The sequence below is a fragment of the Chenopodium quinoa genome, unplaced genomic scaffold, assembly GCF_001683475.1.
Source record: "Chenopodium quinoa cultivar QQ74 unplaced genomic scaffold, ASM168347v1, whole genome shotgun sequence".
NCBI lineage: Eukaryota > Viridiplantae > Streptophyta > Magnoliopsida > Caryophyllales > Amaranthaceae > Chenopodium > Chenopodium quinoa.
Window position 1 is genome coordinate 1395121 of NW_018745395.1, and position 72089 is coordinate 1467209.

The 72089-nt window shown below is 37.3% G+C and overlaps 4 protein-coding genes and 1 pseudogene across 4 annotated transcripts in view; 4 read left to right on the forward strand and 1 right to left on the reverse strand.

Annotated features, from left to right (window-relative positions):
- Positions 1-4783: 4783 nt before the first annotated feature.
- On the forward strand, positions 4784-12370 carry LOC110712933 (sm-like protein LSM5). Its single transcript, XM_021891399.1, has 4 exons — positions 4784-4943; positions 5040-5163; positions 11786-11858; positions 11949-12370. The coding sequence occupies exons 1-4, from the start codon at positions 4907-4909 to the stop codon at positions 11979-11981; spliced, it is 267 nt and encodes an 88-aa protein (XP_021747091.1). The 5' UTR covers positions 4784-4906; the 3' UTR covers positions 11982-12370.
- A 2168-nt stretch (positions 12371-14538) lies between these two features.
- On the forward strand, positions 14539-20464 carry LOC110712889 (glutamate-rich WD repeat-containing protein 1-like). The gene is made up of 12 exons (XM_021891350.1): positions 14539-14697; positions 14804-14958; positions 15322-15400; positions 15605-15778; positions 15932-16030; positions 16217-16379; positions 16471-16577; positions 16735-16874; positions 16968-17040; positions 19535-19650; positions 19730-19847; positions 19927-20464. Exons 1-12 carry the CDS (start codon positions 14650-14652, stop codon positions 20056-20058), a joined length of 1404 nt encoding a protein of 467 aa, XP_021747042.1. The 5' UTR covers positions 14539-14649; the 3' UTR covers positions 20059-20464.
- Positions 20465-21785: 1321 nt separating this feature from the next.
- LOC110712931 (enhanced ethylene response protein 5-like) lies at positions 21786-29715 on the reverse strand. The gene is made up of 13 exons (XM_021891397.1): positions 29033-29715; positions 28775-28893; positions 28588-28681; positions 28408-28497; positions 26377-26442; positions 25380-25469; positions 25217-25273; positions 23878-23939; positions 23165-23252; positions 22867-22943; positions 22702-22776; positions 22522-22627; positions 21786-22440 (listed from the first exon to the last, which is right to left on the reverse strand). Exons 1-13 carry the CDS (start codon positions 29198-29200, stop codon positions 22309-22311), a joined length of 1224 nt encoding a protein of 407 aa, XP_021747089.1. The 5' UTR covers positions 29201-29715; the 3' UTR covers positions 21786-22308.
- Positions 29716-47031: 17316 nt separating this feature from the next.
- Positions 47032-49306, forward strand: LOC110712893 (annotated as a pseudogene).
- A 19934-nt stretch (positions 49307-69240) lies between these two features.
- The window catches only part of LOC110712892 (cytochrome P450 CYP72A219-like), an 8927-nt gene continuing 6078 nt past the window's right edge, over positions 69241-72089 (forward strand). Inside the window, exon 1 of the mRNA XM_021891356.1 lies at positions 69241-69622. Within this exon, the coding sequence (XP_021747048.1) occupies positions 69346-69622 (277 nt within the window). The 5' untranslated portion in view covers positions 69241-69345. The remainder of the gene's footprint in view (positions 69623-72089) is intronic.

The following is a 72089-nucleotide window of genomic DNA, read 5'->3' on the forward strand; positions in this document are numbered from 1 at the left end:
ACCCGAAGAGCTTGACATTGATCCACCAAGATAGGAGGTTGTACGTCAAGAAGTCAAACCATTGGTGATGCTGGTATCAAGAACTTCGACTATGTTTACGCATATCCAGACAATTAAATCATTTTAGGGGTGGGTTGGGACTCTTGGCCGGAAGATTTCAATGTTGAGCTGGAGTTATAGTTGGCTCTTTTAAGGCCTTTTGTGTGGACTTTGTGTTTGCTCTTATGAGGCCCTTTTGTGTAGGCCCTTTTGTGTATGGACTTTGTGGTGGCCAGTATGTGGGCCTTTTTTAAGTATGTGTCAGACCAGTATGTGTAAGCCCAGTATAGTAGTATGGAATCAGGCTCAGTAGTATGGATATGCCACTTTTGTATGGATCAGGCCGAGTAGTATTATTTATGAAGCCTAGTAGTAGTATGGATCAGATCCAATATTAGTAGTTGGTCTAGTAGTGAACTTAGCTATAGGTATTATGATATGTATTCCAGCTCTTTTAAATGACAAGTACCTTGTTACTTTAAGATGCATGTTCTTTAAGTGATTTTCATATTTAACACACTGTTACTGTTTTCATATAAATATAGATGTTACACTAAAACACTGTCAAAATAAGTTCAAGTCCTAAATAAGTCCACGATGAACAATGAATAAGCAAATCAATAAAACACTGACAAACAAAGTCCATACTGAACATAGGCCTACTAAATAAGTCCAAGTCCAAGTACAAATAAGTCCATTGAAAACATGGAATAAAGGCAAACTTGGTTTATATGGAATTGCTAAATAATATGGTTAGATAGATCATGCCTACAGTAATTCAGGTAACAAATTCAAACTGAGTAGATAGATCAAAACACAATCCATAATTTTAGACATAGAATAATTTTCGCAATTTATAATTTTCACAATCCATAATTTTCACATAAAAAATTACACAACGCATATTATGACATAGAATAATTTTCACATTCAAACAAATACAGGCTTGTATATATTATTCAAATGGAACTATGAAATTATCGCCTAAATCATACACTTGATGTTTCAACTGACTAAGGAAAATTTATATAACTACTTAGAAATTGCCACAACGTTGCGGGTTACACAGTTGTAAGGTAGGTGTTTGAACCAGTCCTCATGTAATGCGGCATACAACTGCTTCGAATAACCACCGCCCTGAAAAGACAACCCAAAAAAAACAAAAAAAAATAGAAATATTAAATACATGCCTTCCTTTCTTTCTTTTTGGCAGCACACATTGTAGGTTGTAGATTGATCTAACTCACAGCTCTTTTTATTAGTCGAATGGAGGGTGAGTGATAGCTGACACGCAACAAACACAACTGTGTTGGCTCTCCACATTTTGCTACAAGCCAAGTACAATTTCTATGAGGCATATCAACGACATCTTGGACATGCATCTTATGAATTGTTCTTTGCATTCAATGATTGATTAAAAAAGAAGCAATAAGGACTGGAAAAAAATAAAAAAATTAAAACTAATCTGTGACACTATTCCCATGAACTGACTATGTGGGGAATCCAGAAAAGTATTTAGGGCACGCAAAAGCAAACTAAAACCCTTCACACCACCAGCAAAGAATATCACCTCCGTCTGCATAACCATACCAAATTTCATTACTTTAGGCACATATGACTTGCATTCAATTCCACAAAAAGAATACAAAATGCCATGTAAAACACTAACCTACGCAATTGCATCCATTTCATCGCGATTCTGCCGCGATTCATGTAATTCCATGCCAAATGCACTGTGAAACTGCTTGTTTGTTGTCAGTCGAGTAAAAATGAAAATAACAATTTCATAAGTACACATGTATTTAAAACTTACCCAAGCAACAACCCGTCTTAACAAAGACACCAACTCCGAAGTTAAATTCCTTAAAGTGACATCACAAACAAGGATATTAGATAACAAATAACAACGCCTCAAATAACATTCCATATACTAATAACCTTACCACGTCGTTGTGCCCCCGGAGAAATAACTGGACAGACCACTCAGTAATTGACAGAACTGAGGAAATTCTGTGTGTGGAACGTAAGTAGGGTTGGTTGAATTAAATGGAACAACATCTGAACCTGCCTTAAAGCTCCTCATACCAGTCCGCTTAGGCCTTTTTACTTGATTTGGAAAAGAGCACTTTGGTGCACCACGACACTTATTAGGATTATGCCCATTCTCGAGAGGTTGACCAACAAACTGATGGGCCACACCCTGTGTACTCACAACACATGTTTACAACAGTTAGAAGCCACAATAACACAGGTTATCAAACAATAAAATTTATTACCTTTGTCATGGAGGAAGGTCCATCACTATCCCGAGCTTCCTTTGGATGAATCTCACCATATGCTACATCTAAACTCTACATAAAAATATCACAAATTCAAAACCCCATTGTATTAAGAAAATATAGTAAATTAAATCATTACACTAGAGTAAACTAACACCCAACTTTCCATAATCACCTCCGCTCGCAATTCGATCTTGTTTAAGGGCAATACTAAGCTTATTCATGTCCCAAACCTTTATTCGGGGAAATTCACCCCATTGCACAAGAAACCAATTTAACCTATCAAGATAAAAAAAACCTACATTGAACAGCCATCATATTTAAAGTTAGAATACACCCATTACCAGAACAAGAAATATAATGACTAGATTTGAATATTAAAATACATACCACTGCGAATATGGTACACCCACCACATGCACCTGCAACCCCAGTAGAAGAAAATCGTCGAGCAAAACTCCCAACACTCTCCATCAACTTTTTTAATACTAATTCACACTAGTTGTACGAGCCAGCATTCATGGCACAAGTCAGGGCAGGTAATAAATCACAAGCCAACCTAGGAGACTGTGTAGGACATAAAACCATTTCTAGTGACAACAACAAGAAAAGTGTCTTAAATTCCTCCTCCTTGTGTGCCTCCCATTTCCCCTCCACCCTTTCCATCATTTTAGCATTCACAGGTATGCCTATAGAGGTATACACTACACCTGAATCCTTCTTTGACCTTGTCCTAGTTGGTACACCATACTTTTCTTGGATTCTAATGACCTTTTCATGCATCAATGAGGACATTGATTTACCGGTGGGAACAGTTAAGCCCCCGTTGGGAATGCCTAATACCCAATGCACTTGATTAGCGGATAACCTGAATTGTTTACCATCCGGAGCAATAAAAACTTTATTCAGAGGATCAATACGAGTCATCAACCAATACCCCAACTGACGAGGTAGGTGTATGTCAGTTGGAACAGTCAATAATCCACCTAACCCCATTTCATTAACCCAACGAGTTCTTCTATCATCAAAGGTGAGGCAATTCTGTAGAAAGTCTCAATACGGCAATTCATATTAGGTGGCTGCACAAATTGGGATACAAAGCAAGATCAAAAAAGACAATTCATTCTTCAAATTTTTTTAACCAACAGAACACTACAAAGACACATACCCTGCCAAACACTTTACCTTGTTTCTGGATAACCTCCCCCATTCCCTTCACTTGACCACCAACGCTACTAGAGTCATCCTTGAGTCAAATTTCAATTCAATAATTCAGCAAATTATCAAACCTTTTAATAATACACACAGTAACAACTTAACCAAACCATACCAAAAAGTGTTCACTTCGAATAGCTTTCCCCAAAGGATTTTCTCGATTTTTAGCATGTTAAACAGTATCACAATTGAATTACATCCTACAATATCATTACCAATCCAAACCAAAAATTAATTCTGATTTACCATTGGTGGGAACACATGGATTATCAACTGACCACAGTTTGTACAACAGACTGCAGTTCAACTTATCAATCCATGTATAGACAGTTAGTCAAACTGATTGCCTCCATTTGGTCGTATATTATTAAACAGAGTTGTATTCCCTTACACCAATGGGAGAGACCTCTTCCCCAATTGGGCCAATATTCAGATCCCTGAAACATATAAGGTGTGTAATGCATTCAATAGAACATTTCAGAAATTCAGCTATAGACCATTTCAGAAAATCAGCAAAATCAGCAATAGAGCATTTCAGAAATTCATCAATAGATCATTTCAGAAATTCAGCAATAGAGCATTTTAGAAATTCATCAATAGATCATTTCAGAAATTCAGCAATACAGCATTTCAGAAATTCATCAATAGAGCATTTCAGAAATTCAGCAATACAACATTTCATAAATAGAACAATTCAACAATAGAGCATTTCAGAAATTGAGCTATTGAGCGTTTCAACAATTGAGCATTTCCTCAATTGAGGCGTAGATAAATTGAGCAAACCAACGAAGATATTCAACAATTGAATAGAATTAAAACAACAGATCGACATAAAAGTTCATCCCACACTACATCCCTTAATAGTCATAAGTACATACCTCAAAAGCGACGAACTACTAGCTCAGCTGAAGCACAACGAACGCCTTTAGCACAAATCAAGCACGGGTTTCGATATAGTCACCTAACAACAAAATGTTCACAACATTGCGAGCTCAGAATCAGTGGAAGGAAGCAGAAATCATCCACCACGAAGAAGATTCTAGTATCGCCCTCGCCTTCTCGCTCCTATGGTCTTGATTTCTCAACTAACTGTCTTCGTGAAATTCCATGTTACAGTTGCTCCGTTAGTGTTAGTGTAAGTTAATGATGTAATGACTATTTCACCCCTCAATTTTATACTATCTTGACGATTTTAGCCCTGAAATTAACATTTTATGAAAATCTCGGAGAGCAACTTGTATTTACCGGTATTTAAGTGCATCACTTCTCGGTGGTTTAAGTTTAACAGTTGAAGCTAGTCGAGTGACAGTATTCCTCCCATTTCCCCCAGTTTTCTCTTTCTCTCTCCTCTGTAAGCTACGATATTAACTCCAATGTCGTCAAACAATCCTTCCCAACTCCTTCCTTCAGGTTCTTCTGTTCTTCTTTCAATAATCTCTAATTTCTTCGATTCGAATTCAATTGAATTTATTATTAATTTTTGGTGTTGAAATTGAATATTGGCAGAGCTGATTGACAGATGCATAGGTTCCAAGATTTGGGTGATTATGAAGGGGGATAAGGAGCTTGTTGGTACTCTTCGAGGTTTTGATGTTTACGTCAACATGGTCCTTGAAGATGTTACTGAATAGTATGCTTTCTCTCTCCTCTTTTTCTTGTTTTCTTTCAATTTTGGGTTTAGGGTTTTAGCATTTATCCTTTGTGTATTGAATTACTGTTTATATGTTGCAATTTACTCATAATATGCTGCAATTTAAGGTTTAGGGTTTTAGCGTTTAAGTATTGTACTACTCGTAATATGTAGCAATTGAGCTAATGCTTGGGTTTAGGGTTTTAGTATTTATCCTTTGTGTATTGAATTACTGTTTAATGTTGCAACTTACTCATAATATGCTGCAATTTAAGGTTTAGGGTTTTAAGTATTGTATTACTCATAATATGTAGCAATTGAGCTAATGCTTGGGTTTAGGTTTTTTGCTGTGACCCTTATTGTAGCTGTGTCTTTTGTCTATTGGGTTTGTACAGAAATATATGAAATCGGACATTTTTGGGTATTGAGATGATTTTACGTTGGGGTTTCTCGAAATTTTGGAAATTTGGCTTGGGTTAGAGATTGAGATTTACACGGCAAGGGAAAAGATCCAGGAAAGTCTTCAAATGTTGGGTGATTTAGTCTGGTTGTGGCTTATGCGTGATGCCTAATATTCGGGATGAGATTATGTTAACATTGTTGATTTTTGCATTTTTTGATAACCATGATTTCTAGAGTTAAGGGATTTATAGGAGTGATTTTGGCTTTAGGGAACAGTAAATCAAAGTTTGTTTAGTTGTTTACCAGCTCCTGTAATTTAAGAGTTTTTTTTTCCTGTATTGAGCTATTCCGTCCGCCAGTTTACCCCATTAAAAGTTTCATGTCCCAACAACATGTTTGTCTCCAGTTAAACTTTCCGTTTCTTATTCTGGGCGTGTCTGTTAAATAAAATATTGTTTTTTATCTTCTTATCTTTCCCTTTCTTTCACCTTCCCGAAGACATCAAATTATTCTTATAATCAACTGCATGCCACTATGATTTCTCCTTCCAAACTTGTACTCTTTAATGAGGAGTTTCCCACAAAAATATACTGAGTCACGGAGTTAATCTAATTTTTTGGCGCTATAGCAGTGTATCAGCCGTATGACCGTATCGGCCAAAAAAAAAAAGGGAAATCTTGTAACGGTGGCCTTCAAATCTATTATGTCTCGGCTGTATTGCGACGTAACAGGGGAGTTTTTATTCTATGGTTGTTAGTGGGGTAGATTTTTCGAATCTTCCTTCTCTCAAACTTTCCCCTTTTTCTTTTAGATGCAGGGCCTTGTTCTGAGAGACTCATCTGCTATTTAAAATATTTGCTTCCCAAGTATTGTTGTCTACAAGGAGGCTTAAAAAAGTCTGGTTTCATTGTGCCATGAATTTTTAAGTCATGGAGATCTTGATGTCTGGCTTTCAGGGGTTTTTACCTCCTACTCTTTGTTTCGAGATCCATTTATTTTACCTTCTGAACATTTTCTAAAGAGGATCAATATGGCTAATTTTAAAGCCTTGTTAAACTTCTTTAAGGAACTGTATTGTGGGTGTCATTGTAGTTAAGACACCCTTTATGAAAGGTACTAAGATTTCATTCTTGACGGTTCCTGTCACATTGACAGTAGGGGATGCAGGAAATTTGAACCTGCTTGGAGTTTAGTGCAAGACACGGTGAATTAGTGGTTTAGTGTGGACTGTTCTACAAATGGCAACTTGATGTGAGACGCAAGTCAAGAAGCATCATGTTGGTGATTGAGATTTATTGTAATAGTGTCAGTGGGTTGGCCAATAACTTTGGAATCAAATCCTTTATAGGCCAATACTATAGTGGGTTTAATTTAATTCATTATTGAAATTTCAATGGGAAAAAAAAGCCTGCCATGGAAGGATTATACATAGATACTACCTCCGTTAACAGTTATTTGCAACAAAGGGGGTATGCGCGGATTCCTAGGCAAAACTTCTTAAACATGATTATTGAAAGTTATGCACATGTAAGTAATTATTAATCAATTTTTTTTTTTAAAAAAGCAATTGCAATCAAACCAGAACACCACATGCCGCCCAGAACCACCACCCATGCCACCGTAGACCCATGAACGACCACCGACGCCACCCACAACTCACCGAAACTGCCCACAAACCACTGAAATCCACCCGAGAACCACAAAAACCACCCTAAAGGCCAAAACCCACCAGATTCGAAACCCAAACCCACCCACGAAACAGCCACCTAAACCACCAAAACCCACAAAATAGCTAGTCAGGAACCACCCACGAAAGCCACCAGCACCCACGAACCACCAACACCCACCCACAACCCACTTACACCCACACACGAACCACCAATACCCACAACCACCAGCACCCACGAAATACCCACGAACCACCAGCACCCACGAACCACTAACACCCACACAAACTAGATCTAAATTAACCCACTCAAAAACCAGATCTTCTAATCTCACCCACGAAATAAGTAGAAATGAAGGTGAGAAATGAAGATAATAATAAGAGATGAAGAAGGAAGAAGATGAAGATGAAGATGGAGGAGAGAGATGGTGGGGAAATGAAATTAGGGGTGATTCAGATTTTTTTGGGATAAAAGTTTAGATAATTGAGTTAGATTGGAGTTATAATAATTTGTAATTATGTGTAGTATTATGTGTTAATAATTTTTAGATGAGGATATTTTGGTCATTTTCCCAAAAAAAAAGTTACTATATTAGGAAAAAAATGGTTTTGTTGCAAATAATAGTTAGCTGGTAAATGTTGCAAATAACTGTTAACGGAGGTAGTATTTATTACTGTGGGCGATAGAATGTATTGTTTTAGGTAATTTCCCGGAGAATTTTGTTGGTTTTAATGATACCTTAAGGTATAAAATTGTTTTTTGCTGTAGTTCTTTTGGTAAAAGCTATTGCAGCCGTATCAAGCTGCATTAAGTACAAGTTAACTATCTGAATCTAGTGGACTCTTTTAAGTGAAGTTTGGTAGAAACTGGTATTTCAACTCTATGAACCCAACACTTCTTATATCTATACCATGATTTCCATTACAAGACTACTTATAGCATTTAATTGTGTTCACCTATCATCTACTTTGTGTGGTTTCGTAGTTAGGTATGGAGGATACGTACTGGAAAATGGATTAGAGTGTGCTTAAATTAAGTATTTCAAGGTTTTAGACAATCTACCCGTCTAGATTTAAGAATATGTGGTTTCCACGGGTTCTTGCTGTGCATCTACATTCCACTTTATAATTTCTTTTTTATGTTATCTGATCACTTGATCATTTAAGCATGATTAATATAATTTCCTCTTTCCATGCTATGGACTAGCTGTCTAAGGCCTGTTTAGTTTGCCTTATATTTGCTTATTTGAACTTATCTGATATGAATGTCAAATTTGACCAAACTTTGTCCTTAAACATACGATAATCTATACAGAAAAAAATAAAAAAATCAAGTGGGATCTTGTTAGATTCGTAATAATGTGTACTTTATTAATATGTGATTTTCAGAATTTTTTTCATCACGAAATTAAAGATATTTAGCAATAAAAAACTGCACATAAAACGATGATCTAATCTGAAATTATTTTTTCTGACCGATATGAACTTATTTTTTCTGACTGATCTGAACTTTTTTTTTTTTTGTTTTTTTGAAATAAGTAAAAATAAGGTGAACTACACAAGGCCTTACTCTTTCATATTTCTATGTCACTTGAAGTATCATGGTGCTATTGCGGAGTCAATTTAATTTCCAATGCAATACTTGACTCTATGTACCAATACAATAACAATTCCTTACTTTGTGCCTAGTCTTTAAGACAACTTATATTGATATGTAGGGAGGACCCCCTACTTCTTGCGCTCTGGTTGAATGGCATACCATGTAATATGAATATGTCTTGTTTTGTGATAGTTTTGATTATTAAGTAATTATGGTCATGTTATTAAATAGTTTGTTTCAAGGATGCTAGCAGACTTGCACATTATTGTTTCGGAAAATTTGTTCAAAAGGATCACTGAAGTAGCCTCTTTTGTTCAAAAGGACCTATTAAGGAAAAAGTCCTTTAAAAGGACCACAAAAGATGGTTTGAGTTGTTGAGAAGGACCAAAGCCGATTTTCAGGCAAGCCAACGCCGGAATCCGGCGTAGACTATCACGTGCCAAGCACATGCTTCATTATTTTGTGGCCAAATTTTTATTTTCCCTTTTTTTTTCCCCTCTTTCCTCCAATTCCCCCCAAATTTCCCCTTTACCCCCAATTTTTCCCTTTCTTCTTCTTTCTCACTCCTCATAGCATAAACCATGAATCTGAACCATAAACCAAAATTGTTTTTTCCTTTTTCCACAATTTCCCCCCATTTTTCCCTTTTTCCCTTCATTCTCTCTCCTCATTTCTATAACCTTTGATTATATTCTACCCGTAATTCGCATTTATTTCCAAACGAATTCATCCACACTACAATTGAGGATAATTCGCACAAGGTAAGCATTGTGGGTTTAGGTGGTTGTGGGTTCGTTAGGTATTTGTTTGGGCTGTTTGGTGGAGGTGCGGAGGTGTGTTGGAGCTGTGGCCTGGTTGTTGCCGGTGGTGAAGTAGGAGGAGGGTTAGCATGTTGTGGGTTAATGTTGTGCTTATTTGCTACTTGTGGTGAAGTTAATTTCATTAACCATTTAACTTGATGCTTTGACCTCACTAACAATGGCAAACAAGATGAGTATAGAGAAAGAAAGGAGGAGAGAGAATGAAATTGAAAAGGGTTAAATTGGGGTTAATTGGAAAATTAGAGAAAATATGGAAAAAGGAAAAAAAATTAAATTTTGGTGAAATTAATGAGTCACGTGCTTGGCACGTGATGGTCAACGCCGGAGTCCGGCGTTGACTTGCCTGAAAATCGGCTTTGGTCCTCCTTAACAACCCAAATTGACTTTTGTGGTCCTTTTAAATAACTTTTTCCTTAATAGGTCCTTTTGAACAAAAGAGGCCACTTCAGTGGTCCTTTTGAACAAATTTTCCTATTGCTTCACTTTACCTGTTTGAAGGACTGGATTCAAAAGTTAACACTGTATCTGCAGAGTTTGTGGGTTGGATGAATATACTTATCGCTAATTCATTTAAAATGCTTTGGTTAGCTGAGTTAGCTGATCCTCTATAGGTAGTCTCAAGTTAATCAACTTGTAAAATGTTTTTAAATGAATCTTATGATTGGGACACCACTTATAATGCTTCATTTATGTACAAAATGAATTCCTTGTACGCCACTTTGATTCTTCACAGTTAATATATGGTAATGTATGCTGAAAAGAAATCGTGGAAAGGACAAAAGGATAAAAGTTGTGTCCTTTAATGTCAATTTTTGGATACTAAGACCAACTAGAAATCAAGAATGTGTTTTGGGATTATTAAAGCTGGATGTTAAGCAACTATTTAATTTTTTTTTTCCTTTTATTTTTTTTAAATGTTTTAAGTCCCCCATCTGAAATTTCAAGTTTTCTATGCAAGTGTGTAGACAGCTAAAGGAGTTAATAGAATTGCTGTCTAACCCTATGACTTAGCATGAACCTCACATTACAGTATGACATGTCATGATTAAGAGAATTTTGGTCTGTCATAATCCTTAAAACCCTAAGTAAACCATTTATATTTTGTTTGTACCTTTGTGCGAATAGAGCAATGATTCTTTGATTTAAAGTACTACCTCCGTTACAGGTTATGTGCAACGATTAGACATTTTCTCTCTGTGCTTTATGTCAAATCGTTGCACATAACCTGTAACGGAGGTAGTATGAACATAGTAATCGAAGAGACATTGATGAGCGATAGAGGTGTAGGTCTAGTCTTATTTTCAATTATTTGATAAGGTTGGATAAGGGTTAATTAATTCATATAAGATGACTTCTAGAAAATTATGTTCAAAGGTTAATAAGGTAATGTTTGCTCACATAATGTGTTTTTGCTTGGAAGGGTCTTTGGTGAAAAAGGTGGTTCACACAGTCACAGCTGATTTGGTGAGAAAATATTAGTTTAAGGTTTAACACTTGTTGTATTTTAACAATGGTACTCCCTCTTTTCTGCTTACTATTTTGACGTTGGTTCTAGGGTGAGTATTAAATGTAATTCCTTTGTGAAAGGTTGAGGAATCAATTATACAATTTGTTTTGGTTAGTTCTGATTGCAAGTTAGGCGGTTGATACCTTTGCCTGGCTGGAGCCTGGACAATGTTGTGATTCTTTAGGTAGGAGGTGAGTGAACCTGTCCGCTTAAATTGCTTTAGTGCGTAAAAGTGACTGGAAAGTGATTTGTGCTGGTTATTAGCTGATTATTGAGGGAAGGTTATGCCAGTAATTCTTAGAGTTCAATATATATGGTTAATTACATGTAACATCTTAGATTCTCTGAAATATGGTATAAAGATCACTAATGTGGTTCTAGAGAAACAAATTAATTTTAGATATTTTGCTCAATTAATCTAACTGAACCTTTTTGGTTCTATATCAGATCATTTGCTTTGGGTTTCTCTTGAATTCTGAATTTTCTCCTATCATCATTTGAGCTGTATGGTTGTGGTTCTTTTTTAGTGCATGGTAGAGCCAAGTATCTGATTTCAAAATCTATATATAACTTGGTATCATTGCTGATTTATACCTTCATTATCTGATCTTGCAACTATATGACAGTGAAATTACTGCTGAAGGGCGAAGAATCACAAAACTTGATCAGATTCTGCTTAATGGAAACAATATTGCAATTGTAAGTAAGCTGATTGATTGGTCTCTATTATGAAAAATTATTTAACAAGGACTAGAAATATTTCTTAACTGATGTTGTTGGGTGATGCAGTTGGTTCCTGGGGGTTCACCTGATTCAGAATGACAGCTTACTGCCTCTTATATGTAGTGTGATTCTTTGGTGTTTATGACCTTGACGAATTATTAGTTTGCTGAATAGTTTGGCCTGGTGGAGAATCTCTGATGCCTGGGAGATGGTTTTAAAGTGTCACTGGAAAAACAAGGTGGCAGCAATTTAATTGCACAGTGATGTATTATTAATTATGTTTTGATTATGGCAGTGAGGTTCAATTATTTGGAAAACCTCTGCCAATGCCTGGACATCAATGCTGCTGGAAATGTTATTTGCTGAGCGATATATTAATGCTAAACCAATTTATAATCAGAAACGCTCTCATCCTTGTGTTCTGAATTCTGACATCGTTTTTTAAAATGCTAGTTAGATCATATTGGCACTTTGCCCGTGAACGTAAATTCTATGGTTTAACATAAGTTGATGCTATATTGTGCATGGAGTATTTGGCAGCAACATACGATGATACAAAGCTTATGCTTTTGTCTGGTTTGGTGTAGTCTGCAAATGATTTGTGTTTTTTCAATGCCCAAATTTTAGTGCAGACACATTACTCTTCATGAAGTCCGTATCTTTGGCATGATGTTAGCCAATGGTCACTCATTTTATATTTGATAGGACCGATACCATTTGATGATACAGATTACAAGAGTGAATTTATACTTTTTAAGTAAAATTTACAGTAGATTACAAGGGTGAATTTATAGATTAAGTAAAATTTTAGTTGTTCTAAACTTCTAGGGGTAACGTTCAAAGCCTCACGATAAATTAGTGCATAACTTATCTTACTCGAACCTGCTTTTTCCCCAATGTGTTCAATGGATTGTTAGAAGGCCTCCCTTGATTGTTCTTCATTGTTTCAGTTATCTCCTTGATGGTCTCTTGGAGGGTGTGTTGAAATTGTTCGGTCAACTTTTCTAGATCTTTCCTGGTGATAGGTTTCAATTCTCTTCATTGACGAGTTGTTCTACCTCCATGTTATCTCCTTGTATCCTCCCGATTGGATTGCTAATTGTTTTGTGGTTACAGGTGGGTGTGACTGACGATGAGTGTTACTAGTTCGATGAGTGGTTACCGTGACTTTTGTGGACAATATTCCCCATAGACGATACCAATTGTTTCTGCAAAAGAATATCGAGATTTGAGTTTGGGGGAGCTTACTTGGTCAAATTGAATCCTGCAAAACAAAGAAGGGAAACTTCCTCGAGGTGTTCTCGAGAAAGCCCCTCCAAATCTCAAGTCAGTTAATCGTTTGGAGAGAGAGTGTGGAGAAAATTAATAACCCAACTAATCTGTGTTGACCAGTATTTGCAGAAGAGAACTAACCGAGTGATTAGAGTTCGGATTAAGGTTCTAGGCCGTGTTAGACACTATTGGGCCATATTAGGGTTTCTTGGGATATGTATTGAGCATGATTCTGGAATATTCTTGGTCTAGGATTTATTATGGGGGCATTATGGTCATTTTAGTATTTTATTGAGTTGAGTCTATAGAGGGACTTGAACAAAATGTTACGATCAAAACAAACTTCATTTGGACCTTCTAAAGTATCATGAACTTAAGACTGTGGCAAAGAATTAAAGTAAAAAATTATAATTTTTTTTTTAAGTAAAAAATTAGAAGTGATGAAAAAATTGGGTTAGATCGGGCTCATGCATAAAATCTTGTGCTCGAACCCATAAATTAGTGTCTGGTTATTGGGTCAAAATGAACTTTTTCAGGAAGGGTTTGGATTTTGAAATAAAATTGCATTTAGGCTTGCCCCAAACTCGAATTTTTTTAGAACCGGACTAGCGAGCCTTTGATGATTACTTTAAGAAAAAAAAATCTTATTATGTGACAATTTTTTTTTCGGTAATGATATATGTAGCCATAAGAGCTATAAGCATCAAATACACTTTTGGAAATTGTATAAAATTAAGAATTTATGACAAAACCACGCATAAATCAGTGTAATTAGTATTTATATTTTCATGATTTCTAACTTTATACGATTTTCAAGTGCAAATTTAATGTTTTTATGTAGGTAGGGATGTCAATGGAGGCGGGATGGGGCAGATGTAGGTATTCTCATCCCCATCCCTGCGCGCGGGTCCAAAAATCATCCCCATCCCCGCCCCACCCCCACTTGGATATTCATCCCCACCAAAGACCCACCTAATCTCCGCCTCTTAAATATACAATCCAACATAATTAATACGGATTACAATAATAAAAACATATTACACACGTTTTTGTTTATAATATAAGTGTAGTACGAAGTATAATTTTGTTTTTTAAAAAATATAGATGTGGGTATGAGGTGGGGATAGAGCTAGTACGAAGTGGGGCGGGTGGGGCGAGGCCGGATGGGGATGGTACAATTTAAAATCCACCGCTGCCCCATCACCCATGGCGGGTATGGTTTTTATCCCTATCCCCGTCTCACCACCCGTCAAACCAAGACCCATCCCGCTTCATTGGGGCGAGTCTCCTACTTGACCCTCCCCAGTGACATCCCTAAATGTAGTTTTTTTTTTTTTTTTTAAACCTTACTTAAAAAAAAAGGTTAAATTAAGCTTATTACCTTTTCACAGAAACCCTAAACCCCAAGAATATCACCAATTCAATTTGCAGACATTCCTTTCCTCTCTCTTCAATAGCAGCGGCAGCCATTGTTGAAGCTTGAACATCTAAATCAATGGCTCGAAGCATTAAAAAACCCAAGAAAGCTAAAAAGAAGACCAAGGTTATTCAATCTTCCCCTGTTCTTCTCTTTCCTAAAACGATTACCTTTTTTTTTTTTTTTTTTTTTTTTTTGTCATTAATTAATTATGTTTCTGTATTGTTTTTAGGGTTCAAATAATTCAGAGGCATCATCATCTTCGATGCCGCCGGCACGAGTATGGCAACCAGGTGTCGATACTGTCGGAGAAGATGAAGAGCTTCAGTGGGACCCTTCTGCTTACAATTCTTATCATGCCTTCCATATGGGGTGGCCTTGTTTAAGGTTTTCTCTTTTTCCCTCAATTTTTTCATGGTTTATTGCACAAATTTATTTGGGAAATGAAAAAGGTTGTATATTTATTTGGCAATGTTGTAATATGTATTGGTTTTTGGGTTGTTGAAGATTTATGTTAATTCATTTCACTGATTTGGTTGCTGTAAATCCTTAGCCTGCTAGTTAATATTGCTTATAGTCTTCAATTCACTGATTTGGGCGCTGTAAATCCTTAGCATGTTAGTTAATATTGCATTTAATCTTCGTTTAGTTTTGGGTGTTTTTCGTGTTTTTGAGGTCTTTATACTTGTATTTAAATGTTTATCAAGGCCTTCATTGGTTTTTTGTTTTTTTGTGTGATTAATTTTGCAGTTTTGATATTATTCAAGATACTCTAGGATTGGTTCGAACGGAATTTCCTCATACCATCTATGTTGTTGCCGGAACTCAGGTGAGTTTTATCAAATGTTTATAACTGTTATCAGTTACTTAACGTAAAATCTGTGTTGGTTTACATGGTAAAGGCATCATCTTGTATTGGTTACTGTGAATGTTCTGTTCCTTTCATAAAGTTGTGACCTTTCAATTATCTTTTTCACATTCAGGTTTAAGGTCCCATACTTTTTTAACTAAATTGAAAATTTTTCTTTTGCAGGCAGACAAACCATCATTGAATTCTATTGAAATATTCAAGCTATCAAACATTTCGGGAAAAAAGCGCGAGTTAGTACCTAAAAAAGCTGCGGATGGCTCAGACATGGAAAGTGATAGTGACAGTGATGAAGATGATGACGAGGATGAAAATGGATCAAAACAACCTATACTGCAGGCAAGAACTCATTTGCGTTTGATTTCAGCTTCATGGGCTTGGTCTACTCTTTTTGCGATGTTTATGCAGCGGAGATAGAGATTAAATATAATCAAAGAGCCATTTCATTTATATATTCATGAGATTTTACCGAGTGTTTTGAAAATTTTGCAGTTGCGCAGGGTGGCTCATCAAGGATGCATTAATCGAATTCGATCCATGCCACAAAGTCCCCACATTTGTGCAACTTGGGGGGATACAGGTTTTGTGCAGGTCAGTATTAAGGGTATTTGACTAGGATTTGATCTTACTTGCATATATTGGCATTAAGCCACCTTTTCCTAGGGTTCCTATGCACTATAATCATGTAGATTTTTTACGTTGGTATACTGAGGTGTACACCCATGGCCACCCTGCTTATCTTGTGTCTTGCTCACCAGTTGGGAATCTTGTCTACAGGTTTGGGACTTTAGTACTCATCTCAATTTCTTAGCTGAATCAACAAACACCAGTCGCGGTGGAACTTCTGTGGCTAATCAGGCCCCGTTGAGTATGTTCAGACATAAAGATGAAGGATATGCCATGGATTGGAGCCCCCTTGAACCTGGGAAACTTGTAACTGGTGAGTTGACATTCATTCTTTCGTTGACGATTCTTTAATGATTTATTGCTGATACGAGTAAGTGCCATGTGTTGCTTATTTGCACGTGAAGGTGATTGTCAAAATTCTATTTATTTGTGGGAACCCGCATCTGGAACAAAATGGAATGTTGATAAGAATCCATTTGTTGGACACACTGGTAGCGTGGAAGATCTGCAGGTACACTTTTGTATTTTTCAAATGATACTGTTTTAGGCAGGAGTTTAGCTGTATATTCAAGAACTTTGATTTTCTACTGGTATGGAGAGGATATTGAAAGGCATTATTGTGTAGAATGTTGTTTTGTTCATTCCTGTTTTGATGTGTTTCTGTACAGTGGAGTCCTGGTGAGGACTGTGTATTTGCTTCTGCCTCTGTTGATAAGACCATTGCAATATGGGATACTCGTTTGGGGAAATCTCCTGCAATGTCTTTTAAAGCCCATGATGCAGATGTAAATGTAATCTCATGGAACAGGTTAAACATTTCTGCTCTCTCTGTTGTTATCTTATTCATTATTTACCACTCCGCATACTTTGATTGATTTGACACTTTCTTTCTTGGTATCAGGTTACAAAGCTATATGCTTGCATCAGGTAGCGATGATGGGTCGTTTTCCATTTTTAATCTTAAAATGATTAAGGTACACTGTTTTGCCTCTGATAGGCCAATCACAAATGTGACCTGAAATTTTCTTTAACTATAACTTAGTGCATCTTTGCTTTGTCTACAATTGGATGGCCTTAAATGCTTCTCTTAATTGTCTAGGTGTGAGGCTTAATGAATACAGTATGCACGGATGAAGAACATGATTTGTTTAAAGTTCACATTTATTATGCTTAGTTCTTTATCATTCGTGATGAGTTGCATCATTTTTTTTTTAAAAAAAAGCATCTGACTTAGGCATATTGTTATGTACCTTCGAAAAGTTTACAGTATGATCGAGCATCACAGGTCACTTTAATGAAACAAATTAATGTTCTGAAATGTGATTTGAGAAAGAATATGCTGTGGGACATGTATATTATGTGTGTGTGTTTGCGCGCACGCGCACAATTGGGAATGCTTTGATGCCACCATGAAAGCTTTCCTGGAAGTAGTGATTTCCTTGGCTGATTAGAATATTGCTTATGGGATAGAGATGATCTTTATAATAATATGGGGTTGTTTGGAAAATATTGTGTCATTATTTGGCTCATAGATGGCTAATGTAGTCAAAACAATTTGGAAAAAAAAAAGTTTGGTAAACGGCGTTTTCATTGATGAGACACTGAAGAAACTAATTCTAAAAACTTTTCTGAAGCTGGTTTATCATACATCTTAAACTACCATACTGTCAACAACTTGATACAAAGAGCTAAACATTATTAGCAAGTCAAACAAGCCAAGTAGCCCTCTTTTGTTTAAGAAGATGCTAAACTTGCATTGAAGGGCATGGAGAATTGGAGATATGTGGATTGATGGTTTAGAGGTTTTTTATGCTTATTGCAAACAGTTTAAGAAAATGTCAATATCTCTCTGTCATGGTATGGTTAGAGCTGATCATGGCCAGGTTGGGCTCAAAAGTCTGTTTGGATCTAGGCATCTGATTGGGCAACATTTTGGGATATAAAGTTGGCTGAAGCTGGTGATATCGGATCATGCCTGATCACTAAAGTGTTCTAAAATCTGCATCTAGGCAAGGCAGCATTAGAGAGCCTGATCAACTGAGTTTGCTGGGCTGTCTTGACCAGCTGTATAACTGTATTACATGTAAAACAGATTGATTTTTTAAGGTCTATTTAGACGTGGCACACCTTCAAAAGATAGGCTGAGCTGACTGCAGCGCTAGTACTTGTAAATAAATTGACTTTTAAATCCTCCCCCCTTCCCCCCCTCATCAGCACGACTTTGCTAAATTATGATTCATTGTGCCTTTTTTCTATTAGCCATCATGTATAAGATTGAGATTCGATTGGGTGAGATCTTGAGTGTATCTTCTAGTGCTAGGTTTGGTGCACACTAGGTATCTTGCTAGTGGCTGATTTTGAAGTTCTTGCTTCTTGTCAGGCATTTGAGTTTGGGATGCCCATATTTCTCTTTCACTTTTTTTTTTTTTTTTTTTGGGTGCATAGAGTTAAATTATGCTCAGCCTTTGATCATGATTTGTTCGTTAGGAGAGAAGAAAAACAAATTAAGTAATAAACATGAAGGGAAGAAGTTAGAAAGAGAGAAGGAATGATAATTGTGCCATGGAGTTGCCCAAATTTACATTTCCGGTGTGCTTGACTCATGGCAAGTGCCAGGGGAACCACAACTTTGTTTTGTTTTCCCAATACCAACTTTTAGGGGCCTTTTTGAGCCAAAAAAAAGGGAGTGAGTGAAAGTGAGAGTCCTGACTCTTGAGAGAGCAGGAGAGTGAATGTGAAAGCAAAATGTTGGGCAACCATTAGAATTAATTGGTCATAGTTGGGCATGGGTGAGGGGGAAACCAATATTTAGGACAGGCTTTGACTTAAGAGTAGAACCACACTGCTATTCTTTTAGTGATGTGCTAGTGGCTATAGGCTAATACCTTGAAGCCCTTCCTTGTCACATGCCCTAGTTTTTGACGACCTTATCATTTTTAGCAGTGATTAACCTGTGTAGCCCATACACTAATATTTCAGATGGCTCCTGTTCAAGCTTTCGTCCATAGTAGAATGGACCAAGGACGTGAAAAAAGGGAGTACTTCATTATTGCATTTGCAACATTATGTTTACCCAGTTGCTCATACAGGTCATAATCTCCACGTTGGCACTGCTGAGGACTTGTTAATGTTCCTTTTTGTTGCCACATTATAACTGAACAGAAGTAGGTTAGTATGTGACTGATTATGTCATTATGCGCATTCTCAGATTAGAACCTTCTATCACTGGGCTGTAAAATGTGGAGTGAGAATTAAATAATGATATCAATGGCATATTAGTTACGTATGTGTAAGGATAAAGTTTGTGGCAAGCACCAATTGGTTTTGATATTGATTCAAAAACTTTTTTTTTCTCATTGGGAACAAATAACACTAAGTATACGTATTACTAATTTAGTTATGAGGTAATGGATATAGACTGGAGAAGCTTTCTGTTACGACACTTATATTGATTCCATTTCTTGGCAGGATGGTGAACCTATGTTGGCACATTTTACTCACCATAAGCACCCCATCACTTCCATTGAATGGAGTCCCCATGAGGATTCTGTACTGGCAGTCTCTTCTGCTGACCATCAGCTGACGTAAGAATAACTTGATAACTTCTGATATATAATGTCTATTTTTGCTTAATATCTGACACTGTCGTGCTTTCCATTTTAGAATTTGGGATCTGGCACTAGAAAGGGATGAAGAAGAAGAGGCAGAATTTAAATCGCAAATAGATGATAAAGTGGATGCTCCTGAGGAATTGCCTCCACAGCTTTTATTCGTCCATCAGGTTATATCACTAAGGATGTCATAAGTTGGTTTTTTGCTGTCTTTGGTGCTTACTGTTTTTCATACCAATTGTGTTACAGGGCCAGAAGGACTTGAAGGAGCTACATTGGCATGCCCAGATCCCAGGAATGATCATATCAACTGCTGCTGATGGTTTTAACGTCTTAATGCCTTCAAATGTCGAACGAAGTCTTCCAGCGAATGGTGCTTGAAGCAATGTATGTTGTTCAGGAATGATCATGCCAACTCCTGCTGATGGTTTTTAACGTCTTAATGCCTTCAAACGTCGAAAGAAACCTTCCAGCGAGTGGTGCTTGAAACATGGAGCTCGCATATGGTCTTCCTATGCATTGCCAAATGGCAGCACCAAATGTTGTGATGCCTACTGCTTGGCTTGGCACATCTGAGTTTCAATTGTATTAATTCTTCTAGATTTTATGGTAATTTAATTTTCTTGCTCATGGTGGTGGAACAGGCTAGTAATTTGGTTCTCTGTTGTGTAATTATTGTTGGCTATAATTGCTTTAATGGTTATTTTATTTTGATATAAATGTAACAATTACGACTTAGTCAGTCCAAAAAATAAAAAAAAAATAAATTAGAAAGATTAAATTTTAAGTTTTGACTTGATATGTTTGATTTGATTTTTTTTTTTTTGTATCTTTTCAATATTAAATTCTGGTTTCAGGTACCTAGAGGTGCTTTTACAGTTTCAGATATTTAAGTAACTATGCAAACTGTTGAAACTCCCACAGGTCCCCCATTAAATAGTACTCGTATTACCCACCGGGAAAAAGGCAAGTACCAAGCTATTATGTTGATTTATGCTTCAAATACTTGTCGTAAATTAATTCTAAAGATATACACTGTTAATTACTAGGGGTGAGCGTGGCAGGGTACCCTGTAAAAATATCAGGACCCGAAACCTGTTGCAACAGGTTCCTAAAAATAGGAATCGGAACCGGAACCTGTTGCAACAGGTTCCTAAGCATTGAGAACCGGAACCTGCAGGTTCCGGTTCCTAAACAGGGTACCCTGTCTATCAAAGTAAGTTTAATAGTTACTTGATAAATTGTGACAAATTTTTTTTTTTTAAAGTAGATGATCACAATAAAAGCTTACAACTTTAGTATAGTACTTCAAATATAACAAACCAACGCTAATTGTCTAGAATTTTTAATACCATATAGGTTCTGGTTTCATGTACCCTATAGGGAACTTGTACTAACAGGGTACCCTACAGGTTCTAGATCCAAAATTTTATTACCCGGAAACGGAACCTGTTGCAACAGGTTCCTAATTTTATTACCCGGAACCGGAACCTGATCAACAGGTTCCGGGTTTAGAACCTGCGGTTCCGAACAGGTTCCGATTCCATATCAAGGTACCCTGAATTTTTGCTCACCCCTATTAATTACTATACCCTTTGTCACTATTTGTTTGCTCTATTGGACTTTTCACGGTTTTAAGATGCGTCTTAAAATGTAAATATCTCCATTTTTAATATGCGTAAATATTATAAAAACTTGATATTAATAAGATATACAATGAGATAAATTTTAACAAGATTCTTGTGGACTAGCCGTTGCCAGCGTTGGTCTAAAAGTCCGTAACGTTTGAGGCCTAATCCGTAACGTTTTTTGAGGCCTAATCCGTAACGACATTTGAGGCCTAATCCGTTACGTTTTTTGAGCCAAACCTACTATTAACCATACCAAGCCTAATCCATTATCCTGCCCGATAGCCAAACTATAGAGGACTGTTAATTGGTGTATATTATAATTCATCCCAAAAAAACTACATTAGCATCTTGATGCGAGAGAGATGCAGTACTTGGTTACTCCCTGGTCAACCATATACCCTAGTGACGCAATTTTAACCTGCAACGGCTGCAATGTACGTCGTCAATAAACATGTATGTGCAAATTAACAATTAATATGGAGAAATACAAACTTTCTTTCAGTTTATAAAATGAAGATTAATCTTATGGCACATGCCTATCTTATTCAAAATCTGCCTTCCCAGGTAAGTCACAACCTCTATTGTTGAGAGTTAGCTTGGCCCTAGTGAATCCCAACTGGCAATCGTAAAGGTGGAGACACAATTAGGTCTCAAATAATCGCATTGACGCTCTTCCATTTTAGTGCTATACCAGAGATACTAAGCCAAAGCACAAGAGATACAAATAAAATACATCCAGGTGAGATTGATTAGCAGTTTAGCACACAAGCCAATCTAGTATAAATTACAGGATTTTACAATCCCAGTCAAAATTTGGAAGCAATGAGACCAAGCTACAGAAAGGTCTACGATCCCTTGGCTACTTTGAGCTGCATATCTGCGTTGGCTATCAATCGTTCATTCAGCAGTTGGAAGATATGCAACTGTCAACTTGTTTTGCATCAATTAGTTTGAGGCCATGACACTGAAGCATCAGAAAGATGTTAACCTTTTTTATGTATCACAGACCCACCGGCTTGCCCATTAGTTTGGGGAAAGGGTCTTGCTTGCTAAGAACTACGACTTTACTCTTGTGTGCAAAGTACCCTTTTATAAGGTTTTTGTGAATTAGAATTGCAACTATACATTCCACCTGCATCAAAGTATTAGCACAGAGATTAAGCCCCCATTGCAACTGGTCAATAGCAGAATTAATAAGTAAAAAAGCAATCACCTCATCAAGATCCATGTGTATCTGAAGCCATTTCAGTGCTTTGACTATAATGTCCAATTTCACCTGATGTGCTTTACTTGGATCTTTTTGTTTTTGGATGGTATAGCTACAAATGTGAAAAGATACATGAATAACCAGCTTGATGAGAACATGATGTATATGAAGATAATATGCGCTTACATTTTTTTCAGTAATCTTCTGTAAACTTGCAGCTCGAGTTTTTCTAATACAAGGTAAACACCTGATCTCAAGAACCTGAAAAAAAACAAAATTCAATTCCACAATAGCAAATCAGCACACCCAATGAATAATTTTGAGGGGCCAAACATTAAAAACAAAATATACCTATCTTCGTGCTCTTGGAGAGCACACCGTAGTAGTCGGAGGTCACCTCTTCTAAGAGCTAAGACAACATCCCTGTACTGCATAATGCAAATACCACATATAAATGTACAACTTGAGTGTAACAAAAGCAGATCAAATATGTCAACAATAATAAAAATCCCAATGGTTGCTTTCTGCAAGTTTTTTAGGGAAAACGATGTTTTCTTTGCTAGGTTGTATTCCTTGGTACATGGAGAACACTTGGAAATTATTGAAATAGCAACAATTGAGAAGGCAAAAAACAAATAACATATTTCACCTCAAGAAGATTATACTTCTGCAACAGTAATTCTCCAGGCAAGATGCCTATGGAAAGCTTTACAGGTATCAGATATTTTAGGATCATCCTGTTATGTCCAAGAAACCAATATACATGTAAAAACAGAAAAAGAAGAATACAAAAGGATGCAGAAAAAGTAGGGAAACTCATATAAATGAATGTGAACTAAAGAAACCCATCCCTCTCTTCAATCATGTAAGAATAAGTAAAAAAAAATTGAGCATGAACATGGAATTTTGTCTATACAGTATAAAGAGCAGAGAAATTTCTGCTGTACTCCAGAACGTGCAAATGTGGAGACTGGAGAGAGCTGTTCAGGCAGCATCTCATACCAAGAAATCAGAGATGCAAACTGAGGCTTCTTTGCCAAGGTGGAAAGGTTGCATAGATCAAAATTTAGTATGAAGGTTACTATAATAAACAAAATGAACATAAATTACAAATATGATATGCACAAGGGTGAGCTACAAAACTTGTTGGGATAAGAATGAAACAAAGCAGAATTCAGTAGATTTTTTCTTTTAACATGTATTTCTAACTGTCAATCATTTGAACCACAATGAAAAATATATACTTAGTATATGACTTTTGCTTGCAGAAAAAGGAATATCACTTGACCTACAAGTATAATGAGACTCTCAAACAACGCAAGATATCAAGACCAGAGATTGAGAAGGGGATGCAAACAGTACCTTATATTGGCTGCATGGTCAGGATGGCAATGAGCCAGAGCATATGACAATTTCTCATCAGCCTGCAGGTTAGAGACACTGATTTTAGATATAAGGATATGCACTAGAACCATGAACAGAATTTTCCACTATAACTACCAAATCCAAAGGCAAAACTAGCAGACATTTTGTCCTAGGTTGATTCAGCAAGTGTTGTTTTGGATCTTGGTCGATCCATTATGACTTGTTAGTAGTAAACTAGTAATACAAACATATTGAGTGAACTGAGCTTTGGATCTTGTTCCCTTAACAGTGAGAGTTGTTAGTGATGCAAGAAGATCGAGGACTAATGAGTTTATGTTCAAGAGCGAGCCTCAAAAGCTGACTTTTTCACCCATACTTACAAGGGCTAGAACCAAAAGTTATAATCTTAATTAATTCTTTATATTGTATTTCCTTACTTTCTTAGAATCTTTCAATATGTTGATTCCTACAGCCTGATCTGAGGCTACAAAACATATATGCAGCACCAGTGACTTTTCCCAGCCATTAATTAATTCCTTATGTTGTATTTCTTTAATTTTCAGGATCTATGGCTCTATAAATTGTTAAGTGTAAATGAATGAGAATTGGTCCTACGTAGCTGCCTCAAGCACCTAAATGAACCAGAATGACGTTCAGTTTCCATGCTTAAAATCCATGCTCAAGTGCTCAACTGATTGGCCTCTCAGATGGAACATGTGTCCGGAAAGCTGTTTCACAGAGAGGTAGCAAACAAAGCTTTCTGACTCTTATTTTGGTTAATACATGAGTTAAGTAGGAATGGTGGCCATTCATTGACCTAACAAATAATGCTTGTATGAAACAATAGCAGTTTGCTTATTGGAGAGACCTTGAATTACTTTATAAATATCACAAAGGTTCAGACAATTGGAGCAAGGACAAATTTATTTCATGGACTTTCAAAATCATATGACCAGTCAAGAGATGCAGACACTGATTGCTCAGCTTAGAATGTTTGGGTTGTCAATCTGGAACTTAAAAACACTAATTGCTGATCTTTGTAATTCAGAACAGTCGTATTCTTATAATACTCAAGATTTATGAGCTGTATGTTTATTTCTAGATAAACTACAAGAGTACAAAGGAACCTAAATATTTCACAAAAAACATAGAGAGCTGTTTTTTTTTTTTAATTTATTTATTTTTTTGGTAAATAGCGTAGAGAGCTGTTTAATCACAGTTTCTTAACAACTTACAACTACAGCAGATCCTCCAACAAACATTTGTATAAGACGTAAGGTAATTTTACAGGTTTAATAAGAGAAAATTATTGCTGTACAAAAACAGAAAATCTTACAGCTAGGAAATTTTCATTGAAAACTTCAAGTCGGCCCGTATAATACATGTAAGTCACCTGCCACAACATAGGAGTCCAACATCTCCTGAATATAAGCATATATATTGATATATGTATTTTGACAGCAATAAACAACGTTTGGAAACAATGCATTTTGAAGTACCTTATCTCTGGGTGGGAACTCCTCAAAATCAAATATACGAGCAGTCTCAATGCTTCTTATTACACTTCGACAGAGATGGACAGTACCAAGCTGTAAAAAGGCAAATAATACAAGTTCATCAAATCATGAGATCTCCATTCCTTAGACATAATCAAGATTATAGAACGATGAATTCACTAAACTAAGTCCAGTCATACATAACATGACATTAAAACTGTGTTTGGATAGCAATAGTGAAGGGAAAGGGAAAGGGAAAGGGAAAGGGAAAGAGAGGGGAAGGAAAAAGAGGGAAAGGAAAGGGAGGTGAGGTGAGGTGAGGGAGAAGGTGACCTTCCATTTTCCTTCCAAATCTCTCCAACAATGGAGGGATTTGATTTATTAAAAGGGAAAGGAAATGGATCCTTCCAATTCCCTCCCTTCCGTCCTTGCATTAGATATCCAAAGTTTGGAGTTGCTGCAAGTTCACTTAAGGAGCATCATTAGAAGCTAGAGTAAAGAAGAAAAATTCATGTCATAAATGCAGCAATGGCAGTTTTGTGGTGCTGCTTGAGTTTCCCAAAGAACCATGCTAGCCATTCACTGCTTTGGGAGCAATGGCAATTTTGAGGTGCTGCTCGAGTTTTTTAAAGAACCATGCCAGCTAGACATCTGCTTTGCGATAGAATTTCTTTTTAGCATCTTCTTGGGCTAAGGCAAAGGGAGCTTTTAGTAGTTGTTCAGTGGGAGATATAAAGAAACTGAGCTAATTTGTAATCTGATTTTGCTTCTGTTCATTTATTAAAAATAAAAATCCTATATTACACGGGTGAGCCCTGTTATAATTCTTACCTTACATCAATTTCTAGTCTAATAGGTGAAAGAATCACCCATTAAATACTTATGATGGAGTGATACAATTAGCAATAACAGCACATATTTTACATGAGATAAGATCATTTGATTATGACAGAATGGAAAAGAAGGCATTAAAGAGATTAAAGCAACAATCAAAATGCACCTTGAAGTAGATTTTGAACAACTGACAAGTCACATGCAAAGCTCCAACACGTTTTGGCCCTTTTCCCTGCCAAACACAGCAGCTCATATCAACAGCATTCCATCAAAACAATGAATCTAAGCATGGTTCCTGGAACAGCCCTCTTCGATGCAAACAGGCAGAACTCAAGAAGACACAGCCACCATGCATATACATGATTTTCAAAAAGATAGGATGAGATGATAAGAAACCAAGAACAAGAGGCCACAAGATTTACCTAGTTTACAGTTTGCAAGTTTAGCCTACAGATATCTTACAATAAAGCTAACCAGATTATGTGAAGACAGGAGTCTGAAATTTACTCATCTTTTCGTCAAGTATTTGTTTCTTTCTTTCTAAGGTGATACACTGATGAGCAATAATCCTTTGTTTAAAATTTTCTTTCTTTCTAAGGTGATACACTGATGAGCAAAGACTTATCCCTAAGTTCAAGATTCAAAGTTTGGCTCTGTGTAGGGGGGATGATGAGCTTAAGTGGTCTGTTAGCTACTCTAGATCTAGTTAGCTGAGTAGGGCTAAAGCGTTAAATAACACAACCAGAAAGACTCATGAGTTACGCTAGACTTTGACATTAAATTTTTACATGTAAAAATACTGGCTTGCATTTACTTGTAAAGACTTCACACTAGTGAGGATCCCAATATAATAGCAAAGATATCCAAAAATAGCTAAATGGTTGGAATTATTTTTAATTTGGTTCAAGATGTAAACTACATTAAACTTCAAGTTTTTGAGTTTGATAAAGTTGGAGCTTGGAATGCTTCTAACGAAGTTGAGATCACCTGAGACTAGCTACTCCAAGTTGGAGTTTGATCTAAATCATTATCAGCCTTAGCTTCACCTAAAGGTGTGCTCTTTTCACCTTTATCTCACTCATCTAAATTTAATAACTTATCTTGAACCTATCTAAACTTATTGGTCCTAAAATTAACCAGAACATATTAAAACTTTATTAACCTTCAATTACCTTTGTTAACCTTGGAACTTAACTTATGGCCCTGAACTTTATTTATCGAACCTATTAGCCCAAGAAACTTAGCAAGTGAATATAAAGTGAGGAAAAACTTTAGAGTTATCATCACTTTCTCCATCCCTATATGATAGGCCATATGTCTTTTTTGGTCTTCCCATATATAAAAAGTGAAGAATATTTGTAGTACTTTAACTAAAATACTTAGAAATGACCAATCTAATGAAGCCTAACAAAGAACAAATAGAGGGAGTATTAGGTATGCCTTACAATTTTGTCATGGCCTCCAACTCCAGGTCTAGGCCTCTTAATATTTCCATTTCCAGCCTACTTCACACAATCTATGAGGCAATGGATAATGTCCATTAAGGATCTAAGTAAGGCAATTTTCTAACTTGCAGACCTAAAGTCAAAAAGGTGCTCAGAGTACACTTTAATGCTTGAAATCGTCTTGAATTACCTCAGCAAAGTAGTATAAGTTTTTTTCATTACAAAAACAATAGTGAATCTAACTTCCAAATTTTCTAATTGATCTGAATACATGATATTAGTATAATGATGCATTACTATGAAATTCTCGAATTCATTTTTACAACTTACATCACAATATGTATTAAGTGAATTTAACTCGTGAACACCATTTAAACAACAGAATTGTGTACTCACAAGGAGCTCGCAACTCCAAAATTATTATAGTGATATGAAGAATTTACTTATAAACCTAACAAACTTTTCCCCAAACTCCCTAAAACTATTTTCGACTAAATTCCCAAAATAAACCCTTTACTTTCCTGGATTCTCAAAAAAACAAAAAAAAAAAAAACAAAAACATGATAACTTGATGGCATACCACGGTCATGTCCTCACCTAACCAGTAACATGCCTTCAAAGCTTCAATTTTCCTTTCGAAATATACAATATAAACCCACAAACTACAAAAAGCAGCAATGATAATAAAAGCATTGTATATGCTGAATCAAAAACGAAACTAAAGGGACTAAGAAGGAAGTGAAGAAACATACAGCAAGGACACCGAAAACTTTCATGAGAAAAGAACCAGCCGCCTTCAATTTGTCCGGGGTTTTACCATTTGATGCCAACTCTCTATCAGCCTATGATCACAGCACACAAAATAATTCAAACAAATGCCATAACCAATGCCAATAACTATCCAACTATAGTATAGTTTACATCAATCATACCCTCTCAGCAATAATCCTAATCTCATAAGCAACAATATATAACGCTTCCAACGCCCACGCCGATTCCCAGTTCCGAAATTCCTGTATAAATGCACTAAACAATCACCCATTCCAAATTACAACCTACCCTTAATAATTCAATAAAAATAAATCAATCTCAAATTAAATGAACAAAAAAATATCATACTTAGCAAATTTCTCATAGGAATTATAAGAATCAACCAATTGACCAAGCTTGTAACACTGCAAAGCTCGAAGCAAAGGAACCAAAGTTTCATGTGATTGTCTAATCAACCTACTCACATCCTGTAAAATTCAATCAAAACCCATAAAATTGTAATACAATATAAGATTGAAAGACAATTACTTTAATAATAATAATAGTAATAATTAAGAATTGAAATAGTTTCATAAGCATAAACCCTAGGATGAAGAAGAGAAAGACCTGGAAGATGTTGAGGGCGTCGGCAACAGAGAGGAGTTTGGGATTGTTGGAGGAGAAAGAAAGAAGGCGACGAAGTAAAGGTCCGTTTTGAGTAGCAATGGCGTCGGAGTAGTTGTTGAGGTAATCTGTTATTCTTCTGTGCGCTTCGCCCATGCTTATGTACGCCATTGTTATTGGTTTCTTGCTCTAGTGCTTGCAAAGCAGCAACTGGGGAGTTTTGAAGTGAAGTTGTAACAGGCAATAGAGCACCAATAGCCAATACTTTTAGTACTCGCAAGACAAGACTCACAAAGTCACAAGGGATGTGATTATGTGAAAAAAACAACTATTTAGGGCTAGTTTGGGTTAATAACTCAGTGTTGGTTTGGAATCGGAAAATTTATTAATTTGGCGTATTGAAACTTGATTATTAATTTAATTGTTGGATTTTTTTTTTTTTTTTGTTTTTGTTTTTTGACAAATTATTTTTCATATTTAAAAGTTTAAAATTGATATTCCGTAATAAATATTAAAAATCGCGCATTACATGGGAGTAGTTCTAACAATCTTTATACCTTGAAAAGTACAAGATTACTCTTATAAATAGTGTAATTTCAATTATACCTTTCAAAATATGTATTTATATATTAATGACAGCACACCAAATAATTGGATATTTAGCTATTCAAATCATCTATGTGATGACATTCTGTTATTCTCTTGCCAATTAGCATTCTGTTATTTTGGTACAATGAATGTATTAGATTCTCTGTCAGTTAGTTAGGCTCAGCACCTTAGTGCATGTAATAAAGTTGTGATGGTGTAATGGTTTAAATCAAGCAATCAGAATATCTTTCTTTATTCTCTTCTCCTAATCTCTTCTCTAATTGTATTTCCTGTACATTATTGAATTATTTGCATCAGATTTCTTTTAGTTATCATGGTATCAAAGCCAATCAATGTAGTGATAGAATATCATCTATTGATTGCTATTCTATTATTCTTTTTTTCCCTTATATTAAATCTCTTTTCTTCTCTTCTTCTCTCTTCTTCTCTCCTCTTTCTCCTAATCTTCTTCTGCATCAATGGCTGGTGGTGGCAAGATCTCATTTCAGGATATGCTAAATCCTTTTTTTCTTCACCCTTGTGATAGTGCTACTTTGGTGCAAGTAGACAAGCTGCAAGGATCTTCTGACTACAGGGTTTGGCGTAGAACAATGGAGATTAATCTTTCCTCCAAACGCAAGCTTGGATTTGTGCTTGGTACAATTGAGAAACCAATTGATGATGAATTAAAAGCTGAGCTCTGGAACACCTGCAATGACATGGTAATTACCCGGATCACTCATAATGTTTCTTCCAATGTTAAGAAATCTATTATAAACTTAATAAGGATCTATTTGAGATAACACAAAACTCCATGCTTGTGAATGAATATTATACATTATTGAACGCTTTCTGGGAAGAATTAGATGTTATGAACATGCTGCCTGCTATATCTAATCTTAGTGTAGAAGTGCAAATCCTTTTGAATGCTTTTAACGCTCAGAGAGAGAGGAGGCAAAGCTCTTCCAATTTCTGAATGGATTGGATGAGGCATATAACCCTTAAAGAAGTCATTTGTTTCTCATGATTCCCTTGCCTTCATCAGAGACTACTACTGCTACTATGTAACAAGAAGAGGCTCAAAGAGAGGTCTTAAACCTCAACAAGTGTGCAAGTGATCCAATGGCTCTGTATAGCAAACCTGTTGGAGCTAACAAATCATTTGTGGGTGCACAACATTTGGTCTTAAAGGCCATAGAAGTGACAAGTGTTGGACTATCATTGGCTATCCCAGTTGGCATTCTAAGCATAACCATTCAACACCTCTTAATAGATCTAAATCCATTGGTGCTCAGAGATGGAATTCTAGTCCTAAAATGGTGGTTCAAAAATTGTTGTTGTGGCTCAAACCAATTCAGGTAATGGTGGGTTGTTGTTCACACCCCAACTATTGGAACAATTAGCCAAAACGATGCCTAAGTTGATGACTTAGGCTAAAGGTTTTGAGACTGATATCATTTCTCAAGCATGATCTCATGTGATGCTGCAGTAAGCTCAAGTGAGTGGATCATAGACTCTAGAGCATCGGATCATATGGCACCACACTTGAAGAATCTGAGTGAGATTAAAGGAGTGTGTATAACACTCCCAAAATCAATCTTCCCACTAGTGACAAGGCTGAGACCACTCACATGGGAAATTCTGTACTTGAGATAGGTCTCACACTTGTGCTGTGTGTGCCATTGTTCAAGCACAATCTTCTATTAGTGTAGAATCTAATTCACAACAGTCAATGTGAAGTGTGGTTCTATTCAAGCTATTGCCTGATTCTTGACACTAACACAAAGAAAATCAGAGGTTTGGGAAGAATGAGAGATGGTTTGTACTATCTAGTGAACCATCTCACAGATCCTTGGGCACAGGACATCTTGCTTAAAGGCAAGATGACTTCTCTTAGCTTAAATAGCAACATTGAAAAAGAAGTGACCAATGAAACAAAATCTCTCACCCTTTGGCATCACAGACTAGGACATGCATCTCTTGGAAAACTTAAGCATATAGCCTGTGTGAAACCCTACATTCAGCAAACTACAAAGGTTTGCATCACTGTCCTATGTCAAAGTTCACCAAGCTACCATATACTCTGAGTGATTTACATGTCTTTTGAATTGATTCATATGGAAATTTGGGTTCCATATAAAGTTTTCTCTATAGGCAAGTACAAGCTAATTCTAACCATAGTGGATGATAACAGTAGGAATACTTTGGTATATTTACTTCCATACAAATCAGACTCTCTCAAGACTTTGGAAACCTTTCACTCATATGCTCAGACACAATTTCAGGAAAAAAAAATCAAGTTTATAAGGCCTGACAATGCCTTGGAATTTGATAATGGCCCTTGTCATTTATTCTTTGTCAAACATGCCATTATTCATCGGACATCATGTGTAAAAAAAAACTCAGCAGAATGCAAGGTTGGAAAAAAAGTGTAGGCATGTGCTGGAAGTAGCAAGAGCACTGAGGTTCTAAGCTTCTATGCCTTTGTTATATTGGGGAGAGTATGTTTTGACTGCAACACACATTATTCTTAACAACAAAACTGCATTTAAGGGTTTGTCTCACAAATCACACAATTATGATCACTTGAAAGTATTTGGCTGCTTGACATTTGCTTATAATCCAGAGCATCCAGTTTGAAGCCAGAGGGGTACCTTGTCTTTTCTTAGGGTATCCAGCAACTCAGAAAGGTTACAACATAAAAACCTGATAACCAAACAAACCTTTGTTTCCAGGGATGTCATCTTCCATGAGCATATCTTTTCGTACCACTCTTCCTCTCAATATTCATATATGCAACCCCTTGTATGAACCTATTACTACTAACTTCCTTAATTTTGCAGACACTAAGTCAGATGACACTCCACCTACCTCACCTACTTCACACTCTAGCCCTTTAACTCAATCTGATGACAGCACGTCTTCCACACCTCAAAAATTTCCCATAACAACTACCTTACCAAAATCTTCTCCCATTCCATCTCCATTAAGAAAATCCACCAGAGATCATGTTCCACCTGTTTGGAGCAAATATTACATCATGCTCAACAAACCATCCTTTCACATTTCCAATCTTGTTGTTACCACCATTCAACTTGATTTCAATTGTCTCTTGTCATCTCTAACCAAGGAAACTGATCCAATTCACTTTAAAGATGTTGTTAAGCACTCACACTGGGTCAAAGCCATTAATTCTGAGCTAGAAGCTAATACCTGGGACATCACTACATTACCGGTTGGTAAGAGTGTCATTGGATGTAAATGGCTTTATAAAACAAAATACAACCCTGATGGCAACATTGAAAGACATAAATCCTGACTAGTCATTCTTAGGTGCAAGTAAAAGTATGGCATAGACTACTCAAAAACTTTTGCTCCAGTCGCAAAAATGACAACTGTCAAAACACTATTAGCAGTTGCAGCTCTGGAAGATTGGTTTGCTGTGCAAATGGATGTCACCAATACATTTCTGAATGGCAATCTCTTAGAATATGTATACATGAAACTGCCTCAAGGATACACATGACTTAGGAGTAGAATACAGAAATTTGCAGATATTTCTCTTGTTCCTAAAGCTAATCCTACCTTAGTGTGCAAGATAAAGAAATCATGGTATGGGCTCAAGCAAGCTCCAAGACAATTGTTTCACAAGTTGTCTTGCATCTTGCTTCAAATGAGCTTCACGCAATCCAAATTGATTACAGTCTCTTCACAAAAATCAAAGACAACTCTTTCACTCTTGTCTTGGTCTATGTGGATGATCTTCTCATATGTGGCAATAACATGTCAGAAATCAACAGTCTCAAAACTCTCTTGTCTGAGGTCTTTCACATGAAGTATCTAGGTCCTGTAAGATATTTTCTAGGTATTGAAATAGACAGATCAAGAGCTGGCTTCTTTCTCTCTCAAAAGAAATACACTATAGATATTCTTAAAAAGTTTAGTACGATGTAAACCGAACCTTTACAGCTTCCAATGGGCAGTCACCTAAAATTAACTGCAAATAAGGGTTATATTCTTCCTAATCTTGGCTTGTATCAGAGATTACTTGGTAGACTCATCTACCCAACTATTACAAGAACTGACATTGCCTTTTCAGTTCATATATTAGCTCAATTCATGCATTAGCCTACTACATTCCATTTGCAAGCTGCAAAAAGACTACTCAGATATCAAGTTGGTACTATATCTCAAGGTATTTCAAAGCTAACAACTTACTGTGACAGTGACTGGGCTAGCTGTCCTATCTCCAGGAAATCCACAATTGGTTACTGTATTTTTCTAACTGACTTCTATGTTTCCTGGAAAGCTAAGAAGCAACCCGTCATTGCTCATCCATCTACAGAAGCAGAATATAGAGCCATGACTCTTACTACTTGTGAGGTGACTAGGCTCACAACTCGATCTCCTACAAGATCTAGGATTGAAGAATTTACCACCAACTGTTCTGAAGTGTAATAATTAAGCTGCCCTTGCTATTGCTGCTAATCCCGTTCTACATGAGCGCACAAAACATGTAGAGATTAATTGCCACTATGTTTGAGACCAGATTCACCAAGGCACTATCAAGACTGAGAAGATTGCTTCCTCTAACCAGATTGCTGATATTCTGACAAAAGTCCTTCCTGTTTAGCTGCATAATCAACATGTTAACAAGCAGGGAGCATTTTTTTTTTTATTTTTGCCTTTCTAGCGATGACAATTTTATATGGATATCCATTAACCCGATCCACCCGCTATAATAAATGGACGATAATCTGATTTAAATGGATGACTGGCAGATGATGGATGAAATGGGTGACGAACGGATCGGATTTTGATGGAGCTCCAAGCCATCCATCATCCGCTAACCACCTGATCCATCATCCACCCGATATATTTAAAAAAACAAAAGAGGAAATATACTAATTAGTTGACCCTTCATGAAATACACTCAGTACAGTGTATACATTGCTCATGTAAAATTATTTTAATAAAACATCCTAATACCCTTAGTGGCATTTTTTTGCTCTTCTATACCCCTTTTAATCACTATCAATCTTGCCATTGCTAGTTGTTTCGGGGTTTTCTGATGTCCTGCGGGAGAGTTACAATTCCGAGACTGGAACCGGACGCCTGTACCTGCAAAATAACGGAGACTCCTGAGAGCTCCGCCTCCAACGGTCAAGTTAGTACCTGATTAAGGAGTAATTAATACAGAAATTAAAGTAATAAGGTCTCTCTAGGTGAGAGTATTTAATGTAGGTAATCTGCTTTGCTAGCGAGATCAGCCGGTTATTAGTGTGTTCTGTCAATTATTCGGTCCCCTGATTAATGAGGATTAATCGAGTATTTATAGCCTTGGGAAGCGTGCAACTCTCTAGGTTTAAGGTAAACCTAGGGCCGATCGGGCTTCTAGACTGAAATGGGCCTTGATGGCCGGTTGTCCCATTTGGCATGGGTGGACACGTGGCGTGTCTTAAGTGGTCCGTGGAGGACGCGTGGCGGAACCTGGTTGGTCCACTTGTCAAACGGCGCTTGGTGGATAAAAATCCCCTAATCATTTGCCCCTCACAGGTGGCACGCGACTGGTCACGTGTCGCCTGTGACAGGTGTCGCACGGTGACAGGCGACGGCCCGTTACAGGTGTCACCTTGCAGACGGCCGGGAGATTCTCCCGCCCAAATTTGAATTCGGAAGCGACCCTTCGCCTTCTCATTTTGCCTATAAAAGGAAGTGCTGACTTCGGTCATTTTCACATTTGAGAATTTTTGCGAGAACATTCGGACCCCTGAACTTGCTCTGACATTTTCGGACTTTTTCTGCCTACCGCCTGTTCTGACAAGCCGACTGACCCGAACTTTCAGGACTTCATCAACTGTCATCCGTTCAGGTAACTCAGTTCTCTTACTCTTAATTTTCTTTTTATTTTTTGAAATGGCACCATGGAAGCACACGACACGCCCTAAGTTAGTGATCAGCCGGTCACCGGGGACGGCTGAATCTAGGACTAGGAGTGCCGCCTGCCCTTTTCTGGACCCATCTTTGCCCTTTATACAAAGTCCGACTGAATCTGTGTCTATGCAGAACGTGATGGCCAGAACAAAAAAGACTGCTAGAATATCAAACTCAGACGGCTCCTCCCAAAGGGTACTCCTTAGCGAAACATCTGACCAGGCGCCAGATGTGGAACGAGGCGACTGTCAAGCTGACAGTTCTGAGAGAGGGACCAAGGTGTTCCCTTCTCATCTAACCGTGGACATGTCTAATTTACCTTCTGCTCCTTCTAAGGGAGAGGAGGCGGGCCCCTCTAGGAGAGGGGAGGAGTCGTCCTCTTCGGACTCGTCAGGGGACGAGTCCGATTCCAGCTCTTCTGAGCATAGTTCTTCTGACTCAGAAGAAAAACATAACCGCCTACAAGAGGCGAGAAGTTCCCATGCAGTGGAGAAGGGGGATAATTGGGCAGAGCCGTCCGCCTCTTACAGAGAGGAAAACACCCCCTACTACTGCAGGGTGCCCCGGGGCCGGATCGCAACCATGCGAGACAACGTGGCGAGCTTTATTGCTAACCACAAAATGGGCCCGGAGTATTTACTGTTTGTGCCGGATCCAGAAGATACTGTCGTCTGGCCGGCTGGTACCAGCTATGGTGACGGCTGTTTTGGCTGCTATGTGGCGGCCATCAAAGCTGGTCTGCGCTTCCCATTACATCCGGCTGTTCAGCGGATTTTAGATGGGTATGATCTGGGGTTATGGCAGTTAGCCCCCAACTCTTGGGTAAACGTACTCGGCTATGTGGCCGGGTGCGAACTGAACGGGGTGGAGCCAAGTTTTGAGGCTTTCGCCCACATGAACTATCTCAGCCGGACCCCTAAGTCGGGAGGTACCGGCTGGTATCAACTAACAAGCCACAGGGGTTACCTCATGACGAGAGGTAAGGCAAACAAATGGAAGGATTGGCGGAACACCTTCCTTATTATCGAGAGTTCAGACACGGAGCTGAACAAACGTTTTAACAAGTGGAACAGGGATCCGCCTCTTCTTGCAGGCGGCCGCAGCATGCCGCCTGTTCCCCCAAAGGCTAAAAGAGAGATCCTAGACAAAGGACTCTTCAAAGTAGAGACTAGGGTGAACTCTACTTCAGGGGTACGAGAGCAAGTACCCCTACACTGCGTCCCGAGCTTCAAGTGGCTCTATGATGAGTACTTCTTGGCCGCCTGTGGCCTCGGCAGTCGGTGCTCTAGAGGTAGCCGGCCTGACGAATACTCTGTTTTCTCACGCCTTGTTTACTTGGGATTTTTACTAACTTTGCTGTTTATTTCTTTCAGCCGACGCCATGAGTAAAATAACAGCATCTAAGACTGCGGCGGCCATGCTGCGGGTTTCGCTAATGAAGCAGTCGTACGCCGACTCCCCCAGCAAGGAGGCACCCTTGGTAAGCTTTGAAAACTCTTCCCCTTTAAGTTGTATTATGCATATACTAACTCTTTTTGTTTTCAGTCTGGCACTCCAAGGGCTTCTTCCTCGCAACAGCCGGACCCCAAGGCCCGGAGAACGACTGTTGCAAGCTCTCCTGGGTCTTCCAGGAAAACAGTGGCGGCTGAGAAGCAGCCGGCCACTTCTTCAAAAACCCAGGCGGGGCCGCCTAGATGTATGGACACTTGCTTGTAAAAACTCACTCTTGCTTCCTTCTTGATTAGGTCTAACTTGTTTTTCCTTTTGCTTAATGCAGCCGGCCCCCAGGGACTTGACTTGGTTGAGGTAGCCAAGTCAATGGTTAAAGTAGTTCCTCCCTCTGACAGGGAGGCGGTCAAGGGTGCCGGCACCCTTGACCTCGATGGAATTTCGGGGATCCTAGCTGAGGTATACCCTTTTGAAGTTCCAGGACGCCTGTTAACCCTTATGATTGGAAACTGACGCCTGTTTTTCTTTGTACTTAGGCCCTGCTCCGAGTCAACAGCCTTCGCAAGCCGATTGATCGGAAAAACAAAGAGGTAAAGGCCGCAAAGGCTATGGCCGCCTCCAGCTGTGATAAAGCAATGTTTCAAATTGCCCAAAATGAAGTACTGACCTTTGATCTTCTTTATTATCAGGCGCAGGCGACCGCCGCTGTTCGGGCTCAGCTAGAGGCGGCCCAAAAGAAGGTTGACGAGCTGGAGGGGACCGTCACCAAACTTAAAGCCGAGCTGAAGCCCCTTCGTCAGAAAATGCACTCTTACGAAGCCATGGAGAAATCTTTGGCTAACGTGAAAGAGCGCCTGGTGAACCAGGAGAAGAGTCTTACCCAAGAGCTCTCGGACAAGGCCGAGCAAGAGAAACAAGAGCTCGTCCGGGAGATGGTGGAAGACTCCGCCCAAATCCAACGCATGACCTGGGAACGACTGTTCCCCAGTGCCGACTTTGCCTCATGGGAAAGAACGTACCGCCAGTGTTCGGAAATATATAATCAACAGATCCTGGCGGCTGCTGAAGAAGAGGCGATGGACGTTGCGTTGGAGGAGGAAGAGCCGGTTGTGGCGCTTGTGCCACTTGGGGGTAAGGCATCAAAAGATGATGCAGCTAAGGCCGAGTCCAGCAAGAAGAGTGCTGACCAGGCGGCTGCTGCTGATACTGAACTGCCCCCTTCTTAAGCTTTAAGTGTATTTTTTCTTTTTTTTTTTTTTTTTTTCACGGCCTGCGTGCCGTTTGCTTTGTAATTACCCGGCCAGGGGGCCGGGGTTTTGAATATTCTGCTGGTCTTTTATGGCCGGCTCATTTTAATCAAATTTTTTGTTTTTGTTCAAATTTGTCTAAGTTAAATTTGCTCACTAGACAGACTGTTGTGCATGGCCGAACGTTAAGACAGGTACAAATAGTAAGTATGCCACCTATGCCCCTGGACGACTGGTTGTCTGTTTCCAGGATAGATGATCAGTCGGCCATTTAATCAATCGGTATTCGAACTCTTTATTCAATTTGACCAAGTAAATAGAATTACCAAGTAGCCAAGGAATTTAAGTAGGAAAACAAGCGGCGGGTACCGGTTGTTTCCCTTTATTGCCAATGTTGGCCTCTAATTTGTTATTTGTTAACCTAGCAAGAGTATTGGTTGAGAGCCTTTGTTTATCAAAAACAGGTGGACGACTCGTACCTTTTAGGCTCAGTACTAAGTTTGAGTGACTATTAAGTTAACATAGGAGTTACTTAGTCTTCGTCACAATCTTGATTGAGTAGTAAAGGTATCAGGCGGCGTAGGCCGGCTAGACCCCTTGATTCACCAATGTTTGTTGGCTATTTACTCAATAGGTTATCCAGTAGGAATAGGGGTTCGAGTGCCCTTGTTTGTATAAAACAGGCGGACGACTCAAACTTTTTAGGTTCCATACCAAATTTGAAGGAGTGACTATGAGTTAACTTTGGAGTTACTCAGTCGCCGTCACTTTTGTTTGAGAAGTAGAGGTACCAGGCGGCGTAGGCCGGCTAGACCCCTTGATTCGCCAATGTTTGTTGGCTATTAACTCAATAGGTACCCCCTGCATTTATCCCAAGTAATACAGGCGGTTATCTGACTCAGATGTCAACTGCTACCACTGGTTTGGTTAGTGATAGAGTTATCCTTGTCTCAAAAACGGCTACGTGGTTGCCCTTTGGGACAGTCGTATAGGTGCCGTGTAATTAGTTTATAGAACAATGTTCCACCCAAAAGGGAGCTGCTCTCTGCGACGAATTTCATCCGAATGGATGCCGCCGGACGCCTGCTATAATGTTGGGACAGGTCGGATTAGAATTTAAAAGTTAGATCAGTTGACTAGGCGCCTGGTCTGATCATTCGGCCGGTGGCCTTGGTAAGTTCTTGGTGAACGTAGGTGCTAAGTCAAAGAAGGGTAGCCGCCTGTTAGGCACAGGGTCGGCCAGGCCCTAATCTTTTTAGCTAAGTATTGTGAGTAAAATACTCAATGGAGAGTAGCCGACTGTAAAGGTACAGACGGCATGCCCCTCTGATGATAAAGTGAAAAAACTCAATGGAGAGTAGCCGACTGTAAAGGAACAGACGGCATGCCCCTCTGAAGATAGAGTGAAAAAACTCAATGGAGAGTAGCCGACTGTAAAGGTACAGACGGCATGCCCCTCTGAAGATAGAGTGAAAAAACTCAATGGAGAGTAGCCGACTGTAAAGGTACAGACGGCATGCCCCTCTGAAGATAGAGTGAAAAAACTCAATGGAGAGTAGCCGACTGTAAAGGTACAGACGGCATGCCCCTCTGAAGATAGAGTGAAAAAACTCAATGGAGAGTAGCCGACTGTAAAGGTACAGACGGCATGCCCCTCGTAATACAAAATTGAATAGTAAGTGCCAACTTTATTAAGTAGCTCTTTACTTTACATCATTCAAAAGAAATATTTCTTAAGGTTATCTACATTCCAAGTTCGAGGCAACGGTTGTCCGTCTGGTGTTTCCAGACGGTAGGTACCGTCCCTGACTTCCGCATAGATTCGGTAGGGTCCTTCCCAGTTGGGAGTTAGTTTGCCAGACTCGTTAGCCCTACCAACTGCTTCCATTTTTCTAAGTACAAAGTCCCCTACTTTGAGTGGACGCCTGTGCACTTTTTTGTTGTATGATCTAGTCATTCTCAGGCGGTAGATTTCATGGCGCAAAACAGCATTGCCCCTCTTTTCAGGAAGTGAGTCTAATGCCAGGCGCATAGCTTCCCAGTTTGCCTCTTCGTCATATAGCATTACTCGAAGAGTCGGCTCGTAGTGTTCTATTGGAAGAACAGCTTCTGCACCATAAGTTAGGAGGAATGGAGTTTCTCCAGTCGCCCCTTTTTCAGTCGTCCTAATGGCCCAAAGAACATGTGGTAGTTCATCTGCCCATAGGCCGCCTGCTCGTTCAACTTTTTTCTTGAGACCGTCTGAGATGATTTTATTAAAGGCTTCTACCTGGCCGTTTGCTTGTGGACGGCCGACAGATGCAAAGTAATGTCCAATTCCTTGGTCTCCCAACCAGCTTTTGAGAACAGGCGTCTCAAATTGGGGACCATTATCAAAAACCATAGACATGGGAACCCCGAACCGAGTGATGACGTTTTTCCAAATGAATGAAATTACATCTTTCGTCTTGATTCCCTTTACAGCCTCCGCCTCTACCCATTTAGTGAAGTAGTCAACGGCAACAAGTATATACCTTCTGCCGCCTGTAGCAGGCGTATATGGACCCAGAATGTCCATGCCCCACTTAGCAAACGGTAGTGGGCTGTGAATAGTAGTGAGGTCAGTAGCCGGACGGTGAATTAATTTGCCAAACCTTTGGCACTTGTCACATTTTTTCACCATCTCCATTGCATCTGCTTCCAAAGTAGGCCAAAAGTAGCCCTGCCGCCTTGCCCTTTGAGCAAGCATCCTACCACCTATATGGGAAGCACAGAAACCAGAGTGAAGATCATCTAGTATCTCTCGTCCCTTTTCAGGAGTAACACACTTTAAGAAGGGTTGAAGGTGCCCCCTCTTGTGCAGTTCCCCCTGTATCATTTCAAAACAGGAGGCTCGTTTTTTCAGTGATGCCGCCTGTTGAGGATCATCCGGCAGTGTACCGTTTGTCAGATATGCCCTGATTGAATCCATCCAGGTTGAGCTTCTGTCTAGAATTCCAATAGGATTTTCCTCGATGCTTCTCTTCTCCATTACTTCCCAAAACACAGTTCGAGGAGTATCGGAGGAGGCGGATGATGCTAATTTCGAGAGTGCATCTGCCTGGTTGTTTTCTGATCTCGGTACTTGGATCAGATGGAAATTCTCAAGGGAGCCGACTGCTTGTCGGACCGCCTGTAAATATTTGATCATGGCCGGATGTGTTGCTTCGTATTCGCCATTGTACTGACTCACTATCAGTTGTGAATCAGAACAGGCGTCTATTTTCCTTGCCCCGGCCGCCTTACACATGCGGATCCCGGCTAGTAAAGCTTCATATTCTGCCTCATTGTTTGAAGCCTGGAAACTGAAGCGTAGAGCATACTCGAACCTGTCGCCCTCTGGAGATTGACATACGACGCCTGCTCCACAACCGTTTGAAGTAGAGCTTCCGTCCACATAAACCTTCCAGACTTGGTCTGGAACTTGAGAGTCAGGAGGACGAGTCATCTCTACAATAAAGTCAGCAAAGGCTTGCCCCTTCACTGCTTTTCTAGGCTCGAAAGTAACTTCGAGACTCTGCATTTCTATGGCCCATTTGATCATTCGTCCGGAGGACTCCATGGTGGTAAGGGGCCGTTTGATCGGTTGGTCGGTATACACGACGACTGCATGTGCCAGAAAGTAGGGCTTCAATTTTTTAACAGCCATGAAGAGTGCAAGACCAAATTTCTCCACTAGGGGATACCTCAACTCGGCATTTTTCAGTACGTGACTGACAAAGTAGACCGGAAGTTGACAGCCGTCCCTTTCAGCAAGGAGCACCGCGCTTAACGCATGATCAGAGACGGCCAGGTACATGTAGAGTTTTTCCTTGGGCAAAGGGCTGACCAGCCTTGGCAAGGAATGCAAGTGAACCTTTAATTTCTGGAAGGCGGCCTCAGCATCCGGCCCCCATACAAACCTTGCCTTTTTCTTAATTGCCTGGAAAAAGTATAGGCATTTGTCGCCTGATCGGCTTAGAAATCTTCCCAAGGCCGCCAGACAACCTGTTAACTTCTGAACCTCTCGGACGGTACGAGGCGACTGCATGTCAATGACCGCCTGTACCTTCTCAGGGTTCGCCTCTATTCCTCTCTGGTTGATAAGGAATCCGAGAAATTTCCCAGACTCAACTCCAAATACACATTTCTTGGGATTGAGCATGACATGGTGCCGCCTGAGTGTGGCGAAAGTTTCTCGGAGGTCCGTCAGGTGATCTTTCTGAAGTTTAGTCTTAACAATCATATCATCAATGTATGCCTCGACGTTTCTCCCAATCTGATCAAAGAACACTGTGTTTATCATTCGTTGGAATGTAGCCGGGGCATTCTTAAGACCAAACGGCATGACCGTATAACAGTATAATCCCTGATCAGTGACGAAGGCCGTCTTCTCCTGATCTTTCTTCCACAAAGGAATTTGATGAAAACCAGAATAGGCGTCCATAAAACTCATCAAGGCATGGCCGGCTGTTGAGTCGACCAGGTTATCAATTTTTGGCAGAGGGTAACTGTCTTTGGGGCACGCCTTGTTCAAGTCTGTGTAGTCTACACACATTCGCCAGGTGCCATTCGGCTTTTTAACAAGTACCACATTTGCAACCCAATCTGGGAAGTAACATTGCCGAATGAACCCTGCATCAAGTAATTTTTTGACTTCGGCGGCGGCCGCCTGACCTCTTTCTTCACCATGGTTCCGCTTCTTTTGCCGTACCGGCTTCTTTTTCGGATCCACAGCGAGTTTGTGTACTGCCAGATCAGGACTAATGCCTGGCATTTCATGGACTTCAAATGCAAAGATGTCCTTGTATTCTTTCAACAGGTTGTGAAAGTCATCACCAAGGTTTCTCAGAGCAGTCGTCCCAACTTTGACTGTTCGGTCAGGGCGGGAGTCGTCTAATATCAGGTCCGTATGCTCACCAGCCGGCTGAGGGCGGAACTCATCCGGCCGGTCCTCTGCCAATGATTGCTATTTTCTTGCCTTTCTGGCGGACTCTGTCTGGGACGCCTTTCTTTTTCTGTCGCCTGTTTCTTGAACAGGCGCACTTTCCTTGACATTGTCAAGGTCTGTTTTTTCTCCACTTGACCCAGTGGCCTTAGCAGTGGGTTTGACATCCGAGAGATAGCACTCTCGGGCAATCCTCTGATCTCCCCTTAGGGAGCCGACTGTTCCATTGTCCCTTTCAAACTTAAGCAGCATAAGTGACGGGATTATAACAGCCTTGGCACTATTCAGGGTTGGGCGACCCAGAATCATGTTGTAGGCAGAGAGTTCCTCTACAACTAGGAATCGGACTACCATGTGTCGTCCTTCCCCTTTTTCGCCCAGGCGGACGGGTAGATCAACTCGTCCCAGTGGGTGGACGACTCCTCCTCCAAACCCTATTAAAGGGTGGGAGGCCGGATGTATGCAGTCCGTCTGATATTTCAGTTTTGACAGACATTTGCTGCTGATGAGATCTGAAGAGCTCCCAGTATCTATGAGGATTCGACCAACTCTCTGGTTGGCCACTTTACATTCAATAACGAGAGGGTCGTCATGCGGCCCCCTTATTCCTCCTAGATCCTCTTCAGTGATGACAATCTCAGGAAATGTATATTTGGACGGTCGTTCTTGGTGAACGGAATTTACATCTAACCGCCTTATATTATCTTTGTTGCCCCTAATAGTGGGGCCGCCTCCTGAGAAGCCGCCTGCAATGGTGTAGACGACTGCATCATCTGTATCGGAACTGTCGGCCTGTTGATTCTTTTTGGCCGACTGCTTTTTTGAGGAAGTATTCCCCGTAGATTTCTTGACATAAGTGTCAAGATCACCTTGATCAGCCAAGCGGTCTAGGTACCGCATGAGACTAATGCAGTCGTTGGTGTGATGACCAATGTCATCATGATAAGCACAGATTTTGTCTTGGTTCCGGTTGCTCGCAGAACCCTTCATGGGGAGCGGTTTCTCAATTGAGAGCCGACCCTTTATTTCTTTTAGGATAAACTGGTTATCCTTGTTAAACACATACTTTGGGGAGTATGGTTTGAATTCCTTTTTCTTCTTGGCCGGCTGTTTAGAGGAATCAGCCGCCCAGACCCCTTTTCTTTTTTCATCTTTGTTGGACGACTGTTTCTGTCGTCCTTCTCTATTGTCGAACCTCTTCCCGTCCGACTGTTTCATTGTACACAGATCAGTCGCCTGTATATAGGCTTCTGCTTCAATCAAGGCCTCTTGAAGAGTCGCCACCCTTTTTCGAACTAAATCAAATTTGAAGGTAGACCCGTCTTTGAGACCTCTAAAAAAGTCAGTATAAGCTACCTCATTCGGTAACCCTTGAATCTGTATTCTCATCAGGTTGAACCGCCTGATGTAGGAACGAAGCCCCTCCTTTTCACCCTGCTGAATTGTTCCCAAATCAAGGGTCGTTTTCTTCGCAGGGATGTTCATTGCAAAGTTGGAGGCAAATAAGTAAGCAAGCGTCCTGAAACTGTTTACACAACCAGTCGGCAGGTTGCCGAACCATTGCTGTGCAATTCCCTTGAGAGTTGCTGGGAAACACTTGCACCAAGTGGGATCATCCAACCCTTGAAGGTACATCAGGTTGGTGAATGCCATCAGATGGTCTTCCGGGTTAGTAGTGCCATCATAGGCGCCTACTAAAACATTTTTTACTTTGGCCGGCTGAGCGGCTTCAGTAATTTCCTTGGAGAAGGCCGACGGCTGTTCACCAAGTCTAAGCAGCCGTAGCTGCCAGTCCATAGGTTGGACGTTTTTTGCTGCAGGTCCACCAAATGGAGGTGGCTGCATAAAATATTGTTGTTGCGGCACAAATGGCAAATTTGGTACCGCCTGCGCACTATGAAAGCCAGACTGTCGGGAGGTGCCGCCTGACTGACTCTCATGGTACGACTGAGTTGGCCTCATCGAGGCATTTCGCAAACTGTCCTGAAAATTTGAAGTAGAAGCCGACTCTGATAATCGGTCACTCCTCTTCTGCTCTAGCAGGTGCCGAGCATCTGTGAACGTTTGCTTTGACCCGTCCGCCTGAATATGACGAACCGGTTTCCTATTTCCCGTAGGATAACGGAGTTTTGTGAAATCAAGAGCAGACGGCTCCCGCTTCTTAGATTTAGGATGGGGAGTCGCCTCTCGCCCTTGAACTGGCTTCCTCTTCAGTGAAGTGGAAGGTTTTTTGGCCGCCTGCTCTTTGACTGAAGCAGGCGGTTTTTTGTTGATCAACTCTTGGATCTCTCCCTTGAATCCCCTCATGAAGGTCATGAGTTCGTTCCTTGTGATCGGAGCAGACCCATCAGTCGGCTGTTGCCGAGCAAGCGGTGCGCCTGCTGGCTCGCTTCCTGTTTGAAGATACTCCCGTTCCCTTATTTCAGTATGACGGGTACGGCGGGCCCTTAGGGTCCCGTCTGGAGCTGTATGAGTTTCAACTTCAAATTCACTTTCGGTATCATGGTCCGACTGAACTTGAGGGTCGTCTAGGGGACGCCTCTCTTCTGGGGTCGGTACAGACTTGGATGCCATCTCTGAAGTACTCTCCCCACAGACGGCGCCAAATGTTTCGGGGTTTTCTGATGTCCTGCGGGAGAGTTACAATTCCGAGACTGGAACCGGACGCCTGTACCTGCAAAATAACGGAGACTCCTGAGAGCTCCGCCTCCAACGGTCAAGTTAGTACCTGATTAAGGAGTAATTAATACAGAAATTAAAGTAATAAGGTCTCTCTAGGTGAGAGTATTTAATGTAGGTAATCTGCTTTGCTAGCGAGATCAGCCGGTTATTAGTGTGTTCTGTCAATTATTCGGTCCCCTGATTAATGAGGATTAATCGAGTATTTATAGCCTTGGGAAGCGTGCAACTCTCTAGGTTTAAGGTAAACCTAGGGCCGATCGGGCTTCTAGACTGAAATGGGCCTTGATGGCCGGTTGTCCCATTTGGCATGGGTGGACACGTGGCGTGTCTTAAGTGGTCCGTGGAGGACGCGTGGCGGAACCTGGTTGGTCCACTTGTCAAACGGCGCTTGGTGGATAAAAATCCCCTAATCACTAGTGACTGTTAAGTGTTTGATTGCACAAGGTTAAGAAAGCCCAAGTTGAAGAAGGAGCCACATATAATGACGATAAGTTAATTAATGTTGTATGTCATTTTTAAATTACTGTTTTTTTTTATTATAATATTTAATTTTAAGAGAAGTTAATTTTATTATCATTATCACCCGCTAAGCACCCAATCCATCAGTTTCACCTGCGGATGATGCATGGATCGGATATGGATGATGAGTTAGGCGGATGACGGGTGGATCGGATGGAGCAACAGATGGATGCGGGTAAGCTCCATCCGACCCGAATATGATCCATTGTCATTCCTATGCCTCACTCACCAGCTTGAGGGGGGTTATTAAGGACATCACATCAAATAATTAGATATGTAGCTATTCAAATCATCTATGTGCTGGCATGTTATTTTTTTTTTTTTTTTTTTTTTTTTTTTGTGTGGTCATTTAGCATTCTGTTACTTTGGTACAATGAATGTATTAGATTCTCTGTCAACTAGCAAGGCTCAGCTCCAAAGTGCATATGTTAAAGCTGTGATGGTGTAACGGCTTTAATCAAACAATCAGAATCTCTCTCTATTCTCTTCTCCTAATATCTTCTCTAATCATTTTTCCTCTGCATTGAACATTAGATTTCTTTTAGTTATCATTATACGTTTACCTTTATTAATATGCACATATTTTTTATATTTTGTTTTCATTAAAGTTAATTATTATTATTTTTTTTTGCCTCCATTTATGTTAATTGCTTGTTTTTTTTTTTAAAAAAAACTATTTAGAATAATGTGCAACAATTAAAAAAGCTCTTCGAACAAAGCTAGTTATGGTGCGCACATTAGCCATCCTAGTAATTATAATTATGATACTTTTAAAAACTGACAATTGAAAAATGAAAACAATTTTTTCGAATTTATAATTTTTTCATGGAAGTTGTTTTGGAGCTTCTCTATTTTCAACTTTCTCCATTTTCAACTTCTCACTAACAGAATAAATTGGCCTAAAATGAAAAAAAAAAAAAAAAAAAACCTTGAATTTTCACAAAAATGGTACCACAATATGCCCAATCTCACCAGCAAAAATAGGCTGAAAATCCTAGTGCAATCCACCAACCACTAAGGCACTAATCATCCACTATATCCTTCCCACCAATTTCAACGTTTCTTTCACTTTCACCATCCTCCTCAACTCAACTCCAAACACCATTCCACCATCTTCATCTTCCTCCATTTTCTCTCTCCTCCTCCATACCCAAAACCTTAATCCCACTCTCTTCATTCTTCAATGGAGTCCTCAGATCTCCACCACTCAACAACCTTCCCAACCATCCACCCAAACTCCAAAACAGCCCTCCTCTCCTTCGACACAGATCCACCCATTTCCCCAAACCCCACTTCCCATTCCAAATTCCTCACTCTCTCTCTCCTCCTCACCACATTCATCTCCTTCATCACTGCTATCGCATTTGCCTCTCTTTTCTTCTCCGCCACTTACGGATCCTCAATTGATAATACCAACATCACAGCTCGTCATCTCACTAAACTGACCCACCCCGTCGTACTGTTAATTTCATCAGACGGGTTTCGATTCGGGTACCAATTCAAAGCTCCGACACCCAACATTCATCGCATCATCAACAATGGCACTGAAGCTGAACTTGGGTTAATCCCTGTTTTTCCAACACTAACATTCCCTAATCATTATTCGATTGTAACGGGTTTATATCCGGCTTTTCATGGGATTATAAATAATTATTTTGTTGATCCTAAGACAGGTGAGAAATTCTCAATGGCTAGTCATGAACCTCACTGGTGGCTCGGAGAACCCTTGTGGGAGACCGTGGCAAAGCAAGGCGAGAAGGCGGCAACGTACTTTTGGCCTGGCTCTGAGGTAATTAAAGGTGACTGGAATTGTCCTGTTTATTATTGTGAACGTTATAATGGGTCTGTGTCTTTTGAGGATCGTGTTGATAAGATCATTAGTTATTTTGATTTGCCAAGTGAGGAAATTCCGGTTTTCATGACATTGTATTTTGAGGACCCGGATCATCAGGGTCATCAGGTTGGGCCGGATGACCCTGAGATTACTCGGGCCGTGGTCAGGATTGATGAGATGATTGGGAGATTGATTAAGGGGTTGGAGGAAAGAGGGGTGTTTGAGGATGTTAATGTTATAATGGTGGGTGATCATGGTATGGTTGGTACTTGTGATAGGAAGTTGATATTTTTGGGTGATTTAGCTCCTTGGATTGAGATTAATTCGGATTGGGTTCAATCTTATACTCCGTTGCTTGCGATTACTCCTCCACCGGAGTTATCTGCTAAGGAGATTGTCGCAAAGATGAATGAGGGTTTGCAATCAGGGAAAGTTGAGAATGGGAAGAATTTGAGGGTTTTTCTCAAGGAAGATCTCCCTAGTAGGCTTCATTATGCTGATAGTTATAGGATTCCGCCTATAATTGGGCTTCTTGAAGAGGGTTATAAAGTTGAGCAGAAAAAACTCTAACAAGACTGAATGTGGAGGTGCTCATGGTTATGATAACGCGTTCTTCTCCATGAGGACTGTTTTCATGGCTCATGGTCCTAAGTTTGCCAGGGGAAGAAAGGTGCCATCATTCGAAAATGTCCAAATATATAATCTGGTTACTTCAATACTCAACATAGAAGGAGCACCTAACAATGGTAGTGATTCATTTCCGAACTCTGTTCTTTTGCCTGATGCATAAGATTACACTTGATAATCACTAACGGAGTGAGAATTCAATGGCTAGGCTTTGAATGCAAGCTTAATCATGTTGTGGATGTAGTGTACTTGTGTAAATACTTCACTCTACTCGTTACATATGTCGCTCAACTTTTGGACATTGTGATGTATGCTACGGAGTATAACAATGAGTGTACAATTCAGGAATCTGGTAGTCAAAATCTCAATCTTTCATTTCCAACAAGAATGGTGAATTTCTCATTTGCAAGCTATGCTATGCTGTTCTAATGGTTTTTTTTCCTCCTCTTTAAGGTTGATGCATCTTATTTTCAACTCACTGTTTGTTATCAGTATGTTCTTCATCCCATTCCAATCAGGTACAAGCATAAATTCGTCAAATGACAAACCAAGAAGCTTTCATTCACAATTTAGATATATGCATGAGATCTGCAAAAGTATTATCCAAAGAGGTATAACACTATAACAGTCTCTGCTAAGTCACCGCCCTCTCTAACTGATAGCTTGCAGGACTTCTGAAACTACTTACTGATGTTCTCCAAAGCCAGCCTTTGTGGATTTACAGTTCATTGCACCAATTATTTGCAGCCTTTTAAGGAGCTACTGCTGCATTTTCCTTCTCATCGTGCACAGGGGCTGCTCGGTCATGAGGAGTTCCCTGTATCAATATGCTTTTGGTGTTCTTTCTCCCGATCATAGAAACCACATTTTCCTTGACGGTTGCACAATTTCTGCTCATTACTAACTTGAACAGCATTGTTATCTCTTTCTTCAATCTCATTGCCTTCCTGAAGTAGTTTCTGTTCATCGGACTCACTGTCCTCTCCAACAGCAGGCTAATGTGTGCTTTTCTTATGGTAACAAAATTGAGGTTTTCTGCAACATTTCATATCTGTTCATCGGAATCACTGTCCTCTCCAACAGAGGCTAATGTGTGCTTTTCTTATGGTAACAAAATTGAGGTTTTCTGCAACATTTCATATAAAGCACCAACTTGAGAACTTGTTCCTGCTTCCTAGTTCATTTTCATTAGAAAATCCAATTGACATTTTAAATAGCAATTTAAGGGCCCTTTTTTATGAGGTGAAAGATGAGGGAGGGCTATTATTGTATTGTTAATGCTAATCTAGTTCTTCACAAACAATCACACTTCACATGAGATTATACAAAGAGTCAAAATACTTGCATACGAGTATGGAGTACAATATTTCTTATGTATGTCATCAGCCTCGTAGATTTATAGTCGGGAAAGAGTATGTATTTCTAACCTCCTCCTGTGGCAGACTGGCAGTATCATAGTTCTCCTGCCGCAATCGCACGAGATTAGCGGCTAGAAGCCTAGAAGCGTTGTGTATTTGTTGGCTGCTATTCTATGCTGTTGTAGAAGGCTACTCTAACAATTGTATGGCTACTACATACAGTAGTAAAAAAATTATTTCCTCTATTTGCAAAAGGTCTTCCTATTAGGACGGTGATTGTTTTACGAAGAATGTTCAATCAAAGACTCGAGTTTTAAAAGAAATGAAATCATAGTTCATACAATTATTTATCTTACCGATCCTTCATGCTAAATTGCTAAGTACGTAGTATCATTTTCCTTTCCTTGTCTTTTTCATATGCCTAAAAACAATTACTCCGACATTGATTTTTGAGTTAATGACACAACAACATTTTTCTTCTGTGGTCCATATTAGGGACAAAAATGATATAATTTGATGTGGATTTGCGTTATCAAGTAATTTGGACCAATACTCATTAAATTAGGACAAGTAATGACACATGTGTGGTATAAGCCTTTTACTATATTATAATATTATACTAGCGGTTTGTTAGTATTTTTTTTTCTTAAAAAAAAATTATATTTATGTGATTAAAATTGTTATTATATTAGTTTTAAAATGTTAGATAAAATTCCTAAGCTCTAAAGATAATATTTTGTATTTAATTAATTTAAACTTTAAAATCTCATTCGTCAATTTTGCTTACGTGGCATTTGAATCATTTAATTGTAAAAGAAATTAATAATCTCTTATTTAATCAATTAGTATTATATACTCCTGGAGTACTATGGATCATGGTACTCCGTACACAATTGCGTAAACTTTATGTTATTTTGTTTACACTTTATGTTATTTTGTTTACACTTTATGTTATTTACTTATTTATTACTTCAACCCCAACTTATGCTATTTTTAATTTAGGGAAATTCTCATTGGTACACTCGTGGTTTTGACTTTTCCATTGATACACTCTAAGAATTTTGTCTTCCCATCGGTACACCCAAGGTTTAGTCTTTTTTCCCAACCGTGACTAACACCGTTAAAAAGTATTTCATTAAGTTAAAATAATTAAGGAAAAGACTATAATACCCCTTTTAAAGTTTTGGAAGTAATGTTAGTCTTTAAGGATCTAAACCTCGAAATTAGCAAAAAAAAATAGCGCAAATGTCTCATGTGCGTGTCAAAAATGTCTCGGTTTGCGTGCCATTATTTTTTTGTGATAGTAATTGTTCGATTAATGTTTTAGGGGTCATTTTGACCCTTTAAGGATCTAAATCGAACTCGAAATTGTAAAAAAAATTAACGAAAATGTCTCGTTTTGCGTGTCATGACAAAACAAAAAAGAAATATCATGACGTGCAAAATGAGATAGTTTTGTTAATTTTTTGACAATTTCGAGTTCGATTTAGATCCATAAAGGGTCAAAATGACTCTTAGAACCTTAACCGAACAATTATTATCACAAAAAAGTAATGACACGCAAATCGAGACTTTTTTGACACGCATATGAGACATTTGTGCTTTTTTTGCTAATTTCGAGGTTAATTTGGATCCTTAACGACTAGGACTCCCAAAACTTTAACCGAACAATTTTCGACACGCAAATTGAGACATTAGATGATTAAAAGGGGTATTATAGTCTTTTCCTTAAATATTTTAACTTAATGAAATACTTTTTAACGGTGTTAGTCACGGTTGGGAAAAAGACCAAACCATGGGTGTACCGATGGGAAGGCAAAAATTTTGGAGTGTATCAATGGGAAAAGTCAAAACCACGGGTGTACTAATGAGAATTTCCCTTTAATTTAAATTAATAACATGTACTTATTTAAAAATAACATATATATATAAATATATATATAAATATATATATAAATATATATATATATATATAAATGATAATAAATTCATATCAAAATAACATTAGTAGTGTTGAGTTTTAAGGCATCTTGAAGAGATTCAAACATTTTAGAAGATACTAAATTTCTAGACATAAACACATTTACACTCTTACATTACCTTCAAATCAATTGATTTCTAAGAGACACAGAAAAGTAGAAGAAGAAAGGGGAGAGAGAAAGTGTGTTAGATTTATAGTTGGAGTAGTGAGAGGAAGAGAGTGAGGTTGATTCCTAGAAAACCCAGAAAATTGGAAGAAGAAAGGAGAGAGAAAATGTATGATTTTGAGTTGGAATAACTGAGAGGAAGAGAGAGTGAGTGCGGGAGGAAGATGAATGAGACAAATGGAGAAATAACATACATGTATTTAAAAATAACATATATATAATTTGAAGTAACAAAGAGTTAACATCAAAATAACACGAGTTTTATAAAACCTGGATTACCGTGTGCATGGTACTCCAGGAGTATGCTAGAAATTGCGTATTTAATTGGCTACAACTTAAATTTATAATCCCACATGGCGCGCTAAGTTAATGAAGCCCGTACGATGCACGGTTTTTTTTTATAATTTTTTTTATAATTTTTTTAAATTTTGTACTAAAATTTGTGATATATTTAGATAAAATTCATACTTTCAAAAGATAATATTTTTTATATAATTAATTTAAACTTAAAAATCTCATTCGTCAGTTTTGCTTACGTGGTATTTGAATTATTTAATTATAAAAGAAATTAATAATCTCTTATTTAATTGGCTAAAACTAAAATTTATAATCCTACGTGGCGCGCTAAGAAAATTATATCCTACGTGGCTCTCTAAAAACTCGGGAAAAGTGTCCCCTTTAAATATATATACTAGATGTAAAGTTTTTTTGTATTTCATTTTGTATATTATTTTGTAATTTCTTATTATCTTTTATATTAGAATTAGAATATTTTAAAAAAATAATTAAAAAAATTAATTTTTTTTAATAGAATTAAAAAAATCTTATGATCGATCTAAATGATTTTATTTAACCACCCGACGAATGAGATAATATTTTCATAGTTTATTTCAATTTAACAGATTCTTGTTTGCATACTTGACTAATTAATAAGAATAATTTTTTTTTAAAAAAACAAACTTAAGTTGATTTTTCTGTTTCGTATGCTCAACAAAAATATTATTCCAAAGCTTTACATAAACTTGTTATTCCTAATAAATATTTCAATAAGACCATTAAAAAAATACACATAAGCAAAATGTGAAAAAAAAATTATTAGATACTGTAGGGAATGTTTCAAGCGTTAATCCCCTAGATTGAACCCCACTGTGATCATACACTAAAGTACGGTGGCGTCCAAAGGGAAAGAAGAGAGAGCAAAAGAGTCGACAATAAGTTTTAGGAACTTGTAAACCGTTCACAGGGTGAAGGTTACACCCCTTAACGATCCAAGAGATCGTCAACTCCATAAGGTCTTGAACCAAATAAGGGTTCGGGGATGAAGGTACAAATCCAACCTAAAAGAGATTGAACCTGCACTAATAATAGGCCTCTACTTTATTCAGATCGTATTCACATGCGCTTTCTGACTAACATACAATCAATAGGATTACCCCTAAACCTGTTTATCTATGTTGGTTGAATATTAATGCACAAATAAAACTATTATTGGCGATCACTTGAATTATAATCAAATTAACCCTAACAAGATTATTAATTATCTTATATAAGCGTGATTACAAGTACCAATTCCCTTTAAACATATATAAAAGGTGTGATCAAGCAATAACAATAAATATATATCAAGCAACATAATAATAAATATAATACTCATCAAAACAATTATAATAATAATAACAATCATCATCATATTCATTATAACAATTATAATCATAAATCATAAAAATAATCATAATAATGTTAAAGCATAATAATAGCAAGATCCTAGGCATGATACTAACAAGATTAATAATAAACCCTAGCATGTCACTAAACATCAAAGATCAAATATTTAGCCCTAACATGATACTAATAATTATAGATATTAGGAAGAACATAAAAGGCATCATAACAATCATACTTAATATTAAAGCTACCCTAGACATGATACTAGGAATATCATAATAACAACCTAAACATGATATCTACATCATAACATCAATAAAAACCATTAAAGCACTTACTTTGATGCCCTGTACCTCTTTCTAATAACAAAATACACACGTTAGTAATTTCAAGGAAAATAATAAACAATAATTAAATCAAATAATTGAAAGAGAGATTTGGGACCAAACCCTCAGAAATTAAAACCTTTCACGTCTAGGGCGAAGGCAACTTCGAATATGGCTAGGTGTATCTAGGTCTAATGAATGCGAAATTTTGTATTTGAGAAAAGCTAGTTTAGAAAAAAGAGAGAGAGGGTAATCAAGAGAATCTTGATGAGAGTTGGTGATTGAAAACGGAGTTTTTACGACGTTTTTTATAAAGAAAATCGGCCAAAAAGATAAAATATCAAAACAGAGTTTTGGCAAACATAAAACTGAATTAGCGCCAACTCTGGCCATTGGCGCCAGACGCCAGCATTAGCGCCAGGCGCCAATGCTAGCGCTAGGCGCTACAGCTGGCGTTTGGCGCTGATATGGAGATTCACGCGTTTTCTTAAAATCGTATAAAAATTGTCGTACAGGAGGATAGAATCGTATTTTTCTTCAAAAATGCTCTTTGATTTTAATTAAAACTCTGAAAAGTCAACAAAAGTCAATTTATCAATGCTAATTGAAATAAGAATGAAAAGAACCTTCTAGAAGAATCTAGAAGACTAAAACCATTCATAATTGCATTAGGAATGATAAATCTATATTAGGCCCTCCTCTAGATCATTGGGCTGCATATGAGGCTCAAACCGGGCCCAGTTCAGTAAATTGGCCATAACTTCCTCAATATTCATCGGAATTGGGCTTATAATATATCGTTGGAAAGCTCTTTTCAAGCCCCATCCAACTACACTTTTAATGGACCCATATCATGTACCAACCAAACTGGATTGGCTGTTTTCTCAAAATAAGTTTTCAAAAATAGAGAGAAGAGAAAAGAAATTAAAACTATCCGCAACACTAAACTTTCCACACTTTCGCTTCATTCGATTATGATTCGACGCGAAAGGCACTCATCACTGGGTTTGGTTTTAGGGAGACACAAATGGGTGTCTATAGAAGCCCCCACTTTGACTGAGTTTGGAGAAACGCAAGTTTCGAAAACAAAAGTCAAAGTATCGATAGGGACGGAGAATGACTCAGAACGTTCTACGATCCTAAATCACTCTTGTAACGCCGATACCTGTAAACTAGCGTTATTTAAACAGATAAAAGAGTTAAGAAACGCGTATCTTGCACCGTCGAGCACACGTCTCTGAAAGTAACCGATTTGTTGTCGCTTTACAGTTGTTTTGATGACCTTCTGCCAAGAGAATGTCATCTTGCTTGAAAACCGCTACGCTTGTAACTGCTTCCAATATAGAAGTTTGCTTTGCTTGAAACTATCCTCTTCCGCTTTGATAATATTCCACGTCCAAGGGAATACTATTGAAGACAACTTCGCCTGAAATCACCTTCAGTTGCTTTTTGACAACTTTCCATAATCTATGGAACGTCATCTTGCTGTTTGTTTTGACGATCTTCCGCAATCTAGGGAACGCCGTCGATCAATATTGCTACATCTCGAGCCTTTTCTTGAATCATAGTGACAACCTTTCCAATCATAGCAAAAGTCGTCGAAGACCGCCTCATCATGAACCGCTCTTCTCATATCTTGTTGACAACCTCCACAATCCTAGCGAACGCCGTCGAAGACCGCCCATCTCGTGCTATCTTCTCAAATCTTGGGTGACAACCTCCACAATCTTAGCAAATGCCGTCGAAGACCGCCCATCTCGTGCTATCTTCTCAAATCTTTTCTCAAATCTTAGTGACAACCTCCATAATCTTAGCGAATGCCGTCGAAGACCGCCCATCTCGTGCTATCTTCTCAAATCTTTTCTCAAATCTTAGTGAAAACCTCCACAATCTTAGCGAATGCCGTCGAAGACCGCGCATCTCGTGCTATCTTCTCAAATCTTTTCTCAAATCTTAGTGACAACCTCCACAAACTTAGCGAATGCCGTTGAAGACCACCCATCTCGTGCTATCTTCTCAAATCTTTGGTGACAACTTCCATAATCTTAGCGAACGCTGTCGAAAATAACTTTACTTGAAGTCATCCTCAGTTTTTGCGATAATATTCTGAAGAAAACTACCGAAGACCAACGCTTGTCGATCTTTAAAGCTCGCTTAAACTTGCTTTAGCCAGTGCGTCGGCGCTTCTGCTGCTTGTAAACCAGTATGTCGGTGCTTTGAATTGTGAACATGTATGTCGGCGCTGTGAACCATTACGTCGGTGCTTCTGAACCAGTATGTCGGTGCCTTTGTGATGAGCCAATGTTTAGGCGCTTTAAGCTAAGTGAGACGATCTTTCGTCAGGTCGATTACTTATTTGCGGTTGTAATCAAATCGACTACTCAATCATGTCAAATTGCTTATAGGGGCTAACTGGCATACCAAGGAACCCGAAATTGATGTTCTGTCGCTGCTGGAATATCTCTGGTGCCAGGAATTGGCTCTGTCGCCAGACGCTAGGATCTAGCGTCAGACGCTAAAAACTATTACCAGACGCTAGATGTTTTCGTCTGGCGCTAGAGTAGGGTCTTCCCTGTTCTGCTGCACCTGTATTCATTTTTTACTATAGAACTTTGCCAATCTCTTTAATTATCTTAGGGTTGACCTAAGATTTAAGGTCGCTTGACTTATTGACTCGACACGACTCAAGGCATAAACTTGACTCGCTGTGATTGACTCGACTCAAACTAAAATGACACGTGTGACTCGTGACCCGTGTGTGCATCGTAATGTGATCGTGCGACTCGAAAATGCAAAAAAGCAAAAAAATTTCGTCATTTTTGTGGAGGGTACCGACTTTCTCCCGAAAAAGAAAGACGCGAAAACGAAAGAAGCGAAGTCTTTTGAAGGTGCATGTTGAATGAGCTTAGTCAAATGTTGTTTGATACTATCTCTCAAGGTGCAAGGATTAATCCATCCTAGGCTATCTCAATGATTGACTCAATGACGAAAGTATTTCGGTAACTTAGGCATGGAGGCTACGAACTTCATACTTCGTGACGCAATGACAATTATGATTATGAGTGATGTTGGGTATTTTGACATGACAAGGCATGCTTCAGTGTTATGTTAAGATTTCATGACAAAGGGTTCCTAAGGGAAGTATATTTGGTCATGAATCTGTGCGGTGTGTGAAAGTGACACTAAACCTAGGCCGCAAAGGCTAAGTGTGTGGAGAAAATATTATTTTTAGAAGAGTCAAATGATGGTGACTCTTAGGTTAGATAAGCTAATGATGTAGGGATCAAGCCCCCCAAGTCTAGCTCTAAGTGAATAGGGATGAGCATTGGAGATCCCTTGATATGACCATGATGTGTGAATGCGAATGTGAATATGAATGCATGTTTATTACGGCCGCACCTCGATGTGAGGTTGCCTACGTATCCGTGAGGAATCAGACCGAACGTAGCTCTAGCCGAACCTCGCACAAGTGTGTATACCTCAAAAAGGTCTTTTAAGGGTTGTAACATGGTTAGGCTAAAGGTTAAAGAAGAAGGGGATAAAAAGGCTCAAGACCCTAGATAAGCCCCCAAGGTGTGCAACCTTGCTTTTGAATCTTTATTTGTATTTTCATGCTTGAAGTTTTACTCTTTTTTAGCTCTTTTTTGCTTTAGCATTTATTTTATTTTAATAAGTGTGGGAAATCCCGATCATGCAGTCTATCACTCACTTGGAAATCATGTTTCTCAGGCACGGTACCAAGCACTCGATAAGAGACGCAATCTGAGACGTGTTCTTATCAAAGATATGTTCATGTCAAAGACATTGGAACACTTGCCCTTTTGTACACTTTTATTTATTTATTTTTATTTATTTTTTGCTATTTTAATCTTTTGAAGTCATTCAAGCTTTTTATGAAATTGAAAATTGCATAAGTTGCACACCATCCCATCCCAAGGTTAGGTAGATGTAGGTTGAAAAAAGAAAGGTCTATCGTTAGATGAGGCTCAAAGTGGTTTATGAAGAAAGGATTGTAAATATGAAAGGTGAAAGGAGATATGATGTGGCTACAAGGGGTGCCTCAAATCATTGGTATACCTTGTGCTTAATTCAACATGGGTATTTTTTTTTAATGCAATATAATGAAATGATCATATATAAGGAAATAAATGCTCATTTTTATTAAAAGAAAATATATAATAATCCTACAAAATAAATCTAATGAGAATAAAAAGGTTCCTATGCTAGACTTATTGGGGAAAGGGTAAATAAAAAAGAAATAGAAAAAAAGAGGTCACGAAATCTTGTCGTTGAAGCTCGTCTCTTGTCTTGTGTTGTTTCATTTATCATCACTCGCTCTTCTTGTTAACTGGAGGCATTGGAAGCTTGTTATTATCAATCAAATGTTGGATAGCCTCATTTAGCTTCCAACAGCTCTCAGTAGCATGACCCCTAACTTGATGGTACTTGCAGTGTTCGTCTGGATTCCAACTAGGCAATCTCTTTTTAGGTGCGGGATCTTGAATAGGTCCAATGGGAGTAATGAGTCCTTTGGCATGGAGTCGATCGAAGGCAGTATCGTAGCTCATCCCAATGGGGGTGAAGTCTTTCCTTAGTTGCTTCTTAGATCCTTGGTTATCCATGGCTAAAATTTCACTGAGATCAAAGGTACTAACATTGTTACTAGAGTGGGCGTTTTCGGAAGAAGAAGGATTGTCGTTCTTCTTTCCTTTCCAGCCACCGTGGTTACTATTGTTAGTAGCTTTTTGCTTTGCGAGGTCATCTTCGATTTCAATTCCGATGTCATAAACGGCCTTGAAAGTATTCAGATTGTGTTGATATTTTAAATGTTTCGAATACTTCTCTTGGAGATTCTTGATAAACATCCTCACAGATTCTTTTTCAGTGGGCGCCTCAATCAGATCATCTTAGCGGAAGTTTCCCTCCATTTATTAAAGAAAAAGTAAAGCCTTCATTCTCTTTTTGTCTTAGCATCTCAAGTTGTCTATAGTCGGTTTCAACTTGAATATTGCACTTGTACCTATCAACGAAAGCGTTTACTATCAATTCCCAGGTAGAGGTTTTCTCTTTGTCAAGGGAAAGAACCATTTTTGGCAAACGGTTTCAAGAGATAGTGAGAACAGAGAGGGGAAAACCTTCTTATCGGTACCCCTAATACTCATTATGGTTTCGAAAGCTCTTAGATGGAAGTAAGGGTTATCTGTTGCCTTGAATTTAGGGATGTCAGTGGCGTTGAACTTATGCGGAAGAAGTTCCTTGTCCAGTGAGACCCCTTGTGAACTAAAGCCCCAAAATTTATAGTCACTAGATAGCTTGCTCAAACTTTCTTGCATGAGGGTCGTTTGTTGTTGCTTCACAGGGTCATCAATTTTGAGGGTTAAAGCCTTTAACACCTCAGTCACGTCATTCAATTGATTCCTAAGTTCATTGACCTCTTCTTGAATTGCCATTATCTTTTTAGCCTTCCTCTTTCGACGAATTGGTTTATCAAAAAGTGAGACTTGAACAAAGGTGTTGTCCTTGATTAATCGCCCTTCTCTCCTCGACCAAGTATTATGGAAAAGGAATTTGGGGACATTCATTGTTAATTATTTGACTCAAACTCTATTTAACATGCAATGGATGGAGGAAGTGAAGAAAGATTGGAATAGAATGTGAAGAAAAATGATGTAGATAGAAGGATATGAAGAATTAGGAATAGAATGTACCCCCAACTCAAATGACGGAAAAGACTGACTCATGTATGAACCTAAGACATGGTCATGGTGATATGTACTCGAAGTGTGTGCTAAGACTAGTGAGTGTAGGTGATATGTTAAGACTCATGCCATGACCATGTGGCTAGACTATGTGACTAGACTCACTTAATGACTTAACAAGGTGTTATTGACAGCGAAATTTAACCGAATTAACTAGAAATCTGGTTAATTAGACACTAGGTGATGACTCGACCAATAATCCGAACTGTCGGCAAAACGACAGGACTGGCTCGCACTGTGTAGTGTAGCGCCAGACGACAGAGCTGTCGCCAGGCGCCACACTCCACAGAGTGGCGCTACAGTCCAGACTTTGGCACCAATGCTGGAGCTTCAATGTGGAACTGTTTTCAGTGTTATTAATCAACAGGGGCATGCCTAAAGTCGTACTAGGTCAATTCTGATTAAAATATTAGACTTTATTTACTCAAAGTAATTAATTAATTAATTAATTAGGAAAATTTATTTAAGTCATTAATTTATTTAATCTCAACACAAGTCAAACAAACGGTTAAGAAAAACATATATATGCACAACAAATAATGCACAATTAGTCAAGTAGGCACAATATGATGCAATGATTTTGCAATCTAACCATGGCTCTAGCTCTCTAAAGTTCGGGATATGGTTTAGTCAATAGAGGGTCCATGGTTAATTGTCCGGATGCACCGCGCAAAATCCTAACCGTGAAGGGTTGGCGCGAGTGGATGGGACACCGCGAGTTTTAGAAAAAACTCGCTTCCATGGTTTGGTGAATTCAACATTCTCAGATGTACCCTTTATTTCTCTGAGCGTTCAATCAGGTAGATGGAGCATGAATTCCCAGAGGGTTATTTCCATATGTAGAACACATATGGGTTTCAGAAAAGTGAGAAAAACTCAATAAGGAAGTAGGATCGAGCAAACAATACGAAAAACTGGTCGAAATTAGAACGCATATTTCTGGCTCGGTATTGGAAGAATTTGGCGCCAGCAAACAGAGCTTGGCGCCAAGTTTTAGCTGTAGCGCCTGGCGCCAATGCTGGCGTCTGGCGCTACAGTTAAAATTCTGGCGCCAATGCTCTGGTTGCTGACGCTAATTCCTACATGCCTCAGCAGCTTTCTGTGCTCGATAAAATTTTCAAGTTTCGCGCAGTGTTATTTCGGTCCTAGTTGTGAAAGATATTTCTCAAATTTCCTACGTGTAAAATCCTATGTTTTTAACTCATTACGGATGGTCTTTCTTATGAGATCTTTTTTATGCATATGATAATAATGTTAATCAAAATTACGCACATGAAATACTTAGAACGTTTCAAGTCTCATCCACTCATTCTAAATCATTGCCGAAACAAATTCAGGAATTAAAAAAGAAATCCTCCCCAGTGGAGTCGCCAAAAACTGTAGGGAATGTTTCAAGCGTTAATCCCCTAGATTGAACCCCACTGTGATCATACACTAAAGTACGGTGGCGTCCAAAGGGAAAGAAGAGAGAGCAAAAGAGTCGACAATAAGTTTTAGGAACTTGTAAACCGTTCACAGGGTGAAGGTTACACCCCTTAACGATCCAAGAGATCGTCAACTCCATAAGGTCTTGAACCAAATAAGGGTTCGGGGATGAAGGTACAAATCCAACCTAAAAGAGATTGAACCTGCACTAATAATAGGCCTCTACTTTATTCAGATCGTATTCACATGCGCTTTCTGACTAACATACAATCAATAGGATTACCCCTAAACCTGTTTATCTATGTTGGTTGAATATTAATGCACAAATAAAACTATTATTGGCGATCACTTGAATTATAATCAAATTAACCCTAACAAGATTATTAATTATCTTATATAAGCGTGATTACAAGTACCAATTCCCTTTAAACATATATAAAAGGTGTGATCAAGCAATAACAATAAATATATATCAAGCAACATAATAATAAATATAATACTCATCAAAACAATTATAATAATAATAACAATCATCATCATATTCATTATAACAATTATAATCATAAATCATAAAAATAATCATAATAATGTTAAAGCATAATAATAGCAAGATCCTAGGCATGATACTAACAAGATTAATAATAAACCCTAGCATGTCACTAAACATCAAAGATCAAATATTTAGCCCTAACATGATACTAATAATTATAGATATTAGGAAGAACATAAAAGGCATCATAACAATCATACTTAATATTAAAGCTACCCTAGACATGATACTAGGAATATCATAATAACAACCTAAACATGATATCTACATCATAACATCAATAAAAACCATTAAAGCACTTACTTTGATGCCCTGTACCTCTTTCTAATAACAAAATACACACGTTAGTAATTTCAAGGAAAATAATAAACAATAATTAAATCAAATAATTGAAAGAGAGATTTGGGACCAAACCCTCAGAAATTAAAACCTTTCACGTCTAGGGCGAAGGCAACTTCGAATATGGCTAGGTGTATCTAGGTCTAATGAATGCGAAATTTTGTATTTGAGAAAAGCTAGTTTAGAAAAGAGAGAGAGAGAGAGTAATCAAGAGAATCTTGATGAGAGTTGATGATTGAAAACGGAGTTTTTACGACGTAATTTATAAAGAAAATCAGCCAAAAAGATAAAATATCAAAACAGAGTTTTGGCGAACATAAAGCTGAATTAGCGCCAACTCTGGCCATTGGCGCCAGACGCCAGCATTAGCGCCAGGGGCCAATGCTAGCGCCAGGCGCCAAGCGTAGCGCCAGGCGCCAAGCGTAGCGCCAGGCGCCAAGCGTAGCGCCAGGCGCCAAGCGTAGCGCCAGGCGCTACAGCTGGCGTTTGGCGCTAATCTGGAGATTCACGCGTTTTCTTAGAATCAGATAAAAATTGCCGTACAGGAGGATAAAATCGTATTTTTCCCAAAAATGCTCTTCGATTTTAATTAAAACTCTGAAAAGTCAACAAAAGTCAATTTATCAATGCTAATTGAATTAGGAATGAAAAGAACCTTCTAGAAGAATCTAGAAGACTAAAACCATTCCTAATTGCATTAGGAATGATAAATCTATATTAGGCCCTCCTCTAGATCATTGGGCCGCATATGAGGCTCAAACCGGGCCCAGTTCAGTAAATTGCCATAACTTCCTCAATATTCATCGGAATTGGGCTTATAATATATCGTTGGAAAGCTCTTTTCAAGCCCCATCCAACTACACTTTTAATAGACCCATATCATGGACCAACCAAACTGGATTGACTATTTTTTCAAAATAAGTTTTCAAAAACAGTGAGAAGAGAAAAGAAATTAAAACTATCTACAACACTAAACTTTCCACACTTTCGCTTCATTCAATTATGATTCGACGCGAAAGGCACTCATCACTGGGTTTGGTTTTGGGGAGACACAAATGAGTGTCTACATATACACATAAATATATGTAAGAATATTATTAAAACCTAATAAAAAATATCGATATAATTGTTGCGGAATAGATCTAAAAATTGTAAATGTATAAAATCAAATCTATGCATTGGAATTTTTTCATCATTAATTATTGAATCATTATTTTGTTGTCGATATGACAACGCGATATTGCTTATTATTTGGAACGACTGAAAAGTTTCTAATAGAGTAAACATTTCTTAGTCTTCAATCAAGTTTGGACGAAAATGTTGAACACAATTGGCTTTAAATTGAGGCATGAACTTGTGTAATCACCCTGAAATTAAAAATAAGAAATCAAATTAATTTAATAAGTTGATTATGCAATCCAATCACAATATTTGTTTTTAAAAATACCTCTTCGTCCAATATTACCATATCCAGACTTATTAAGCTATTTTGTTTGCGGAAATTTAGTACATCAAACAGGTGAAAAACTTGTACTTTGAATTTTTAATCATTTTTGCTCGAATTTAATTCTTTGATCTGCATGTAAAAACGAAATTCATCAAACAAAACATAAACATATGAAATTAAGCTAAAAAGTACCCTACCAATGATGACCTAAAACTGACACAAAATTACTAATACAAAATTCTCTAGATGTAAATTTTGTATAAATATGAAATTTTGTTGGTGTCGTATATGTGTCAATTTATAACAGTAGGTATAAAAAAATTTAATTTAATTATGATTAATGAACAATTTTAATTTCTTATCATAAACACTATCAAAATTTATCTTATGATGATACTTTATCATTTAAATATAATTTTTTTTCGGAGGTATTATTTAGTATTTGTGATATAGTGTCACAAGCTAGATAATTTTCCCTTAAATTTTTATTTGGCCGGAAGTGTTAAGTATTAAAGTGGAATTATCATACTTATTATACTTTAATGGTTAAAAAAAATCATTTATAAGATAATTTTGATTCGGTTGTATTATTAAAGTGGAGTTGTCATACCTATTCTACGTTGGTAAAATTTGTGCACTTTTCTTTTTAAGATAATTTTTTTCCAAAAAAATTACTATAAGACAAATAAAGATAATGATAGATGAAAATTATTATAAGATAAATAAAGATAATGATAAGTAAAATTTGTGATTTTTCAGCATTAAAATTTTATAAGATAAATATCATATCTTATTCGCTACTTTTACCTACGTGGCGATATAATTTTTTTATGTGGCATTAAAATTTCTTAAGATAAATACAATATCTTGTTCGCTACTTTTACCTACGTGGTGATACAATAAATTAATATACAAATCTAATTTATCATTGGACGAAATATTTACTTTTCTTATGTGGCGCTCCGAATGCTTACGAAAAATGTCTACTTTATTTATATATATTAGATTGTGTCGTATCACTTGTCAACCAAATCTAGTGTTATTCTTACCTTACGACCAAATCTAGTATAATCCTTACTTTACGGTTATGCTAACTAGGTAGTTTGTAATAAACCTTTCCTTTTTTTCTAAGTGATACGGAGTACTTTTTTTTTTTTTTTTTTTTTTTTTTTTTGGTGAACACGAAGAACAAGCCCTAAAAACAAACTAAAAGCAGAACAAACAACGAAAAAGAAGATCAAAACATCAGCTAAGAAGTCACTAAAAAGCTAAGTCTTTGAAACTAATCTTGGGCCTCTTGGCCACGCTACTCTACTAATTCTTCTAATTAAGCGGCATTTAGATCCCCAAGGATCGCTTCAAATCCGTAGGGTCCTCCTGACCTCCAATACATTTATAATTATTAATTACATCTCTCTTCTTCAATCCCCACTACTATTGCCTTGTCTATTTCAAGCACCTCAATTATATTTGACCGACATAGCTATCAATACGAAACTTTGATCAATAATTTTGTGTTTTATACTGAGTGTAAAAGATTAAATATATTGATGTGAATACTTGTTAGAATGGTTCCGATACATAGTTTTCATATGTATTTCGTATTAGCTTAAATCCCATGCAACCCATAGTTTTACCAAATATTTTAATGTTTAATAATAATATGTAGCTTAATTTAATTTTACAAATATATTTCTATTTATAAAATATACAATAAGGTATTCATATTCTATAGATTATTTCAAATAAAAATTTTAAGTTGTATCCATACGTTTTATGAATGTATTTTTAATCAATAACATAATACTAAGGGTCTATTCACATTTACTGAATTTCAGTTCAGTGGTAGTTCAATTTAGCTCCAATCAAGTTCAGTTCAGCTCCAATCACTTCAGTTCAGTTCAGCTTTTAATTTCCTTCTCTCATAAAATATTCATTTCAGCTCATTTCAGTTCAGTTCAGCTCAGTTCAGTTTAACTCTAATCAGTTCAGTTCAATTCAGCTCATTTCAGTAATGTAAATGAAACCTAAAACAGACTCCAGGAATGACACGTGTCACACCCCGTTGCTGTTCTTTTTCCCTCCAAAACTTTTTTTTTATTCACTTCCTAAAAAAATCATTTCTTTATATAATAGTGATTCACTTCCTTAAAAAAAAAATATTCACCAAAAATCATATTATTGTGATTCATTTCCTAAAAAAAGTATTCACCTATTATCCCTATCTTTTATAGTATAAAATATTATTCTATATCTTTTACTCCCTCCTACAATACTTGGGACGTTGGGGTGGACAGGTAGATTAAGAAAACTACAAGTGAGTCCATTTAAAACAATTGTTTGTTATATAAAATATTCTCTTTTGTATTTTTATAATGTAATAAAAGAACAACTAGGGTGGAAGTGGGGTCCGGGGCTTAGGGTCTGTTCACATTTACTGAAATGAGTTGAGCTGAACTGAACTGATTGGAGCTGAACTGAATAGAACTTAACTGAATATTTTATGAGAGAAGGAAATTAGGAGCTAAACTGAATTGAAATTAAGCGGAAGTGAACATGCCCTTTGTTTTGGTAAGATTCAAGCATTTTAAATTTCATTTGAAAACACGAGGATAATTTTTTGGTAGATTTTGAATTAACATTATAGTTCATTATACAATTTTGTAAAAACCATGCATAGCACGGGGCTTAAGGCCTGTTCACTTCAGCTTAATTTCAGTTCAGTTCAGTTTAGCTCCAATCAGTTCAGTTCAGTTCCAATCAGTTCAGTTTAGCTCCTAATTTTCTTCTCTCATAAAATATTTATTGCAGTTTAGTTTAGTTTAGTTTAGTTTAGTTCAGGTCAGTTCAGCTCAGCTCAGTAAATGTGAACAGACCCTTTAATCTAGTTTGATATTTAAAATTATGATTTTATTAATAGTAATATTAATAGTAATACCAATAACAATAATATTAATAATGTATGGTTAATTATCTCTAAGTAACAGAAAAAAAAAAAATACTGAATTTGGGAGTGGAAAATTGCATTACATTCAAATTATTTTTTCTTGATATAATATCTTACTGAATAATATCTTATGTAGTAAAAGATATGAAAAATATGTGAGTATTTTTTTAGAAAGTAAATCACAATTATATGATTTGGTGAATATTTTTTTAAGGAAGTGAATCAAAATTATACTTGTAAGGAAGTGAATCAAAAGTATAAAGAAATGGATATTTTTTGTAAGGTAGTAAATAAAAAAAATTAATTGGAGGGAAAGAAATGGCACAAATTAAGAAATGACACGTGTTATTTTTGGTGTTTATTTTAGTATTATGTTACTTCCTCCGTGTTTTAATAAGTGTTACACTTATATGATTATTTTTTCTTGATATAATATCTTATGCAGTAAAAGATGTGGAAAATATGTGAGTATTTTATTTAGAAAGCGAATCACAATTATATGATTTGGTAAATATTTTTTTAAGGAAGTAAATCAAAACTGTACTTGTAAGGAAGTGAATCAATAGTATAAAGAAGTGCATATTTTTTGTAAGGAAGTAAATAAAAAAATAATTGGAGGGAAAGAAACGGTACCAAAAATGACACGTGTTATTTTTAATGTCTGTTTTAGCACTCCCTTCGTTTTTAAATACTTGCTCCACTTTCCTTTTTCGGCCGTTTTAAAATACTTGCTCCATTTCCTTATTCGGAATGATTTTACAATATTTAGTTCATTTCTCTCACCTAATTGACCCAACCTAAATCATATTTTATTAATTTCATATTCTCTCTCCTCCGATTCTCTCTATTACTTTTGCTTTTTACAATTTTTTATTCTTCCACTTATCCCACTACCTCCATATTTTATCACTTTCTCCAATTTCTCCTAAAACTCCGCGCATGGAGAAATGGAGCAAGTATTTAAAAACGAAGGGAGTATTTTGTTACTGATTGATTGATAATTTTTTCTAAATAAAATATCTTATAGAATAATATCTTATGCAGTAAAAGATATGGGAAATATGTGAGTATTTTATTTAGAAAGTGAATCACAATTATATGATTTGGTGAATATTTTTTTAAGAATAAATATCTCAATTATACTTGTAAGGAAGTAAATCAAAAGTATAAGGAAGTGAATATTTTTTGTACGGAAGTAAATTAAAAAAAAATAATTGGAGGGAAAGAAACGGCACAAAAAAATGACATGTGTTAGTTTTTGTGTCTGTTTTAGTATTATGTTATGATTAGAGTAAACCTCTTTATTATTTATACTTTTTTTGACACACTTTATAATTTATACTTTATACGGAGTAATAATTAAAGATATCATTAATCAAATTTTCACAATGATAATTATGCCGATCAATTTGGAACACTTAAATAAAAACAAAATGTTTCTAATCTAATCCAGATTCCCATATTAAGACTAGAATAGATCTGGTCTACAATAACTTATTGTAGACCCAACCTTCTAGTATACCATACGAATGTGATTATATCATACGAAATGTGATTATATTATTACAAAAGTGATTATATCATCTTGAAACTATTACTTAAATGTATCACTCAAAAAGTGAATTTATCATTATAAAAATTATCAAATAGTAAATTACATCATTCAAAAGATGATTTTTAAATTTTATCATCCTAAAGATAATTATATAATCTCATTAAATGGTTTAATATGAGATCAAAATATGACTCACAAAAAGATAATTATATCATCTGAAAAAGTGATTATATTATCTAGAATGTGATTATATTATTTGAAAGTGTCAAATTTTAGGTCTACAATAATTTATTGTAGACCGGGTCCATACAAGACCAATTGAGATTCCCAACCCATCAAGATAGGCTCTTTCATTTTCACAATGTCTTTTTATTTTGTTCATATTTATTTATTTATTTATTTTTTGTGGTTCATACGAAAGCCTTAATACAAAGGCCTTGTTTGGCAAATGGTTGTTGGCGGTTGGCTGTTGGCTGGTTCACTTGGCTTGTTTGATTAGCTGGAATGTTTGGCTGTTTATAATGGCTTTTGAAATTGGTTGTTTAAGCTAGCTGTTTATAAAAGTGTTTGGTAAATTAATTGTTGGTTGTTGGCTGTTTATTAGATAATTTGTGGGCCAACAAGCCAAAAGCCAACAAAAAAGCTACTCAAAACAGATTTTTCATTTTGGCTTAAAAGCCAGCTTTTTCGCTGACTAAAAAGCCAATTACCAAACACATTTTTTGGCTGTTTTGACCACCTTAAAAAGCCAAAAGCTAACCAAAAAGCCATTAAAAAGCCAATTACCAAACATGGCCAAAAAGCAACTGTGAGTCTGTGATACCATCATTTATTCAAAGTGATGTAGACTTTCTTGTTGGAAAGTGTCAGACTAATTAAGCAATTAACATCTTTAGTTCTTTTTATCTTTTATCAATGGTATAAGTACAACATTTCACACCTTAAAAAAATTATACCACTTCTTAGATCAGTCATGCTAGGAAACATGCTTACTGATATTGTTGCAACCATCCTTTTAGTGTTAATGTTTGTTTATGTTCCATTTCATCTCATCAATTCACTATGGTTGAAGCCAAAGAGGTTGGAGAAGTGCTTGAGAGATCAAGGCTTTCGAGGCAATCCCTACCGTCCGATCTCCGGTGATCTCGCTGAGATCAACAAATCATCAATCTCCAAGTCCATTTCATCCCTCTCTCATGATATAATCCCTCATATCATGCCCTTTTTTCATCAAACCATCCAAAAATATGGTATGTTTTACGATTCTTTGTTAAATCGTTTTATTATTATATATACACAATATATTTTTTTAACAATTGCATATACTCGAATAGAAAAAATGTGAAAGATTTGAAAGAGTGCTCACCATTTTTGCTCATGAGCATAAAAATGCTCACTGATGTAAGTGTTCTAATAATCAAATACAGGGATATAGGCCAAATACCTAATTAGACCTTTACTACTTATACTTTATGTTAAATTATTGCAAATAATATGAAAAGGAGGTAATATTATATACTTCGTAGATTTTTGTTAAGGTCTAATTATCGCAGGGTACCCTCACTTGTATTCTAATATTCTATTCCTTGTACTATTATATTACTTGTCCTATTTGCTTTTTGGACAATTTACAATACTCAATACTCTGTCCGTATTATAAAAATATCTACATTCTAAAAAAATTGTCAATTACTCAATTTGCATTGGAATCTTGAAGATTAATACGGAGTAATAGAATGGATTGAGTACAATTGACAAGTTATTCATTAATATGGAGTAGTACAATCCATCGAAAATGATATTACTCGCATTCATTTACTCTAGTTCAATAACATTGTTTATGTGTTGGCAATTATTTTGTTAAAGAACTAGATTAAGCTCCATAACACACGGTTTTTACAAAATTTTATAACGAATTATAATGTTAATTCAAAATCTACCAAAAAAATAATCCTTGTATTTTTAAATGAAATTAATTAAAAAAGTTTATAGATGAAACACCAAAAAAAAAGAAAAAAAGATGTAGAATAATATTTTATACAAGAAAAGATATAGAAAAGATGTGAATATTTTTTTGGAAAGTGAATCACAATTATATGATTTGGTAAATATTTTTTTTTAAATAAAGTGAATTACAATTATATGATTTGGTTATTTTTTTTTAAGGAAGTGAATCACAATTAAGTGATTTGGAAAATATTTTTTTCAATTATATGATTTGGTATATATTTTTTTTAAGAAAGTGAATCACAATTATATGATTTGGTAAATATGTTTTTTAAGGAAGTTAATAAGATTTATATGATTTGGTAAATTTTTTTTTAAGGAAGTGAATCACAATTATATGATTTGGTATATATATATATATATATATTTTTAAGAAAGTGAATCACAGTTATATGATTTAGTAAATATTTTTTTTTAAGGAAGTGAATCACAATTATATGATTTGGTAAATATTTTTTTTAAGGAAGTGAATCACAGTTATATGATTTGGTTTTTTTTTTTTTTTTTTTTTTTTTTTGTAAGGAAGTGAATCACAATTATATGATTTGGTAAATAATTTTTTTATAAGGAAGTGAATCACAATTATATGATTTGGTAAATATTTTTTAAGGAAGTGAAGCACAATTATATGATTTGGTAATTAAATATTTTTTGTAAGGAAGTGAATCACAATTATATATAAAAAAATGTATATTTTTTAGGAAGTGAATAAAAAAATAAAATGTTTTGGAGGGAAAAAAACAACACCAGGAAATGTTATTTCCTATTGTCTGTTTTAGTATTATGTTATTGAAGATTTGAGAATTTATTCACTTACCATATACGAAGTATTCTTCGTTAGTCAAAAATTAAATAATGGAGAATACTTCTACTCCATATTAATGAATAATTTGTCACTTACCATATACGAAGTATTGTTTATGTGTTGGTCTTTATTTTGCTCACCCGTACCCTAACGAGGGGTCAGGGAAGTATCGATTTCCTAACCCCTCGTTAGGGGTGAGCAAAAATTCTGAATATTGGGAATTGAAGCCAGAACTAGTAAGGAACCAACTTGTACATAATTAAAATTGGAATTAGATCCAGTGGTTCTAATTTCATATTTTCAGGTAATTACTTACGAAACTAGTTACAAACGATTTTAATATAATTCCAATTCTCAACATTTTAGGACCGAAAATCGGTTGGTATCTGATTACCCGACATATATCAAAATATATGTATTTAAACATCAAAAATATGTTGAGTGTATCTATTCAGTAAACCAAATAATATTATTAGCCCAACAAAAATAAAATACCTTAATGCATATAAAAACATAAGTATTAAAAATTTAGAGATTAAATAAACCAAAAAAGTATAATAATTTGTACTTTATTATTTTTCAAAAAAATATTGTATATTTGATTCGTTCTACCTACATTCCAACAATTACTATTTTAGAATGTTTTACAGATATTGCAACACTTCCTTATTTGCACATGTTTTTGCTTTCTCTTTCCTCATCACATAAGTTGCTATCTTTATTCCTCTCTATCCCTCTCATCTTCTTGAGAAATGTGTCCCCTTCCCATGTTGCAATATTAGAGAAACAAATGAAGTACAAATATAGCTGTGTAATCGAAACCAGTAACTGGCAGTTTATTCAAGTCTAATTTCAAAATTTTAGGAAGCAATTGAACCTGTTCCAATTCATTCTAAATTTTAAGA

Bases quoted from the DNA above. Each gene is read 5' to 3' on its own strand.
- LOC110712933 (XM_021891399.1), top strand. From the start codon at position 4,907: ATGTCGTCAAACAATCCTTCCCAACTCCTTCCTTCAG. The intron at 5,164-11,785 runs GTATGCTTTCTC...ACTATATGACAG, and splicing joins CTTGAAGATGTTACTGAATA to TGAAATTACTGCTGAAGGGC. The intron at 11,859-11,948 runs GTAAGTAAGCTG...TGGGTGATGCAG, and splicing joins ATGGAAACAATATTGCAATT to TTGGTTCCTGGGGGTTCACC.
- LOC110712889 (XM_021891350.1), top strand. From the start codon at position 14,650: ATGGCTCGAAGCATTAAAAAACCCAAGAAAGCTAAAAAGAAGACCAAG. The intron at 16,578-16,734 runs GTACACTTTTGT...GTTTCTGTACAG, and splicing joins GTAGCGTGGAAGATCTGCAG to TGGAGTCCTGGTGAGGACTG. The intron at 17,041-19,534 runs GTACACTGTTTT...ATTTCTTGGCAG, and splicing joins TTAATCTTAAAATGATTAAG to GATGGTGAACCTATGTTGGC.
- LOC110712931 (XM_021891397.1), bottom strand. From the start codon at position 29,200: ATGGCGTACATAAGCATGGGCGAAGCGCACAGAAGAATAACAGATTAC. The intron at 22,777-22,866 runs GTATATTTTGTT...GTTTTTTTTCAG, and splicing joins CTCCAAGAGCACGAAGATAG to GTTCTTGAGATCAGGTGTTT. The intron at 22,628-22,701 runs GTAAGCGCATAT...TCACATTTGTAG, and splicing joins AGAAGATTACTGAAAAAAAT to CTATACCATCCAAAAACAAA.